The following is a 72,089-nucleotide window of genomic DNA, read 5'->3' on the forward strand; positions in this document are numbered from 1 at the left end:
CCTGGTGTGCAATGCGCCATGGTAGAGTGGTTTGTCTTATCCTTGATGACTTCAGTCTTACTAGTTCCTTCACCCCCAACTCCTTGACTCGTCTTGATCAGCTCAAGGTGTTTAGCATAACTCCTTTCACTGAAATCCTGAATAGATATATAGATCAAGAAAAGTCGCATCAGGCCTCCTAACACGTCACCTAAATGGGGAAACCAATTTAATGAACCTGAAAGAGAGTTTTTCTCTTTTGATATCTATTTTCCATTCGAGTCTGGATCCTCATCCCGTCAGTCGCACTCCTGGCTGTGGTGGGTGAGTTTCCAAGCACAAATTCGTGGGGCCCACAGGTGAAAATTTGAAGTTTTCTTTTTCAAAAAGTGTTTTTTACCTGTTGGCCCCATATGTTTGTGTGGTTGGTAATGGGGAAACCAATTTAATGCCCAACGGAGTGAGGATTTCTCTTTTCATTCCATTCTCCACTCGGCCATCCAATATTTTTTGCCACTAAACCAATCAACTCACTTAACTCTCTTTCCCTGTGTGTGGATTTGTTGTTGGAGAAAAGGTTTACAAAATCTGAGTCTTTTAGTCAAATATTGGTGTTGCCTGAAAATCAAAAGCCTTGGTTTTTATTAGGTATTAAGATTGGTGGCATGAGAATGAAAATAGTATTTTAGTTATTAAACAATTTGAGGGGTATTTTAATCATTTCATAATGTTTGAAATTTGAAGAAAACTTAAAAAATTCTATGACTTTCATTTGATACCCTTGGAGTCACAAGATTTATATATTTTATTACCAATAAATGAATCGGTCTATCTCCAGATTGTCCATGGAGAGATCTGTCTCTTCCTAACTATTAAATAAAAACCGTACTCACACCGAAATTAAGAAAAATTAATTAGACACATTTATTCTCTAATAATATAATTTATGTTAGAGTGTTATTGGTGAAATAAACGTTAACACAATTAATTTTAGAAGTAACTAAACACGTTATCCTAAAATTCACGAATGAAACTAACTTAATTGAAACCCAAAATTGAACACATCGTTTTATGAATTGAGTGATTCTTTAATGGAAAAAAAAAAAAAAGGAGAAGATGAAATGTAGACCAAGTAGAATTGATTATATGAATGGTATAATGAAAAGAATTTTAGGATCTAATAGAACCATAGGAGAATCTTCTAGAACAGAAAACTCATCTCAATAAAATACTATCAAAGATGTAATAGACATAAATAAAAACATTGAAATATTTATAAATAATACATTAAATCTTATAAATCCTAGAAACTTCTACAATTTTGCAAAAATTTTCAGAAATACATGCTTTATTAGACATAAAAAGAAAGAACTATAAGTTACTTAGAAGGACAAATAGTAAAAATAAATATAGTAGACAATGAACTTAAAATAATATTAAAAAATTAAAATTAGTTCACATTGGTATATTTGCAGTGAGAGTAAAAGCTCTTATATGATAAGGACTAAGAACAACGGTTTTATTAACATTAAATGATGATAAATGAAATAATATAAAAAGAATAATTTAGTTAATGGAAAAAGACATGAATGATAATGTAAGTTTAGTGATGTTTATAACAAATATACTGTTAGATAAAAATGAATTCATAAAATATATAAAATTAGTCATCCTGGTAAAAGGATTTGAAGGATTCACAAGAAATAATTTACAATTGTGCACTGATTTTTTAAGAGCTGCAATAGAAAATTCAACCACTAATTATAAAATTGACATAAAATATATAGTAAAAAATTTAGCTAATAAAGGAACAAAAACAATAGCCCATTTTAAAATAGAATATGAAGAATTAGCAAAATTATCATATAATTTATCTCAAATAATAGAACCTAAAAAATGCACTACAATTACTCAACCAATTCCTAACATACTGAATTAAAAAAGAAGATTATTTATTAAGATTTACAAATTATAAAAATAATCCAATAAAATGAACCGATATTGATGACAAATCCGAAATCGAATTCAAAACATAGAATAGAAAACTCAATAGTATATCATAAATATGTAATAAACCGAGACATAATAAGCTTACAGATTTTAAATTGGAACTTACTTAATACAAGAAAATTTGATGGAATATGATTAGAAATTATATAAAGACAATGAAGGGAATATACAAAAAAGACAAATACGTGATGAACTAAATATAATAAAGAATAAAATGAATATATAAAATCCAACCCTTATAACATAGAATACGACACATAACAAAATACTAAAGGAATACAATATTTAAATGAAGTATTAGAAAATATAAATGAATATGAAACATAATTTACAAATGGATCATAGTAGCTAGTAGTTCAAATTAATATAGTCCCAACACTGAAACTTCATCACAAACAATACTTATGCAAATATACTATATTTCTTAGTACTCTATAGAACTAGGTACATCAACAAACAAGACCAGACCTAGAAGGCTAAAATTACTCTAGAAGAAATATACCCAAATCGTGTTAATGAAAATGAATCAAATTACCAATACAAATTTAGAGGAATGAGATATCCCATTGATGCTCCAATATATTTCCAAGAATCATCAACAAGAAAAATATTAAATTTAACATACTATGATCCTCAAAAGTGGAACTCAGTAATATATGTATAGAAAAATATAGTAGTTATGGATGTAATGGAAGATATAGTTCACATGAACTTACTTCTGAAGAATTATTTGCTAGATTAAAAACATATTTAGGGGACTTAACTAGAGTAATATGAAAAAAATTCAAAGAAGAATTTTCAGAACAATATCAAAATATATTAACTCAAGATAATAATTCATTCAATTTCTTAAATTTCATAAGGACAACTACTTATAGGACAATACCCTAATTTTGGAAAGAAAGAAGAAAAAAGAGAAGCATTAAAAGTTTTGGAACAAACGAACTTATCAGATTATAGATACATCAAACAATTTTGTAAAGATCACATATATTATGCTTTAAAATCAACTCAATATTTTGATTCTCATATTACAATCATGAGAAGACAAATGGGCTAGATGATCAAATGTTCTTGGAGTCCCATCCCAAGATGTATTTTCTTTATTATATGTTACGGTTGCTAGATTCGTTTTTATTTGAAACCAAATAGCAAAGCTTGTTAGTCAAGCTTTCCCGATGACTTTTTCCCCCCTTCCAGAATGTCCATTAATTCTGTAAGTTGATCTGTTCTAGAGCTTCAGAAACTTACAAAAAATGGACGATGACTTCACTTTACAAACTAGAGTTGGAACCATACATCTGGGGATGGGACTAAGCTCTGTTTAGAAGGCACTGCTACACATTAATATTGCATATGTTTAGGTTGCTAAACTTGTTTTTATTCAAAAACAAGTAGCAGATTGTTGGGCAAGCTTGCTTGTTGTTGGAAAACTTAGTGGTTTATGCAACACTGAGCGAGAGCATCCATGAGGAGAGAAGAGGGTCGAAGAGAGCGAGAGAATATGCATGATAAGAAGACTTTATGAAGCTTCTGTGAGTGGAAATCTCTTAGATTTGAATGAACTCATTGAGGAAGACGAGCTCATTCTCAATAGAGATATGATCACTTCCTTTAATGAAACTCCACTTCACATAGCAGCAATGTTAGGTCATGTTGATTTTACAAGAGAGATTTTGAAACGCAAACCAAAACTTGTAACTGAGTTAGATTCGAAAAGTTACACGCCACTTCATTTGGCTTCAGCAGAAGGGAATCTTGAAATGGTGAAAGAACTGTTGAAGAGCAACCCAGATTGTTGTTGTGCTACAGACAGTGATTGAAGAACACCTCTTCATCTTGCAGTGATCAAAGGACGGATAGATGTCATGGAAGAGTTGATTCAGGCATGTTCTGATCAGGTCATTTATCTTAAAGTTGAGAGGGGAGAAAGCATTCTACACTTGTGTGTGAAATACAATCGTTTGGAGGCACTTAAACTATTATTGGAATCACCAGGTGCTCAAGGACTCCTCAATTGCAAAGATGATGATGGCAACACACCTTTGCATCTTGCAGCCGCTAAGAAACTTGCAAAGGTATCTGCATGGATAGATTCGCATGCATGCCCATACAAATTATAGTTAAGAATTGCAATGTTTCTTATAGCTAATATACCAATCACTTCTATTTTAAGAATCCTAACAGTAGTTTCACTCTGCACTCATTTGAAGTTGGTTTTCTCTCTTTGACCTTTGATATTTCCTATATACTTATTTTCATGAGCTGCATGTAATCGGGCATTGAATTCTTGCTGGAAAAGAATATAGAGGTCAATGCATTGAATGTGAATGGTCTTACAGCTCTGGATATCTTGGCTCAATCCCCACAAGACATGAAAGACATGGATATTGGAGAGTCTCTAAGAGCTGTCGGAGCATCAAGAGCAAGAGATATTAGATCATCATCGGTATTACTAAATATTAATGACAATACAAATGCTGCCATAGTTGGAAGTGGGAACACATTTGTCTCCTCGCGCACATAGACCAATAGCAATCAGACGCAATATCCTGATGTTAATTGTGTAATCAAGGAAAAAGATGTAAGATCTAGAAAGAACAAGAGGAGATAACATGGTTCGGCCAAATGCCTATGTCCATGGGAGAAAATAGGCTACTTTAGTTTTCATTAGTTCTAGTTTTACAATGATCCACAATTTATAGGTTTATTTCCACCACCTTACCCTCTCAACTTGGGTACGGGTTATGACCCGACCCAATACAATTTATAAACACTCCCCTCAAGTTGGAGCATGGACATCAAGAATGCCCAACTTGCTAAGAAGAAAATGATATTGTTCTTGACTCAAAGTTTTAGTAAAAATATCTGCCACTTGATGCTTAGAAGAAACATAAATTATTTGAATTTGCCGAACTTGAAGTTTTTCACGAATCACATGACAATTGATCTTAATATGCTTTGTTCGCTCATGAAAGACTAGATGAAAAATCACTATTTTGACTAGTTTTATAAACCCAAACTCAGTTTTAGCTAATTTTATTAAGTGAAACTTTAAGTGATTACTTTTGTAAATAAAAACTTAAAACTAGCTAGTCATGTAATTTTCCCAAATTTTTTAGCGGACATATGGCAGTGAAAGAGGGGTTTAGGCAATGCACGGTGATCTACTATGTTAGGAAAGAACAACCGGTGTGTTTACTTTCTTGTCAGTTTGGTGTGACTTTCTTGTCCGTTTGGTGTCAATGTTGCATGAGGTTTATTTTTTTGGATAACAGTGTTGCATGAGTTACATCTTGATGCTTCTTGTTAGCTTATAAATTTTATAAATTCATTACTGAGGAAGCATAAGGAACTAGAAGAAACCTCAAGAATTTAAATTACTGTTTGAATGTCACCCGAAACCATTCGAGGCACATGTATTTTAAGAACCACTAAAAAAACAAATGAAAGTAATTTTTATATTTTTACCAAAAAAAAAAAAAAAAAGTAATTTTTATAGAACAAATCAAAAAAAGGTTAAAAGGAGAGGGAAAGGAATTTCAAGGTTGATTAAAAGAAATTTCAAGGTTGGAAGCATGAGAATCATTAAAAGCATTGGGCACACCACTTGAAAGAAAAAGAGAGGGGATGTGAAGGGTGTTTAAATAAAATAACAATATCTAAAGTTCTTGCAGGAAAACACACATTAAGAATTAACGAATGATTCTAAGATTATCCACAAAATAAGGAGGGAATTGTAAACATACAGTTATAACTATTGAGTTCTAATCTTAAATTTACTAGGCAGAAGTTGAGTACTCAAATAGGTGGCATGGATGTGTATCTCACTAATAACAAATCCAATAAATATTTTTAATGGTAAAAAATATCACTGATGCAAATAAATGCTAGACTTCCAGTGTGCTCTTTGGATGAGTTTTTGTTTATTATCATGAGAGTATCTCCTATGCAACTCTCAAATGATAAAATATGATATCTTTAGAATTCAAAGAGTGTAATTATAAGAGCGGATTGCAAACATTTCTATTTTTATTCCTCTTAACAATGACAAAAATTTATTTTACCAAAAAAAAATTACAAAATTTTATAGTTATTTTATATTGGAACAAGACGAGAATATATATATATATATATATATATATTAATATAGAATATAGGTTATATTTTACTTTACAAAGAATGAGGAGCCTTTCTGAGCCTTTTTCATCTATGCAACGAAGGTTTAAAGTATCTTATCAGTCAATTAAACACAGGATGAGACACAAAACGCGAGGAGTCGACGTCACGCGTTGTAAATTCGTGATTGCTATTCGTGGCGTTCTATGATGTTTCACCTCCCGTGACACGTACGGTTAAGATCATCTGGATATCCCCACTGCAGAAAATATCCATTTTTTCAGGCGGTTGTGGTCATGTCGACACTCGAGTCTGAATTCTGAACTCGAAGGGCCCTACCTACCAAAGTTTCTGGAGTAAAATCCATTTCTTCCCCCACCGCTTCGGGGTTTTCTCTCGCCGTAGTCACCTTCCTCTGCTCTCCAACACTCTCTTGTTTCACGAATTCCATCCTCCATATCTGTTCAAAACCCTAGTTCTGCAACTCTTGCCGATAATCTATCTGGGTCGTCAGTTCTAGAAGGAGGGAACAAACAATGCCTCCTAGAGTTGCGAATAGGAAGGGTGATGCATCAGGCGAAGAAGGGTTCAAGAGGAAAGAAACGCACTCCAACATCAAAACCTGAGGTAGTTTCGTCTATTGTATCCAAGGAGAGCAATGCTTTTGAGTATCAGTCGAGCCTGACCAATGAGACAAATGTTGATCAGGAGATATTGGTGCCGAAGCTTGAACATATAGAATTGGTGTACGACAAGGTTGTTGCCGCAGAAGAGGCATCGTTGAATGCGGTGGTGGCAGACGAGGATTCGAAAGTAGCAGTAGAAGTTGTCGAGAAGTTGGGAGATGACATGCATGATAAGGAAGACATGGGAGAAAGTAAAGACGAGGACAAGGAGAATGAAGCTGCTCGGATGGATCGAGACCACGATACTCAAGATGGAAGCAATGCAGGTATCAGTAAAGGAGGCATTTATTAGCCTAAAAATTTGGTTTTGTTTAATGTCCGAATTGTAAATTGATTATTGATGATTGTCCACATTTCACTTTCCTTGTTACTCTTGAGACGTTAGTATTTATCTTACTTCTATCGCTAGGGCTCGCATTCATCCTTAAGAAAATTTTAATTTATCTATTGAACGGGATATGGCAAAGTTATGTGATTTAGCAAAAAGGTATATCTATAGGATACATTTGTAGTAATGATTTTAGCTTTTATCGTTAAATTGATGATGACGGCTGTCTGCATTTCACCTTTCTTGTTTGTCTTAGAGATTACTCTGTATCTTACTTTTATTGCTAGGGCTCGCAACTTCAACCTTGACAAAAGTTTAATTCATCTCTTGAATGGGAGATGGCAAAGCTATGTCATGTAGCAAAATGGTGCATCTATAGGATACATTTGAACTAATGACTTTTCGCTTGTATCTTTAGCATTTCGACTCCCAATTATGAATGTGTCAAAATCTTGAATATTTTCATTTCACACTAAATTATTATGCGATTGATTTAGCTTTTCCCTGTTAACTTTTAGTCGTCCAGTCATATTATTTTGTAGCATGCTTATTGGCAAGGTTCTCCCATATCAGTATGGAAAATCTTAGATTCTTTCTTTGCCTTTTGGATGGGTTCTGTGTATGGTCTGGTGGTGTAGAAATGCTGAGGGGCTTGCTCTCCATGGTAATGGTGAAATGAAAGCGGGGGGGTTAGAATAGAAATAAATTTGGTGGATTTGGTAATGCTGAGCCTGAGAAGGCCTGCTGAGAGGGGCTGCACTGAATGAGAATTAGGAGAATAGGAAGGAGAAGGGGGGACACAGTCACTCATGCTAGATTTCTTTACTAAACTTCAGTATTCAAGTTTCATAATCAGAACGCTGAGAATCCTCATGCGGTTATATAATAAATAGAGAATTAGATTTGTCTAAAAATAGAAACTTTACTAGAATAGCAACAACTGAAATAAGAAACTAGCTAATAAAACCCACACTCAAAATAAGAAACTATACGTATGTAATCTTCCCTATATAAAGTAAATAAATACTAATAATTAACACGATCCGAGTCCGAGTTGTTGGAATTGGAATAAGTTTGGCAGTGGATCACGAATCTTGGCGATCTTCTCCATCTAATGAATGGAAAGAGTGGTTTGAAATCATCCGCCTTCCACCCTCCCGCTGAGTATATGTTTCAACAGGAATCAAACAAGGGTAGGTTGATACAATAGAGAACTATGTTAAAATTCCTGCCCATAACCCATCAGATAAGTATGCTAAATTCAGCCTTTCCCATATCAGGAACCTGGTCAAGGTCTGGGTTTCCAAAGTAGATCATGTCAGTCCAGCCAGGCCAAGGCTACCATATCAGTGCTCCTCTTCTGAAAAGAACTCGACTCCGTTGAGTTTGGAAAGGGACCAAGGAGGCCATCTGAAACAACTTGCTGAGAGGAATGGTCTTGCTGCTTTCTTCAGTTTAATGCCAGGTAGGTCCATATAGCAGGAATAAATTTCATGGTATTTGTTGCCATGCTTGAAAGTGTAGGCAATTACATGTTCACCACGTGGACCTTCTATCAAATAGCCAAGGTCGCCCAAGAAGAATAGACCTTCAAACAGAGAATGTCTCACTGCACTGTGTACTGGGATTCCCCAATAGGGTAAGTGACCAAACATCTATCAGTAACCTTATGGTGTATCATTTTCTCAAACAATTTTGTAGGGGTTTGAATGTGGCTCTGCTATCAACCGCGACTTATAGACAGCTTCTTTAGAGAAAACATTTGTGCAATTACCTTTGTCAACTGCCATAGTGCATAATTGATCATTGCACCCCACACAAGTCTGGAAAATACTGCTACAATGCTGATCTTCATGTTCAATACCTTTGTAAGTGACCAAAACACGGCGAAGGACATAAAAAACATAGGGGTTTTATCATTATCGTTGTTGAAACCTTGATTTGTTGGCTGTTCTGTTGGTAGATCAACTTTCTCCAAATGGAGATGCTCTTTAGGAGTAAAAGGAATAGAATTATCCTTATCAACATTAGCTACCGAACGAGAGGGACATTGAGCACTAATACGTCTGTAGCTTTTACATGTAGAACACCTAATGGTAGCTGTGGATGCCGTAGAGAGTGAAGGCCAATAGAAACCATGCTGAGGTGGGGAATATGGTCTGTTAGGCCTTGCAGAAGATATAGCAAGATCATGCCAAAATGGGAAGATGGACAGTTAGGTCTTGATGATTCCTTAAGAGGAACCACTAGGTTGTGGTTTTCCAACAGAAATTGGCTTCTCTTGTGCAGAATGCTGTTGTGGGCAAAAGTTATCACCCCTAGAATATGCTTGTGAATAATTCCTTTGGTTATATGGCTTTCTCAAATTTTCCTCAAGTTGATATACCACCTGTACTGCTTCCTCCAAAGTAGACAGTCTACTTGCTGCAAAGTGTGGCACTAATCTGTGGATGTAGGCCATCGTGAAATTGTGTCACTAGGATTTCCTTGTCCCACTCAAATTCAGAACGGGTGGCTAAGTAATAGAACTTGCGACATGCTCCTCAATTGACAATGCTTCCTGCCTCAATTGCGCAAATTTGAGGTGTGCACGATGCTTATAATTAATAGATTGGAACCTTTGGTCCATAGCAATTCACATCTCAGCCCATGTAGTAATTTGGCCAATACTGCAAGTATAGTTTTGTTGTTGGTATTTGATCCACCAAACGCAAGCGGTTCCTTTTAGATTGCCTTCTGTAAGTATCAACTTCCTAGGCTCTGGAAGATTATAGCATCTGAAGAAAATCTCGAAGCTATGAACCAATCAAGATATTCTTCTGGGTTGTGGTCTTGTTGAAATTCAATGACTTCCAACCTTGCTGCTTTGTCTATTCCTGCATCATATTGGCCATATGGTAGTGGTGGTGGTGGGGTGGACTTAGAGGAATTCTAGAGTACATAGGGCTTTCCTCTATTTGAAGCCTCTAAATAGTCAATTGAGGCTTGCATAGGTTCCATTGTAGCCTGAAGAGTAGTGATTACTATAGTGACAGTGTCAAATTTGCCATCTGTTTCCGCGCTGATGGTAGTTTAATTGCTGAAGGACTTCACCATTCGTAAAGTAAACACAAGAAAAGGAAACAATGGCAAAATAGTAAATAAACCAAACTTTATAAGAATAATTGCAGACTTGTAAATATGTAAACTTTAAAGTGGAAGGTAGAAGGATAAATAGGCCAAATTATATCATGGGATGGCAGCAATGTAATATATGAAAGTTAAGAACTAGAAAAGAAGCAATGGATTGGCAGGAGCATACTTGCTTAAATAAAAGTTAGATGCAAAGGAATAAGCTATAATGGGAGGAGTAGTGGAGGAAGGAAAATGAGTAAAAACAGGGTAAAGGGATATATTGGGTTTAGAATAGGAAAATAGAAACCTAAGGTAAGAAAAAGAATAAAAGATCATAGAGGGGTTTACCATTTCGCTTCTTCAAACCAGCGAGAATGGTAGAAGGTTGAAAGGGAGATGCTTCTTTGAGGCTTAAGTAGATAGACTCGATGCACAGTGGAAGTGTAGAACAACTGAACAACAAGGTATGATGTTTTTCTTGTTTTCCTTCTGATTTTCTTCTTCTCTGCTTGGCTGCTGCTCTTCTTCTCTCTTTCTTAGTCTTCTGGAATGTGTGTTCTTTCTTCTGCTATCTTCCTTTTTCTTTTCTTCTTCTTTCTGGGCTCTGATTCTGTCTCACGATTTCCTCTTCTTCTTCTTCCCCCCCACCCCCATTTTCTGCTTCTGCTTCTCTCTCGAAGCTCTTGACTGCTCTTCTCTTTTTGGTTTCTTTTCCTGGACTGTATTCTCTCACTGCTTCTTCTTCTCTTTTCTTTCTTTTTTCCCCTCCTGGTTTTATCTTTTTCTTCCTCTAGTCTAGGTTTTCGATGCGCTTATTTTTATTTTATTTTTCGCGGCTGCAAGCTTAAACAGAAAAGATGATGAAGAATGAGCTAAGCAAGATTCACAGGGAGGGGTGTCAGAGTTTTACCAAAATAATGGAGATCTTTAGACGGCCTGCTGAGATGGGCTACACTGAAAGAGAATTAGGTGAATAGGAAGGAGAAGGAGAACAGGAAGATATTCAACATGCTGGATTTCTTTACTGAACTTCAATATTCAAATTTCATAATCAGAACCTTGGGGATCCTCATGCATTTACATTTAGTAAAGACTGAAATAAGAAACTCACTAATAGAACCCACGTTCAAAATGGGAAACTATATATGTAATCTACCCCATATAAAGTAAAAATTACTAAACCTGGTCTTTTCCAGACCAGAGATCTGGTCTAGGCCTAGCCCTGGGTCTGGGTTTCCAAAGTGGATCATGTCGGTCCAGCCAGGCCAAGGCTACTGAACCATTTGGGGTGTCTATAAATGTTTGACTGAGCATGGGACCATTCTCCTTGTATCTACGAAACAACAGCAAACTCAGGCTTGTCCCAACTTAATGGGGTTGCCTGCATGGATCCAGACAGGTAAAAGCAGGAAGACAAAAGTTCTACCCAGAAGAAGGAAAATAAAGGTAAATGAAAGAGGATAGTTGATGGGGCCAGAAAGATATGGGAAAAGAGGGACAGGGAAAAAGAAAAGGAATTGAAGGAAAATAATAATATAATATAAAGAGGAAAGAGAAAGACAAATGAATGATGAGAAAATGGAAGAAACAGACTGAGGAGAATTAAGAAGAAACAAAATGGTGAAAGATAGAAAGAGGAAAAAGGTACAGCTCAATAAATCAAGATAAACTGAGCTAGATTAGGTCAACAACCTTTATCTTTGAACTCCAAAAGGCTCTTTTCGAGGTCATACTTGGTACAGAACCTAGACTATGCATGTCTATATAGAAGGGAAACAAGGTTATATGTTTTTGGTTGTTTTGCCTTGTAGGTTTCTCTTATTACCTCACGCTAAAATATTGTTTTTTATGGTTTCATAATGCAAAACTGATTTTATATGGTTTGGTTATTTTAGGTGTCAAACAGGAAGTGGTTGAGGAAGATACTGTAGCTGATGAAGATGGAGATGCCAAAGGAGGTGAGGAATCTGAAAATAGCATGGGAGATGCCAAAGTTAATGATAGCAAAGAAGTTGAAGAAAACACAAGAGCTGGAGATGGAACTACCACTGCTGATACTGATGGAACTACAACTGCTGATGCTAATGGAAGTGTATATCAGGACGAGGAAGCTGATGAGTGTGGAAGTGATGGAGAAGATAATGAAGAAGAAGACCCTTCTGAAGGTAGCGAAGGAGAAGATGAAGTTGATGAAGCTGTAGAAGATACAAAAGTTGGGGATGGAACTATCACTGCTGATGCTGATGGAACTACAACTGCTGATGTTAATGAAACTGTATATCAGGACGAGGAGGCTCATAGCAGTGGAAGTGATGGGGAAGATAATGAAGAAGAAGATGATCCTTCTTTATATATGGAAGCTCCTCTCACAGACACAAGAAAAGAAAAGTCGTTTGAAATATTTGTTGGGGGACTGGACAAGGAAGCAGTTGAAGAGGATTTGATTAAAGTCTTTGGCAAGTTTGGAGAAATTCAGTCTGCAAGGATAGCAAAGCATCCAACCACTCAAAAAAGCAAAGGTTTTGCATTTATTCGTTATGCTACAGTTCAACAAGCCAAGAAGGTCCTTCTTGAACTGAAGGATGGGATCAAGGTTGAATATTTTGTTCTGTGTGTTGTATACATTCATTTGAGGGTGTCTGTTCCTCCTCCCCATCCACACTTATATTTGTGTCCATCATACTCTGAGCAGCTCAGTCATTACATTGTTTTATTGTTATTGTAAGGTGAGAAGCAAGCATGTCAGTATATCTCCAAGTCAGGACAATGATACACTCCATATGGGAAACATTTGCAAAACATGGACAAAAGACCAAGTATGACTCAATCTATCATGTCTTCCCCCCCCCCCCAACCGCTCGCGCGTGCGCGGAGTCTGGTGTTTTAAGTTTGTTACTATTCGAAATGCATCCCGGTATGGATTACTACATATTATCGGTCACCATATGTAACAGAATGTTTTGGTTTCATTTGTCACTGTAGGTAATGTCCCCGTCGCTGTATTGTGTTCATCTAATAATGTCATTCTTTTTCCTGGGTGCAAGGTTCTCGAGAGACTTAAAAGCTTTGGAATTGAGCAAATTGAGGAGATCCATTTACCTGATGATCCCAAGATTGAAGGAAATAGCAGAGGTTTTGCTCTTCTGGAACTTAGTACTCACTCTGATGCCATGGCAGCGTTTCATCGGCTAAGGAAGCCAGATGCTGTCTTTGGCTGTGATAAAAGTGCTATGGTTGCTTTTGCAGAGTCTTCAATTCATCCCATTGAGGAAGCTCTTTCACAGGTTTGTCATATACTTGTAGCCTTAATGTTATTCCTTGAAACTTACACAAACAATGTAATGATGATTACTTCATCTATTATGGGCTGCAATGGTTGAAAAAAATAAAATGAGATTAAATTCAAGCTGACATTCTTGCATACAATTGGTTATGTGGGATTATTTTGTAAAATAACTTGATTTGAGACCATGGAACAAAATTCGGTAGAAACAGACTGAAATTTTGCATTTTTGGAATGTTGAAACGAAAAACCTGTGGACCCAAAAAAAGTCCCAGGTTTTGGTTGAAACTATCGAAATTTCGACCTTGGATCGAAATTTCGACCTTTGGTCGAAACTTGGTTGAACCAGTCGGACCAATTGGGGATATTTCGATCGAAACTTGAAACCTGGGTTAAATAGTAAACTGAACCGGCTGGTTCAACTGGTTCAGTTTTATAAAGATTCATCTCTTTCGATCGAAACTCTAGGAAACCAGAGTTTCAATCGCGAAAAGAGGGCGGCAGTAGGGGGTTTCGACTCCACTTTTCCACCATTTTTTGACCTGTTTTTCATAGTTTTGGATCATTTTGACCACTTTTGAGCAGTCCTTTGTTGATTTCAGCCCTTCTTGGTGGATTATTTCACTGTTTACAAGCTTTGTTGCAAGGTAACCTAAGTTTCCTCTATTTTTTTATTTTTTCCTTTCTTTTTATGGTCAAATGGTGTTGGAATGTTTTGAATTTTTTTTCCATGGTCTCTAGTAGGTAGATTAACAAGTGTTCGTTGTTGGATTTGATCTTTGAAGTGTTCTACCATTTTTCTTATTTTAAAAAATACCTAAAAAATTACATTTTTTTATTTGCTTCATGCTCAAAGCATATTGATTGAGTTGAAATTGTTATGTGCTGTCTCTAATAAGTAGATTACATATGTAATTCATTGAATCTGATTCTTGAAGTGTTTTACTATGTTTTCTGATTTTTCTTGTATTAAATAATTATTATAAAAAATATTTTAATTATAAAAAATTATTTTTAATTAGGAACAAAAATTTCAAAATGTTTATGAATACCTTAGTTTACATATGTAATTGATTGAATCTGTTTTTGAAGTGTTTTACTATGTTTTCTGATTTTACTTGTATTTAATAATTATTATGAAAAATATTTTAATTATAAAAAATTATTTTTAATTAGAAACAAAAATTTCAAAATGTTTATGAATACCTTAGTTTACATATGTAATTGATTGAATCTGATTTTTGAAGTGTTTTACTATGTTTTCTGATTTTACTTGTATTTAAAATTATTATAAAAAATAATTTCTAATTAGGAACAAAAACTTCAAAATGTTTTTGAATACCTTGGTTTACACTTTACAAGTAATGTATGATTGTGTGTTTAGCGTCTTTAGGCTAAAATTAAAGTGTTGGGTTTCTATTTTAATGGTGATTATTATGTATTTTTGTATCAGGCACAAACTTTTGAGTTAGAGACTCAGAAACATGATGTCAAACATAGCTTGGCAGCATGGTAGGCCTCTGACGGATGACAAGAAGAAGTCATACTGTAAATATTGTTTGAAAAAGATTGGATCAGGTGGGGCCACTTGACTGAAGATCCATTTAGTGGGAGGGGACTGCAATGTGGTTGGATGCCCCAGTGTCCCTTACGAAGTTAAAGTGACAATGGCAAAATATGTGATATGAGGGCAAGATAAGAGGGCACAGAAGAAAGCAGAGAGGGATCAGTTCTAGACAACATGCTTAGAGGAGGTGGGAGAGCAAAATGTGGATCTAGATCCAGATGATGCATCATCCCTAGAGGCAGAGATGGAGAGAGTACTCAGGATGAGTAGGGAGTCTCATAGACTCGATAAGATCAGGACACAGAGGGTCATGGGTGTAGGGTCATCTAGAGATCTGGATGTTGAGAGGGCAAATGAAGGCAGCTCCAGTATGAGGAGGAGCCAGAGTGTCAGAGAGTCGGCACCATTACCATAGGCCATATTTGCTGCACCTAGACCCAGTGCCACATCTGCTGCTTCTAAACCCATTGCGATAGATCCTGATGTGTAGATACTATGCACTGATTCTGACTTGTTTGCGAGGCCACATACAAAAAAAAAAAAAAAAAAAAAAATTAAAGCATATGTGGGGTAATGTGAAGGAGAAGGTGGGGATGACTATTTCTAAGTGGGCATTATATCACAGTGTTCCTACAAATGTTGCACAGGGGCCTTATTATTATGCGATGGTTGATGAGATCAGTGGTGCTGGACATGGGGAGGTTGGGCCAATCCTATATGAGATATATAATGTATATCTCCCACCGCATAAGAAAGACTTGAAGACCTACATTGATGGTCTTAAGCTGATGTGGAGGCACTATGGGGTGACAGTGATGTGTGATGGTTGTATTGGTCCCACTAGACAATTTATCATCAATTTTATGCTGAATTGTGATGGGAGGACGATGTTCTTCAAGTCTGTTAATGCATTTGGTTACAAGAAGGATGCAAAATACATATATGGGTTGCTAAAGAGTGTGGTGAAAAAGGTTGGAGTCTAGCATATGGTGCAGATTGTGACTGATAATGGCTCCAATTTCAAGAAGGCTGGGATGAAGTTGCTGGAGAATCCTAGGTATAAGCTCTTTTAGACTCCTTGTGCAGCACATTGTATTGATTTGATGTTGAAAAACATGGGGCAAATCAAATTTGTGAAGAACATAGTTTAGTGGGCTCGATATGTTGAGGAGGATATGTGGTGGTGACTTGGTGAGGCTTGGTGTCAGAAGATTTTCTACAAATTGGATTGCCTTGAAGAGTTTTGAGAAGAAGAAAACCCAACTATGTGTGATGTTTGCATCTGAAGAGTGGTTTGGTTGGCCCAGGTCAAATTCACCGGCATGGAGAGTAACACGGGCTACCATATCCAGTGATACCTTCCGGGGAAATCTAAAATTTGTTGTGAAGCTTTTAGACCCTGTGGTGACAGTCTTGAAGTTGGTAGATCAACAAAGGAAACTAACTTTACCACATCTATGGGCTGCAGTGGAGATGAAGGAGATGGTTAGGAAAGTATATCCTAAGGGCAACCAGAAATTCCTTGATATCATCCAAGAGAGGTGGAAAAGGCAATTGAAACATCCATTGCATTTGGCTGGTGAGTTGAAAGTTATTAAAATTTTCAAGTTATTACTTAATTTTTAATACTTATTATGTTGTTCTGTAGTTTCTTACCATCTCATTTTGTTGGCTTGTTTGATAGCCTATTATTTGAATCCCATATACCACTACAGTAGAGAATTTGGGATGAGGGTAGATTTGATCCAGACAGTCCATCAAGTAGTGAAAAGGTTGGTACTGGATCCGGCAAAACAAACATTAATTAATAACGATGTAAGATTGTGAGTTGTGAGATGACTAGTAGTCTAATACATAACTACTTGTTTTTTATACTAACATTGTAATTATTTATTGTAGTTGAAGGCTTTTAGAGATGCTACTGGTAGCTTTGGTCGCTCAGTGGCTATTCAGGCTTGGGAGAACACCACTCCTAGTTAGTCACTTAGTCCAAGTCTTAGATACTCAATTTGAGTTTTTGAGACAATTTATTTTTACCGTTATTAATTTGGTTGGTTATGTTTCTTGTAGCTGAGTGGTGGTTACAATACGGGTTAGACTCGGAGTATTTGATTAATATTGCAATTAAAGTGCTCTCCTAAGCATCTTCTGCCATAGGCTGCGAGCGTAATTGGAGCACATTCAATCAATACATTCTAAGAGGCTGAACCGTTTGGGGGTGAAGCGGCTAGAGGATCTTGTATATGTTCACTATAATATAAGGTTGAGAGAGGAGCCTATTAAGTTAGGTCAAGGGCGAGGTGATGGGGACAAGATTGAATTGGCTGACATTTTTGCCATTGATGATGATGAGGAGGAGGACCCCCTATTTGAGTGGGTCAGAGAGCAATTGTTGGATGAGGCGGGAGGTCGACCCAGCAGTTAAATTGCACGAGAGATGGGAGCTAATGTGGATGAGTTCTTGGACACAGATGGGAGAGTGCACACCGAGCCTAACCGTCCCTTTGTACCACATCCCGTTGCATCTAGTGTCAGTGAGGATAATATTGTGTGGTCAGATGATGATGATATGTTACTTAGCCACTCGCTAGTCAGGCACAGGTTGATGAAGATGATGATGATGATGATATTGGACTTGGTAGTGGGGATGACAGTGGGAGTGATGGTGATGATGATGATGATGATGATGGGCCTACTAATCAGGATTCAACTGATCCACAGGAAAGACCACCACCACCACCACCACCACCACCACCATCACCACCACCACGAGAGCTAGTAGTGACCTCAGTTGAGAGTCAAGGACAAAGAGGGCCATTAAGGTTCACAGGGGAGACTCAATTCACCTATATGCTACCCAAGATGTCGACCACGGTCTAGGTTGTACTTCCACTTACAGCCGGAAGGGGAAAGGGAAAGGGAAGCAGCATAGACATGGGTATGAGGATGGCACTTCATCGTACGGGTCTTACCATCCCACTGATGTGAATAGCTTGGTAGGCTCCATGGGATCTATGAGTCTTGATGAGTCAAGAGGCTCCACGGCTGGATATTGGATATCGGCAACAGCAGATCCCCACTTATACAAGAGTGGTATGGAGAGTGCTGCATCTTCTTCTGGGGCTTACGGTCATGCATCTTATTGTCAGGGGTTTCCTTAAGATTATGGGAGACATAGACTAGTGGAATAGACTATGATGTATTATCCAGCGTCTGACGGGAGGATGGTATATGTGCTCAGGGGTGCAACTTATATGGATGCTAACTTGGGGGCGCAGACTTTTGTGGAGCAAGTCTTTGGCGTGCAACCCCAACCCTTACCCCCGAGGCTGAATCAGGACTTCTTTATAGAGCTGTAGTTTTCAATTACCTCAACAACTATAGGCATCACATGTCATGGGATGCCTATGTCCGTTGGTCAGAGGAGAGGATGTCACGGGCACAATATTACTCAAGTCAAGGGATGGATTCACCGAGGCACTCCTATTGGCACTGACTTAGTGAGTTGTACTTCCCATTTTATTTTTATTGTTAGTTACATTGTATTTGAATTTTGATGTTTCAAGTTTATTTGATGTTTTGAATTAAACTTAGAAGTTAGAAGTCATATATTGAATGTTATGTACTTAAGTATAGTTAAGTTTATTGTGTACTTCTCGGTCAACTCTACATTAATGTTATGTACTTTGAATGACATATCTACATTGATTTTTTTTAGCAAAATGCATGTGCCAATGTGTTCTTTATACTTGAATTAGCTTAATGCAGAATCCCCCCCCCCAAAAAATACTCTCTAAAACTTGTCAAAACTTGCACGAAAAAGTCCTCGGTTTTCTCGAAATTTCCCAGGTTTCCACTTATGTTTCCCATTTTCACCCGGTTGAAACTTGAGTTTCCCTCGAATTTTTTACTATGTTTGAGACCGCAGGTTAATTTCTTCATGAGCTACCTGTCTGGATTTGCAGTCATCAGTTCAATCTTCTTTTAATCTTCATCCCCTTCCTCTTCCTCCCACTTCTCTCTTTCTATATTTTCTTCAGCATTCTGGTGTGCCCCTTGATTTTTTGTTGCCTAATTGCTTAGTTGAATGAAGGCTTTTTTTATTGATAGAATAAGGGGTTCAATTCTCATTTATCTTTACTACATTCTCATACAACTGGAATGTGATGTGGTGGCTTTACAAATTAAACCAATTTAAATAAAATAATATGAGATGCATATCTCATACTCATCTGACAAAACTACATTGCCGACCATTTGAGAATTTTTGGTAGGCAGCCATTGTTTCTTTTCGTATATGTAGGATTAGTAAGGGTACTATGTACTTCCTATGGCACAACTTTCAACAACAACAACAAGCCTTATCCCAACTAAATGAGATTGGCTGCATGGAGCCTTGCCTTCCAATCAGCTCCATTTGAGGCCATATTAGATACAAGGCCTAGGCCATGCATATCCTTTCTCACTACTTCTCCTAAGGTATTCGGTCCTGTAGGTCTGTCCTTAGCTCTTCTAGTTCCTTTAATTTAGATTATATTATTTCTTCATACAAGGGCATTTGAAGGCCTCTGTTGAACGTGATTGTGCCACTTCATAGACTTTCTCGTAGCTTATCATTATTGGAGCTACTCCGAGAGCAACACTAATTGATTATTATTTATCTTATCTTTCCTAATTTTGCCACTCTTCCATCTTAGCATCTTCAATTTTTCTACATTGAGTTTATCTATATGATGCTTCTTAACAGCCTAACACTTTGCATCATCCTCTACATCACCTTCTTTATTTGTGGTTAAGTTATGATACCTAAAATTATCTCTTTATTGGAGTCTTCTTATCATCAAGTTTCACCCCATCATCATGTGTTTGATCCTAACTTGATTTATATACCAACTATTCCACCTTCATTCTACCTAGTTTAGAACTTTTGATTCCAAAGTTGCTCTCCATGATTCTAACTTGATATTAGTCCCTACTTCTATCTCATCTACCAAAGTAAAATCATCAACAAAAAGCAACACCAAGGAACCTCATCTTGAATGTCTTTGGTTAAATTATCCATTATAAGTGCAAATAAATATGGGCTTATAACTAATCGCTGATGTAGCTTAATTGTAATCGAGAATTCACCACCTTGTCCCCCCCCCCCTGTTCTTATACTTGTCATTGAACCATCATGTATACCTTTAACCATGGTAAGAGATCTCGCTACCATGAAAAACCGAGATCTCGCCGCTCGACCATCTCGGCGAGATCTCGGTCGAGATATGCCATTTTTTGGGCATCAACTTGGTAGCCATCTCGGTGGGTTTTAGGGTCCCAGTTGGGCTAAAACTTGGTATTTAGCCTATTTAAGGCCTTTTGAACACACTAGTGGCCTTGGATTTGTGAGAAAACAGCCCTAAGTATGATTTCTAAGTTTACCCATAGTGTGAAACCGAAATGCTGTAGGATTAAAGAATGCAAAGTTATATAACATGTAATATAAAACCATTAAGGCATATAAATGAAAATCAAGTGTATCAAATACATCAAATAACTTAATTGTCATCAAGATAACATTCATATGAGTATTACAATCTTGACTTTCGAGAATAGAATGATAAAAGTATACAACCTTTAGAAGTTCTATATAAGTCATTAACGCATAAGTTCATAAGACAAGTAGAGGATGATTGAGCTTCCTTTGATGTTGTAGATGTGCTAAGAGTAGTTGCAAGTGAAACTTTGGCTGAAATCCACAAAAAATTGGGCAAAAATTGAGAGTTCCAATGAGATATGGCGAGATATGGTGAGATCTCGAGCGAGATATCCCATTTCGCAGATCTCGCCCTTGATCTCGTCTCGGTTTATGAAAAACCGAGATATCTCGCGAGATCTCGCCGAGATCTCCCACCCTGCCTTTAACTATGTCCACATTTTTAGTTGCAACATTTCTCCTTTGGTTCTTGGCAAATTATCTCTTTAAGGACTCTATAATAAGCTTTTCTAGGTGAATAAAGATCATATGAAGATCTTTCTTACACTCTATACCTTTCAATAAATCCCTGATACGGTAAATAGCTTTTGGTGTAGATTTTCATGGTATAAAACCAAATTAGTTCTCTGTTGTAGTGGTTTCTTGTTTCAAACGGGTTTCAATTACTTCCTTCCATAATCTTATAGTATGACTCATAAGTCTATGCCTCTATAGTTATTATAACTTTGGATAACCCCTTTGTTTTTGTGAGTTGGGATCACGATGCTTCTTCTCCATTGATCTCTCATTTTCTTTGTGTTCATAGTTTTAAACAAAGTTAGCCAAGTTAGATCATAGATTCCTAAGCTCTTTCATACTTCTATTGGGATTTCCATTGAGACCTTGTGCCTTGCCTACTTTCATTCTCCTTAGAGCTTCTTTTACTTCAGACATCGGTAATTCTCCGTATATATGTTTGAAAATTTGTGTCATGGTGAATGGTTTAATCTTCCAGGTCACAAATACCTTAAGTATGTTCATTTAATAGGCTAGAGAAATAAACTTCCCATCTCTTCTTGATGTCCTCATCATGTAATGATGGACAATACATTACTATCTTCACTTTCAGTAAATGATGTACATATAACTTGGTCGAGATCTCTACTCTTCCGGTCCTTTATTTTATCATATCTAATTCATGAGTTGTTTGTATCAACCTCATCATGAATGACAGGTGGGGTGCCTTTACTGGTATCTACTCTCTTGTATGAAGTGCACAAGATTTACTTTTCTGCTGAAGTGCCCCAGATGCTTTATTTTGATGTTTGATTCCTCTTAGAGAACTCAACCAATAGCTTTTGTCTTTTGTCTTGTACTCCTGTTGCAGGTTAAGACTGTTTTCATTGAAGGTCTAACTGATTCTTGGGATGAATTGAAAGTGAAGGAGCTCTGTAAACAGTATGGTGAAATTGAGAGAGTTCAATTATCTCGGAATCTTGCCAAAAAACGGAAGGACTTCGGTTTTGTTGAATTCACTTCTCGAGAAAGTGCAGTAGCTTGCGTGGAGGGTATCAATAATGCCCAGATTGGTGAGGGTGATGTCAAGGTACTATATCCTGGATCGAGAATACATTTGGCAGGCATGTGAAATAGCATAATCTTAATAGTTACTCCTTGTTGTAGGTCAAAGCAAACCTAGCAAAGCCCCATAAGGGCCGGCTTGCAAAGCAGGGGGCTCGAGGTGGTTTCAAGGTTAAGGAGGGTGAAATGACTGAAAATACTGGCCCAACAAAGAAAAAGGGTTATGCAAAGTCCAAGAAAGGTAAAGGTAAGGGGAAGAAGATCCTTCCAAATTTAAAAAGTGTCAAAGTGGGTAAACCTCACAAACCCCAAGGCAATCAGGCTAGCTGGGCACCATCCAGCTCAGAAAGAACAGATTTGCCTAGGAACAGACATCCTCATAAGGGTGACAATCAGGGTAATCAGGAACCATCCAGCTCGAAAAGAACAAAGCGGCCAAGGAACAGACAACCTCATCAGGGTGAGAAACGTGTTAGTAGAGATATGGATACTAGTCACAGTGGTCGGTCATTAAAGAAAACACGTGGTATTTGCTTAACTTAATCCTGTATACATAATTTTTTTTTTCAATCCTTGAGGTTCAATAATGAAGGCTTGTGCCTTCAAATCTGTAGGCATTGTGCATGTTAGACCACCATCCAATAGTTTTGGGAGTCAAAGGAACAAGTCTCGTTCTGGGAAGCCAAGGCCAAACTACAATGCTGCTTTTTCCACCTATGGGGATTCTTATGTGCAGGGGAATGCTGCATCTTCATTGAGGCATCACGGCCATTCATTTGGTGCAACTACTGGGTCTAAGCGTCAATTTTCAGATATGGTATATTCAATTTCCTGTGCTTTTCGGTATCTAGTTCTCAGTTGATTTTGGTTTAATTATGTGTAATGATAAATTTCAGGAACCTCACGCTGGATACCTTGAACCTGCTGCCCACAAACAAAGACAGGATCAGTATGCTTTTGAGACAAGAAGGTTTGCCGGCTTCACTACTCAACTCTGTATTTCATGTTCTCTTCTTTTACTGGTGCTTAATGATTTGCTTTTTGAACAGGCCTGTGGGATATGATTTTCAAGGGAGCAGAGGTACTGCTTTTACTGGAGATGATGTCTTGAATCCAATATTTTGGTGGTTCTATTCATTTTTGCTGACTCATTATTATTATTGAAATTTTAACCCAGTGAGCCGAGAAGTCCTTCTATGGAAGGGGGAGATACTAGAAAGAGGGTGCTATAATGTACCCTTATTTACCTTGAATTCACCTGGAGGAAAAGTATCAGGGTTTACAAGGGGTAATTTTGGGTAATTGAATCTGTTTCTCTTATGTCCTATATGTTGGTGGTGACAGCGGTTATTAGGGATTTATGTGGTATGGGAATGTCTTTTTTGTAAAGATGGATGAAAACACAAGTAGGTCGGCCAAGGAGATATGCTGTCGTTTTAGATTGGAAGGAATCTATCCTGAAGCTATTGATCAGGATCTGGGATGAACTGGTAAATTTGGCTATTTCAACAATAAGTGGTAGGTCAAATTAGGGTTAAGGTATAATGGTAGGGAGATTTGTTGATGTAGAAGAGTCCATTAATGAAGGTTATGAGGTTTTAATAATGGAAAGCATATGCTGGATTTGAATTGCAGTAGATTAGTTTAGGCACCTGGGTTTCAGGAGTGAGGAGGATGAAGGAATCTAGGGTTTATAGCCACTAGAAAAGCTGCAACTTGGATCAAGTCTCCCTTATAGTGAGAGAACTTGATCCAGAAGGGTGGATTTTGATAAATTGTTTGGTCTGTGGAGGTCTTAGATTTGTGGATAATGTCCAAAAGATGAGGAAAGGCTAGGGTTTGTTCATTTAGAGTATTAGAAAAAGATCAATTTGGTTGGGAAGATTCAACCTACTATTGTTGAAGGTCTTCCGAGCAACAGTTTGACCCGTTGAAGCTGTCCTTTCCACGTGATTTAGCAGAAACAAGGGGGAAATTAAAAAGTTCAGAAAACCCGAAAGTTGAGTTTCCTATCAAAGAGATAATCACAGCTTTTACTTTTTCTTGTGGTCTCTATTAGTTAACTCTTCATTTCTGACAACCAATGTTTTTGAATTGAGAACGTTAGTCGTAGGCTAAGTTTGGTGCTAACCACTCTTGTTTTACTTCTTTTGTGCAGTTGCCATGAGACCTGCAATCCCACCTTCTTATGGTCCCGATTACTCAAGCTATTCTAGATATGAGGTCTCTCTCTCTCTCTCTCTCTCTCTCTACACTTAGATGCGCGCACACACACACGCAAACTTGATGGTCCATGTGATGCTGAGTATGTGTTGACGTAACTAACCAAGTTTTACTCCTAACAAGCATGACGTGTGTCTCAAGAGTGAGTCTATTGGATTTAAAATTAGCAATTCTTTTTTTGTAATTTTGGTGAGCCACAGGGCATGTGTTATTGATGACTACTGAGCTAGGTGAACCTGAACTTTCGATAGTATTAGAATTTCAGCACCTGTAATTGGCCTAGGGACTAAAAGGAAATTCAAAAAGAATAAGAAGAATCGAAGAAGAATCAAAGAAGACTGAAGAAGAAGAAGGAGAAGAAGAGAAGGGAGAGAGTGAGAGAGAGATGGAGAAAGAGAGAGAGAGAGAGAGAGAGAGCTTGTGCTTGTATATGTTTGCTGTCTTTTGGTACTTTATTTATAATGTAAAATCAAATCTCATTTAGGAAAACTTCCCTAAACTAAGGCTCTTTTTGGTATCAATTATCATTGTCAATTATGAGAAATTTTCATTATTTTAAATTGTTTGGCATCTATTCTGAATTTAGTTTTATTTAAAATAATAGGAAAGCCTCCAAAATCCATAAGCTTTTTGTCCATATGGATTGGGGATCTCTTCCATTGTGTGTTTTTAAAGTTCTACTAAGTAAGATGGGGTAAAATAGTCAATACACATCTTTTAGGGCCCAGACTTTTTCTTTCTTTCTCCTTGTTTACTATCTTTTTAACATCTTTATCTGCCCAACTTATTTCCTTTCTAATTTTTTCGAATTCCCAAACCATTCATTATTGCCAATGAACTTGAAAAAAGGCTCGACACCCACAAGGGAGATGCTCACCCAAGCAATAAGAAAATTAGATAGCAACCAAAATAGAAAGCAACTAAAATAAAAAGTAACAAAAAATATAAACCTAATCTAAAATAGAAAGTGATATTTAAAACTCCCCCTTAAGCTGGAGTATGTATATCAAGGGCTCCAGCTTGGAATAACATATCGAGAAACTTCATTACACTTGAGTGTACGTAGAAATAACAGATTCCTATAGATACCAAAAGTAATTTGCCCAGGATAATGAACAACAACTTATATAAACATATTACTATATACGTCTATAGACACCAAAAGTAATTTTCCTAGGAGATAATTAACAACAACTTAAGTGAACAATCTTCATGTTGAATGAACCATCCAGCAACGAGAATAGCAGACAGTTGTGAAGCTGAACCATATCCATAAGTATAGCAGCAAGTTAGCAATAAGATCGAGGGCACGTCCAAATAATGCTAGTATTATGGAGGAATCTCCACACAAGAAGATAAACATATAAGCTCTTTGCACCCCAAAAAAAGAAAAAGAAAAAAGGAGGCAAGTGTTAGGGAAAAGTATGGGTTGGTAAAAGACGGACTGAGTAGGTAAGTAAAAGATAGTATAAATTATTGGGACAAAGTAGGTAGGTAAAAGGCAATATATGTTACTGCAGACCAAGTAGGTAGACAAAGGCAATATGGGTTATTGCAGACCAAACATGTAGATAAACGGCAGTATAGGTTACTGCGTATCAAGTAGGTAGACAAGAGATAATCAAGTGGTGTTGCTATAGAATACCATTTTAAGAGGATAAAGATCTTCACTAATGATATTCTTCCCTGGGTGGATATAGAAAGAGTCTAATAGGTAGACAAGAGACAATCAAGTAGTTAGGTGTTGCTGATACCATCTTAGGAGGATAGAGATCTTCACTTTTGATATTCTTCAACAAATCCTGAGTAGATATAGAAAGAGGTTCCAATCTCCCCCTCACGTATAGCATTGCATATGGACAAATAATGATGACCAATTACCAGCATCTCAAAGTATGAGCACAAAAGAAATTTAAGAAGGAAAAGTAGTAGCCACAAAGCAGTGTATTATTCACCAATAAGGCTGATTGAGCAGTAGTAAATTGTTTCACAGGACAAAGTCTTGTTTACCAGAAAAAGAAATTCTGAACCACCGGTAACACTCAAACAGGGCAGCAGCAATTAAATCAGAAGAAATTACTGAACCAGCTTTTGAACCTCAAACAATAGTAGCTCAGCAGAAGTGCGGTAACAATTGCTGCAGTAGCAGATAATATCAGATGTTTACTAGGAAAAAAGAAGCAGCAGCCACTGTGTTGCAGATTGGATTAAATTTATAGTTTATAAAAAAAAGTCCAGAGGTCCTTGCTAGTGCAGTCTGATCCTCAGAAGAATAGAGACATCTTGTGTCGTATCTGGGACCATAGAAGCAAACTTTCGCTGGATTTGAAACTCAGATATCAATTTGAATAAAAAATAATCCTAGTCTGCCGGGTCTTTTTTTTTGAAGTATTAGATAAAGAAAATGCTGAACTTGATTCCGAAAAGTAGTGAAGCAATATGGTACCATCAGAAGTTTTCAAAACAGAAAAATTCAATAAAACAAGGGTAGTATTATATAACTTTCTATAAAACTATGCTCTGACACCATATTAAAATTTCAACACATGTAATTAGCCTAGGGATTGAAAGGAAATTTAGAAAGAAAAAGAAGAATAGAAGAAGAATAGAAGAAGACTGAAGAAGGAGAAGAAAAGAAGAGGGAGAGAGCTTGTGCTTGTATATGCTGGCTCTCCCTTGGTACTTTATTTATAATGTAAAATCAATCTTAGTTACGAAAACTTTCCTAAACTGAATTACAGAAAAAAGAAAAATCACATATTGCATGTAATCTCCCAAAATCTACTAAAAGAGAAACTATCCTACGGAGATTACTTGTCACCCAAACAATAAGAAAATTAGAAAGTAACCAAAAATAGAAACCTAATCTAAAATAGAAAGTGATATTTTAACATATAGAACCTGTGACGTATTGCTCATGTATTTATTTTGATGAGAAAAAAGAACACTTTTTTTCCTTCCTGCATTTTGAGTAAGCCTTGTCCCAACAAGCCCATGTTTGTTCTAGGGAGCATTAAGGTGGGTGGATTAAGGAGGGGAGGGATTGTTGGTAATGAATTGGATTAGTTTCATGTGTTATTATTTGCATGCCATTCTGCTTTCTGAACCACTGAAAGACGCACCTTATCCTTGACCACCCTTCGCAGAACTTTTTTCTTTTTTACTGTCAACAACTATAGATGCAGCTCATGTGTTTTCTTTTGTTGTTCGGCTACAACAACATCACTTGATTGAAGAAGCCATTAGCGCCAGATCTGCGGGCTTCTCTTTTATCAAGAATGAAAGAAATAAGAAGAGAGACTTCTTCTGCTGTTCTTACAATCGCAATTCTGTTGCATTCTCATCTTCCAAACTTCTACATTTAGAGGTTCAATCTTGCGATGCTTGACAACCCTTCCAACTTTTCATGCAGGGCGGTGTTGGTCGTAGCTATGTGTATCCTAGCAGTGCAGCGTATCCACCTCGGCAGGCTTACTACTACTGAGAACAGGATCTGCCAATGATGCAGCATTACTGTAATTTTGCGTTGTCATCTAGACGTTCTGTTGAAGGGGTTGGATGTCATCATACCTTTGTACCAGAGGAGAGTTGACGCTGATACTAATTTTCTTAATTTATACCTGGAAGATCAACTTTCTTCTTTCTTGGTTCTATTACAGCAAGTTGGTTGGGGATTTTTATGATTGTGGTATCATAAGTTATTCCTGGGTATGAAGTTTAGAGGAGGTATTTGAGTACTTGTTTCGCTCCATTTTCTGTGCTTTGGAAGCGTGAAAGTGCACTGGGATCTTTACGGTATACCAGCAGGTGTTTCTTTGGAACCAAAATTGCCAGAGTATACTGATGCGGAACTTGTAATAGGTTGGTCTTGAAGGTCAAAAATGTCTACTCTTTGGAAGGCATAATTGGTATACATTCTGTTGGGCAGAACCTTCTTTAAAAAGAATATCTTTGAAGAATAGTGCAGCTATGGCAACAGGAGATGAAAAAATAAGGACAAACTACATGATAGGAAGGCTAGAATTTAATGAAGAAAAATTGTGGAAAAACTACATGATAGGAAGGCTGGAATTTAATGAAGAAAAATTGTGGAAAAATATGGGGTTGGCTATTAATCAAGTGTTTTCGCTGTTTGGGTTCGATTTTGGATACAGAACGGTTCTGTGGTAGATAATGGTGAGTCAATCTGATCTGTTACATGGAAAATGGGTGTGGTGATTGTGCTCCGACAAAAATGGAGATGATGCATGTAATCCTGAGGTTTCAGGATAAGAAGTCCCTCAATTCTCCAGTGTTAGGATTAGGTAGGACTGGTTTCTTATGGTGGACCAGTGAACTTCAACTGTTTTTCAGAATCAGCTACTTTGATACTATTGTCTATTATTGCTGTGAACCATCAGAATTTAGATTCATAAACTGACTTGTAACTTCTCCTGGAATCAACGAGAAATCAACCCAAGGAATCATAACAACATAGAAAATATATATATATCATGGCATAAAAAACAAGTCATCTGGAGCCAATCTAATACTGGATTACGATCTCAGCTCTCATCTAACGAGTTGAGAGACAGAAATCACATTCAGGAATTGGGGAGATGAGTATTTATTGACACAACAAATGCGTAGATATGGTATGTTTGGGCTACCTAAATGCTATATAGCTTGAATAAAGTCTATGTTTTCAGGCAGCTTCAAATTCCTACTTAACGGTACTCTTAATTCATTCATACGTTTCAGATCAAAATGGGTGATTGAGCATGGGAAGGATGAATCCATGGCGAAGGCTGGCAAGCCAGACTTTCTCAACCTCGAGCATTGTGTCTCCACACTCGTGCTCACCCCAGCCTTCCAGTGCGTGCACGATTCCGGCTACACGCCATGCACTCATCACTCTCCTTGGCAGCCAATTCTGTTCAAATCCATGCAGATTCATCTAAACAATGTCAGAACCTCTAATCTTCTACCTACTGCTTGTATCCTTGAATCAATAAAAAACCCTTCATGAAGGTGAGATATTTTGAAAAATTACCTCACAAGAGTACACATTTTGAAGAGCCTTTGGTATGAGCATGGCTGGGGTAGTGTAGTAAATACAGTCTTTGCGGACCTTCTTTGGAGGAAACTGAGAGCATGGAATGAAATGAGTTCCCTCCAGAGCCCGTCTTTGTTCTTTGTCACTCGTCTCTCCATCTCCATCTCCAACCAACCACACCTAGATTAACCCAGTAGTCATTAATAGCTTTTCCTCAGTTCAGAAGAGAGACAAAATAGAGATTGTTTTACCTTCTCGGAGTAGGTGGCAGAGAGCTGCAAGTTATTCCACAACTCTGAAGGGATTTTTAACTTGAGCTTCTCAAAGGTATCACTGCGGACCACAGCTACCTGTTTCCACCACAAGCATTGTTAGAAAAGAGGGCCTTGTACTTTAAATTGCATTGACAAGGGGTTCTTACTTGGTAAAAGACCAACGACTCATAGTTTGAGGCCAAGAGTTTCGATTCCTTCAAGGCCAAGGGCAAAGTCCTGCCTTATATTTAAATTAATTACATGTAAAAAGGTACCTCCCTCTCTGTAGGGATGTAATCAGGTGCACGTAAGCTGACCTGATCGAATCTCAGTTCCCAAAAAGAAAAATGTTTAAACTTTAGTTAAACACCATCCATGTAAGTTTGGATTCTCTACCCACAAGGGATATGTCACCCCACATCAATCTCACCATCAATGTGGTAGAATTTGAAAATCAAGTACGGTGAGAACCATACGATGAGGCACCCCATGCTGGGAGATGATCCTAGCTTCACCAATAAGTTCACCCATGAAATAAGATTAATGGCATTTAATGGGGTGAACTCAGTGTCAGAGGTTTTTGCACAAGCAGAGTCTGTAGGGGCATTTTTCCTAAGCAACCTTAAGCCAATATCTATATCAATGTTTTACCTGAGTTCCTCTTTGACATAAAGCCTTGACAATACCGCAAACAATCTTGGAGATGTTTCCGGTCAAAAGCACTTTTTCTGTTCCTTTAGGGATGCTATGAATCACCACTGCAGTTGCTAAGCTGCTTCCATCTATGATTCTGATCTTAAGATGTGGATGCTTTCGAAGATAAAGTTCGCCATTTCCATTAAATTGCTCTCCCTGTTGAATTAACATAATTGTTTTATGTATTTATTTGATGCTATAGTTAAATAGAAGCATGATCTGCACAATATATATATGCAGAACAAACTTGCCTGATTTAGAAGGCCTAAGCTCAAAACTTTAACACCTTCTTTCTCAGCCTCCAGAATTGCTCTTTCAATAGCACTGTTGATTGCATTCTTTTGTCTCGATGAGGAATACTGAAAGACAAAGAACAACCAGTGAATGGAAAACGAAGGCTGCATAAAGGAACAAAATCAGAAAGGAGAAAACTACAATTTCTTACATGGAAGCCAAATCTTGGAATTGCCCAGGTTTGCATCTTGAGTTTATCAAACACATTCCTCTCCACAGTAAAGGTGGATCCAAATTTCCATGTGAGCAACGTGAACTCATAAGGAATTGGCCAAAACATCGTTAGGTACCATTTGGAACTGTAAGGCTCAGATGCAAGAGAGGCTATGGCTGGTGTTAGATGATAGAAGGACTGCAGTGTTATTGGGTGCGTTAGGTGTACCACGTCTGGTGTCACTTTTCTTCCCTTGAGTGAATCTTCATACAGTTTATCTGAGGACTTGTCCACTGTTCCATATATATAATCATAAAAAGGCATGAAGAGGGAGTGGTTTGTCCGAAATTGTGTATGGTGAAGAGAATGAAACCTGCATATTAGTAAATCTTATGAAGCGTTAGAAATCATTCATGTCTATATTGGGAGAGGATACAGCTATTCTGAAGGCATTGATAAGATCGACCCCCAAAAAGTATGGTGGATTGAGTTTGGATCCTCTACCTGTCAAAGTAGAGTCTTGTCTTCTCCACCACGCATTAAGAGGAGGGGGTTTAATGTGGTCTCATCTCTGATTCATTTTGTTAGAACTCAGAGGTGGACCTCCCTCCTAATATGTGGTAGAGAGATGTGAGGGGAGAATAGACTTCTACCCTAACGAGTAGAGGATCCACTCTGGTGGCTTGGGAGGGGGTGAAGAACCTGGTATTCTCCTCCGTCCTTGAGGGTAGAAGAACCTGAACCTGACTCCTACAAAGTGACTTTTATAGCTCCTACAAATTTAGCAAAAGGAGGTGTTGATTGGGTCTCATGCAAACATATGAGCCATGTTGATCTGCCTTGCTTATATGAAAAAAAAACATGTCCCCATATTTTGAAAGAGGAGTGAGAATGACATATGGGAGTGGACTCCAGTTCATGCAGTTGGTCTAAAGTTTTCATAACAATGATATATAGAGTTCCAATTCAGCACAGAGCTTCAAATGCATCAAAGGGTTTCAAAAAATGATATTTGGTTAATTATTGTGCACAACCCTGAAGATGTTTCAAGAACCTTAGGAAGGTGAGGTGATGGGTCATGTACAAGTGTGATTGTGATGCAAAGCTGCCACCTAATAGTACTGAATCCTCATAAATGAACTGTCACAATCTTAAATTTGTTCATGAACACAATGAAGGCAAATTAATGCTTGTTTTGGTACACTGATTCCCCCATCTCTTTCCAAATTAATGGAATTGTACATCATAAATCATAATATTTTTAAGCTTTTCTGGGAATATATATATTAAAGCAGAATGTTGAGATTTTTTAATCAAACTAGGAAAAAAATGTTCAGATTATGATTCAGCAGTTGCAACTTTGCAAGTGAGATTAAGTTACTAGTTAAGCCAATGCTATATCGAAACAGATTGACAGCATCAGATTAAATAATCTTGCGAACCTTCTCTTTAAGAAAAGGTTTGCTGATCATTTACCTGTTGTGGGTTTCATATCATCGCATTTAATGTGCTGGACACCTTCAGCGAGATTGTCGGTAGTCAAATTGAGATTTCGGTCAAAATCTCGAGCTTGACTATGGAAAATCAATGGTTGAGATCGAGATCTCAGTCAAAATCTCAACCAGATCCTGATCCAACGGTCTGCTGAGCAGACCTGCTAATTTAATGCGCTCGTCTGAAACAAAATGCATCCTGTGCTTCCTGTGCTTGAAAAGTCGGCTTTTCACTTTTCACTTAACATTGTAGGCTAGCTTGAGAAAAACTTAATCTCTTTTTTTTTTTTTTTTTTTTTTTTTTGTCAAGAAATAAAAGTCATATTATTAAGTAAAAGAGTATAAGCCAAGAAACTTGAACGCCAACAAAGAGACATCTACCATAAATAAAAGTGGGATATTCCACCAAGATCGAGAGAGGGAAAGACAACGTGCCCCCTAGCAAGAAAATCAGCAATAACATTGCTAGTCCTAGGAACAAAATTAAACAGAACCACATTAAAGTCTATAACAATCTTAAAAATTTCAGAAACTAAACTAAGACTAGACCAATCTAAAGAAGAGCGAAAGCCTTAATCAAACGTGCTCAGAAAGAAGATTAAAAATATATATAACATAGGAGCTTTGAAAACTTACGATGGAGTGTACATAAGGTACTTGAGAAAAGGCAATTTGTCGAACACCCATTTTGGTACTAGCTCAAAGTTGCAATGACCCATGTAGTTCATGAAATCCATGTAAGTTGTATACCCCACGAACACTCCCATAGAGATAGTTCTACTGAATGCCATGGTCAGAATCGGGATTGAGAACAGTAGAAAATAACCCAGATGTTCTGCAAATGGATGAACAATAGCTGCCAACAAAATGAACAGAAAATATCAAATAGATTCCAAGTATCGTATTAATCCAGAAAGTTTTCTTTCAGAGAGAACTGTGGTTACCTGAAATGGGCTCTGTAACAATAGAAGAGTGATGGTGAGAATGGTAACGAGAATAAAGAAAATGATGGTGCAAAGCTCTGTGAAACCAATAATAGATGAATTCCACTGGGCCTGCATGGAGGAGAACGGTAAGAACCAGACCATCCCACCTCCATATTGGCATCCTTGTTGTCCCAGGAACAGCCATAAAGCCAATGTAGTATAGAAGGCCATTAAAAATTATCAGATCATCCCTGCAATTCATTTTCCATCGGATCAAGTTAATGAAAATGAAAGGGGACAAGAAGAAAATTAAGACTTAATAATCCACCAAGAAATACCATATGGTGTTTCTTACTTCAATAAACAAAATAACTGGTCCAAATCTTTTGATAGAACTATTTTGTTTTTGGTGATTTGTGAAACATAAATTGAAACCTAATTATTTGTTGTTGCGTCAGTTTTTTGAAGCAAAAGTTGGGCGTTGACTAAATTTAAGCGAAAGAGTTCATAGAGGGGTATTCATAGAATTTGACATTCTAAACATGAAAACTATGTTAAAACCTTGGTAATATCGTTTTCACTTTCGTAACAAGTTTTATCAAATGCCTAGAAATTAACATGTTTTTGCTTGTAAAATAGTTGAAATATTTTCTAAGCAAAACACTTGATGGATTATCAAACAGATCTTTAGTTATTATAGGAAGAAACTTGTAAATGATAATTAGTAGTAAGGTTGGGAAAGTATAGAATGAACATATTAGTTTCTTTCGCTACAAGAAGAAAGGGGACAAGAAAAAAATAGTAAATGAGAATGAAAGAAGAAAATAGCAATGATAACTCTTTAAATTTTCTTTTTTTTTCTTTTTTTTTTTAACTGAAACAATGAAAATCATGTATCTATGCTGTGGTCTGGTTCTTGTGTTTTTTTATTTCATTTTTGAAATGAAGACACATTTTGGCATAGTTTTGAGTCTATTTTGAGAAACACCAAGAAAAATACTTCTCTTGAAAAGGTGGAGGGGTATTCTGGTCCTTTTGACAACAAAATATAACTTCATACTTGAAATCCTAAAAACTTTTCTTGCTTCATTGGTTCTTTCTTTGTTACAGAAACAATTTTTTATCTATTTATTTTTTCATTGCATGATTTCAGCTCCAAAAATGGGTAAGAAACAATGAAAATGCATAGAAGCAAGAAAAACTGTTTCTTCTACAGAAAAAATAACAAAACGGAAAAGAAACGTTGCCATACAACCCTTTAGTAGCTAACATTCGGAAATTATTGAATAAAATTACCAGTTTCTTTCTCTATCCACTTGTTCGAATTCGATGCCTTTATCCACTATAGCGTGCTTGGCTTTGGCAGTGTGATAACGAGCTAAACTTATCCATAGTTGGGCATGAAGCAATCTCAACAGCAGGTATGGAAAGATGAGCAAGTTGGTTATGTCCCTTTCTCTCTCATCTTTGGTCACAAATGAATGTACGCTATGCATCACCCAGGGAGCCAAAACCACATACTTCATTTCAAACACAAGAAGCCTCGTTAGAGAACAGTAGTAGAAGAAGATGATGATGCCATTTAAGTGTTAGCTGGGTTTAGTAATGTAATGTACATTGAGATGAAAAAGGTCCGGGGGTATTGTTACCTTGAAGTTTCCAAGCTTCTGCCATGGCCAGTTAGTCAGGAGACCTGGGGTTGATGCCATCTTTCTTTCAGACCTACTTTAAACTCTCAGAGAAGCTATCTGCTGTTATCTCTGCAGCATAGGCTATTTAAAACATACAAACACTTTATAAGCTGAGAACCTGGCAAGGTTTAAAGTATGGGTATCGAATATCGTATTGATCAAGTGATTTTAAGAGACATATCATCTTGTATCGAGTATTGTATTGCTCTGGCTAGTGTATTTTAGTGTAATTCAATGGAGAGACGTATCGAAATGTATTGTATCAGTTGGGTTAAATATGGATACGTATTGGCTAGTATCATATGATATCGTGGAATACTTTAAACCTCGGAACCTGGGTCTTACTTACCTTAAGTAAAATTTAGGAAAGCAAGCATGCCCAGCTCCGGAGAAAATTTTGTTGGTGCACGTTACCTGATAGCTACTCCTGCTACCTGGAATAAATTCATTTTCAGTCACCTTTCCTTTTTTGGGGTTTCCTACTACCTATATTTCTTTTTTTGGTAAAACCTACTACCAATATTTCAGTAACCAGTGTGATGTAAGCATCAACGACCTATAAACATGAAACATCAATCTATCAACACTTAATAGTAAAACGGTGAATACATTATTATTATTGTTGAGTTTGTTAGTAGTTGAGATCCACTAAGTTCTGAAAATGCAATTTCAGAGACATTACTTGATGAACAGACATGACTTTCCAAGTGAAGTAGTTAGTAGCTTTCCAATAGAGAGAGAGAGAGAGAAAGACAAGGATTGTGGTGAAGAAATCTATTAAGATGGGCATGAAGGTAAGGGCCGTGGTGAGGAAATCTGATGGTTGCATTTAAAACATGTCTTGTGTCATAATGCTTCAAGTGGTTTGTGGTTGGGCAGTTGGGCCGCCTAATGAGTATAACATTTTAAAAGAATTTCACAAATTTTGAAGCAAATATTAGTTCGACCATCCAGGGGTGAGTTGGGTTTCTCTACTTGTGTTGGTAGATGATTGTAGAGCTCTATTTAGGTGATACGCAATGCAGTTTACGGTCTAGGTTGAAACTTATGGTCGAGACGAAATTTTGACCATTCGTTTCATAGTTAAATTTTACCCAAAAAAATCACTCATGCAAAATGAGTGGTCGAAATATCGTCTTGACCACAAGTTTTGATTTGCACCATAAATTGCATGGTGCTGTGCATTTGCTTTCAAGGATTGTACTTTCCTCACATTCTTTCACTATATATGTAGGAGTAGGACACACCTCTGATTCACCTCATTAGTACTTAGAGGTGGGCCCCTCTCCTATATGAGTGGTGAAGGGGTGTGAAGAGAGTCTAATCCTTTAGCTGCAAGGGAAGATTATGATCTGACTCCCATTGATTTTACTTTAGTGGTGCATCTGACGCGGTGGTGCCTGTTGTGTCCATCATTGGATGCACATTACATGAATTCTATTCAATCCTTCTTGCTCAAAAACATGGTTAGGTCATTTTTAAGAAAAATCGGTTTTGTTTCCTTTAAGTTGGTTAAATGTACAAATGGTGTTTTGAGCAGTTGTGATTTAATGAAATCCATGTGGCATGTATCTAACAGTAGGCACCACATGCACCACCGCGTTAGACGCACCACTGAAGCTCGATCTGACTCCCATGGGGTATGCCTACCACTATTGGATTGAGCTTTAGTGTTGCGCATTAAATTGTGAAGCCGACGTTGAATGTCTAAGACGCACGTGCTGCTGCCGACGATCATAAAATTTAATTCACTAAAAAAGAAACTTATAACTTCTCTGTTCCATGCGGTAAAATTTTCTGTAATATGAGTTGATATTTTTTTAGTTATCTCTATTCTTCTAACAACGTTAATTATTTAGAAGGGAAGGAAAAGCATTTCACAATCGGTGACATCATGTATCATTTATTAAAGTCACCTTTCAAGATAGATTTTGTGACTCTAATTTGGAAGAGAAGGAAAAGGATTTCACAATAGGTGACATCATGTATCATTTATTAAGGACACCTTTCAAGATAGATTTTGAACTCTAAACAGAGCAGAGAAACCAAAGATAGATTTTGCAACTCTACAAGCAAATAGCTAGCTTTCTTTCTAACAAAACTCTTAATGTGTGCAGGGGTTTTTAACCAGTAGCTAGGAGTTGCGGGGTGGAGCATTGGAGTGATAGTAATTGTCATGGATCTGTGATAGTGACTGTCCTAGAAGATGCTTAGCCCTTCGCTAGTGAACCAACACCCCTCCTTATTTTCTTCAAGAACTCCCCCTTTTTTGTTGTTGTGATTCTCCTTTTTTTTGGAGATCCCTTTTTGAACTTTTAGCAGTGCTTTTTTAGTAATGAATGGAAGTTTGTTTTTGTCAACCTTTAGACTTGCTATTGCTACTTTTTCCATTTGCAAAATTCATCAGGCTCATTCTGAATCGCACGTGACCCTAGCGTATCTTCCTTAGGGAGCAAGTCGACTCCCTTTTTTATAATGTTACTTAGCTTTTATTCTTATGACAAGTTTTGCAAGAGATCGTACTCCATTGATACTCGAAGCTTTGAGTAAAAAAGACGCTAAAGGATATATTAAAGCCCTTCAATAAAGTTGTAAAACTTACAAACGCTTCTCGGAGAAGCTGTAGGCATTTCATTTGTGAAGTCGCCGGAAAGTCATCTGCGAAGCTTAGGGAAGTCATCTGTGAAGGTTGCAGGGAAGTCATCTATGAAACTTGTAGGGAAGTCATCTACGAAGCGCAGGAAAGTCGTCTGCGAAGCTTGCAGGAAAGTCATCTGCGAAACTTATAGGGAAGTCGTCTGCGTGAAGCTTGCAGGGAAGTCGTTTGCGAAGCTTGCAGGGAAGTCGTTGCGAAGCTTGCAGGGAAGTCGTCTGCGAAGCTTGCAGGGAAGTCATCTGCGAAGCGTAGGAAAGTTGTCTGCGAAGCTTGCAGGGAAGTCGTCTGTGAAGCTTGCAGGGAAGTCATATGCGAAGCGCAGGAAAGTCGTCTACGAAGTTTGCAAGGAAGTCATCTGCGAAGCGCAGGAAAGTCGTCTGCGAAGCTTGCAGGGAAGTCATTTGCAAAGCTTGTAGGGAAGTCATATGCGAAGCTTGCAGGGAAGTTATCTGCGAAGCTTGCAGGGAAGTCATCTGCAAAGCTTGCAGGGAAGTCGTCTATGAAGCTTACAGGGAAGTCATTTGCGAAGCACAGGAAAGTCGTCTGTGAAGCTTGCAGGGAAGTCGTACATCAAGACTACGATTAGTGGTGATTTAAGGGTGACTCCTTCACAAGTGTCGCAAATATTTGTTTAACAGCCATCACCCCATAAACGGGGTCTGAGACTCGTGAGTTAGCAAAATGCAGTTTTGCGAAAGCTCATCAAGGGATATCTTGAGTTTTTCTTCCCCTCCGGACCCATTCCTGACAGTCCATCGACTCTTCTCCAGGTTTTGTAATAGAGATATGAGCGAAGGCATCATCGGAGATTTATTGAAATCTAACCCGTGGGGTCAGAGAGAGGTATCCGTTGCCAAGGACATTCCTTACAGATATGTGCGTTGGCATATAGCACATAAGCAGGAGCGCCTTCCACAATCAGCCCCCTAATCCTAGTGGCTGATAAAGCTTTATCTTTGAAGAAATGGCGGACTACACCAGCTCCTGAGTGAAAGAGATCAAATGCATAGGGAATAGATGGTTCGGCCTCCAAAAGAAGATTGCAAACCAGCGTCCCTCCACAATCTCCTCTTTTCAATTCCTAAGAGACTCGTTGTAGGAAGATAACCTTGGAAGGTTATCATACATCACATGCGTCTTGACGACGAGGCACGCTCGAGGATAACGCCATGAAGATGAAAGCCATAAAAGGAGTACATTGAACCTTAGATCTGGGAATCCCATCTGGTTCGTCAACCATCGGGTTAGCCTCAGATATGGGAATCAACAACCCTTAAGCTTTCCTCGCCCTCCTGGCTCATGCTCAAGAAAAGAACAACAACTAAACTTTTTGTTGATTCTTCCCACAGACGGCGCCAAATGTTGGTGCGAGAAATATGATCTTGACCACATGGTTTGCTCTTGATTTAGCCCCTACTCCTGAGACCAAAAGAAAGTGAAAGTGGGCAGCCTCTGAGGATGGGAAGCCACCTCCGATGATTGAGTTAGTCCAGGTCAATAAATCAGAGACTTCATTGAGGAGCTGAAAGCCCCAAGAGATGATGAAGATCATGCTCTTAAGGGTTAGACGGTAAAAGAATAAAGGCTAGAGTGTGTAGAGCTTACCCCTGTTTGTCCTCACTGATGGGATATATGATGGATTCATATCTTCGGAGGTAGCCTGCCTGTCGTCGTGGAAGGTGGAGGTGGTCTTTGATATCTAGGGGCCTTAGGCGCCGCCGAGATGGCTGCCTCAGACCAAAAGAAGGTCCAATCGATGTGCCTTGTCCCCGTCTACGGTGTGTCGGAGCCTCCTGAAAGGAATAGAGATCCTATCGTCCCAAGGCTCGAGGAGATCTTTGGTCACACAGTGTCTTTGATATAATCGAATCCTCACACGGGAATTGGATCTAAGCATGTCGGCCTTGTGCCACTTGGATAGTCCCTGCCTTGTTGGAGATAATGAGCTGGCCTGGGCCTTTAGACCTACCTCCCGGCAGGTGAAATTTTGGTATGAGGATAGATTGAGGGAAAACCCAGGCCCAACAGCCATTTCGGGTCCAAACCAAGAATTATATTTCTGGGCTGATACGGACACGACAATAACAGCGGCCAAAAAAAAAAAAAAAAACCAAACAAACAAACAGCAAATGAGCTTTCTCTGACAGCATGTATGAGATGCATCAAATCACAAAGATTCATAAAAATTGTTACCAGTGCTTGGTTCAGTAACAACAGAAGAATGATGGTGTGAATGGTATCGAGAAAACAGGATACGACGGCGCAAAGCTCTGTGAAACCAATAATAGAGGAACTCCATTGGATCCATATGGAGGAGAATGGTTATAACCAGACCCTTCCACCTCCATATTGGCATTCTTGAAGCCCAAGGAAGAAGCGTCAACCCAATGTAGAAGAAAAGGCTATTCAGAATGATCTGGTCGTCCCTGAAAATTCAATGTCTCTTTAAATCAAGCAAACAAGAACAACAGATAAAAGCTGGAAAAAACAAATAGGGAAAGAAGGAAGGAAGAAGCTTTTGACGAGACCAGATTCTCTATCAGGAAAATTTTCAACTCATATAGTTAGATTTTTGACATATGTTCAATTTCAAAGTAATATATTTTTTGCAGTAAATTAGCTAAAGCTAAACTGTGATTAATGGTGTTAAGTTTTGTTTTAGTAGAAGACGTTGCTTTGAGATTTGAGATATATCAAGAATCCAATAGTGTGGGTTGGAGAATTTCCTTTTCTCACGGGTAGAGGATGAGACTCGCTTTAGACTCACCAGTTTCTTTCCCTGTCCACTTGGTCAAATTCGATGCCCTTGTCCACTATCCGGTGTTTGGTTTTTGCAGTATAGTAACGAGATAAGCTTATCCATAGTTGGCCATGAAGCATCCTCCACAGCAAGGTTGGGAAAATGAGCAAGTACATTATGTCCTTGTTTGTTCTTTCCCTCTTCTTTGGACGTAAATGAATACACACTGTGCACAACCCAAGGCGCCAAAACCACATACTTCATTTCAAAAACATAAACCATCATTAGAAGAACGCAAGAAAGAAACAGAAGATCAAAACAGGCTACTTTGATGTGTTCTAGGTTAAGTTTCGAATTTTACATGGAAATAAATTAGTTCAAGTGGTACTACCTTGAAGTTTCCAAGCTTTTGCCATGGCCAGTCAGCAAAGAGACCTGGGTTTGATCGATGCCATTATTCTTCAGTCCTCTTTTACCTCCCAAAATAGGTTTTCTACCGATATCTATGCTCGAAGGAACCTATTTATAGGTTAGAAATATCGATTATTACCGTTTATATCCCTTCATATATATTATCCTCTGAAATAAAAGTTTTAGCTTAAGCCCATGATATTTGCATGGACAATCCAACGGTGGGAAGTGTTTCACACTGCTAAGAGAATAAAGCTCCACCATTGAAAGGTTTCGAAACATTTAAATTATCATCAAGTTCGTTGAGTGGAGTTGGGATCATTATGAGCTTTAAGCTAAGTCAAGGACTTAGAATGAGAAAACTAGTGTTGTCTACCGAGGTAGCTTTCCAGTACACAGAGAGGAAGATAGATGTCTCTTTCTTTCTAGTTGTTAATGTGTAGTTGTTTCCAAGAATTCCTGCTTAATGCACTTGTTAACTTCTTCTCTATAATGGATTGAATAGAAAAAATTATAATATATACGCAAAAGAAGACTAACTTGTTGTGATGAAGACAAATTTCAGCAATGTAAAATATTTTAGGATTTGTCTTGGGCCACCATTAGATAGACAACGGTCGTATTTAAAAGTAGAATGAAATAAGATAGAATTTTTAGGTTTTAGAACTTTTTAAAGGTTTATTACATGCTTACTCAATGTTTGGACAAAGGACAAAGTAGTAGGTGAGATGTTGCAGCTGCTCGAAGAATGAGTGACAGTGAGTTCATCGTCTAGACGATGAAAAAGTTTTTCTCCATAGAGTTGGAAAAACTCCATATGATTCAGGATTCCTTTTATTAGGGTTCTGGTTTAGTATGACTTCCTTTTTTTTTTTTTTTTTTTGGTTACATATGACTTCCTTTAATTACTAGTATTTTGACTTATATCGTTTCTTTATTTTTTTTTCTTTTCTTTTTTATGATTCAGTTTATCATGAATTTGATAACAGTGAATTGAAACAAAGAAAATAATCTGAACAGTAAACTTGTTTATTCAAATGTTTGAACACAAGTCAAAGCAGAAGATGAGATGTAGCAATAGCTCCAATAGTGATAGTGCGTTCATAAAGTAGATAGATCAACTTTGTTGCAAAAATATACAATTTTTTTGGTTTCACAATTGATTGATTCTGGAACCTTTGGGAGGCTTTATTATATGTTTAATTATAGAAGAAATTGCTCCCACACTCCAGACACCCTAAAACAGGATTTTCATTCGATACATATATTAGTCTAATTTGTCGCTAAATGGCATTAAACCACTGTTTTATGTTCTTATTTTAGTTCCCAGACTACCTATTTTAATTGTATGAGATTACCTAGTTATCCTTATCATAATCTGAGGGTAAAGAAAAAACGACAGCAACATCATTTTCATCGAATACCATTCACCAGCGTGACAGAAACTGTACTGAGATCTACAAACTCATCTTGGCCTTACTCTCTTCTTCATCGCTTCATCGTCTTCATCTGCATCTTGGCCTTTTTCTCCCCTGCTTATGTTGTCTTCACTTGCATCTTGCCATCTTGGCCTTTCTTCCCCTGTTCATCATCTTTATCAGCAAGAGTGGGGCAATGAAGACTGATGCATCTAGAGTTCTGTAAATTCTGTGAAGGTACACAACCTTAAATATTTTGTTATTCCATATTCTGATCTATAAATAAATCAATAATGGAATACAAGATATTGTATTTAAGAAATGTACACAACTAAACAGATGTATTACTCTCTGACCTTTGTACATCTTTCTAAAATAATGAATTTTCTTTTCTCATTAAAAAATTAGTGAAGCCTAAAATCAGGTTGGGTCCATTTAGTGGTTTAAATTATGTCAAGGTCTAGAGCTTACTAACACTGTTTGAGAGGTGTTAATTTCATTCTTGAAATGGCCAAAATACCTCCACCCCCACTCCCCAACCCACGCATAGCCTCACAGCCACATTTGCATTTTCCTAATTGAGTTTGCTATAGTTTCTCTCTAAACCCTCTTTGCTGTCACTGAAGAACACTCCTAATTTGACCACAGAGTCGACAATTACGACGGCTATAGAGCATTATTCTCAATCCACTTCCAGATGAGTTTGTTTCTCCTTCACTACATGTGCTAAGAAAGTCATTACCAACCTCAAGAAATGCTTCGGTTCCCATTGGTATTGGTATTTCGTGATCTATGTTGTTTTGGGCAGGTCTGTGGAGGGGGAAACAACGGTGGGGTGGGTTCTTAGAGAAGGGGTGTCAAAAGCTCTGAAGTTAATGGAACAAACTGAGTCAAGCCCTTTAACATATTCCATACTAAGCCGGCCCAATTTGGTGTAATGGTACATAACATACCATCATGCTTCCGTGGTCATTGTCCTCGATGGTTCTCCCTCTTGGCAGCTCACAGTTCGGTGGTAGGTAACCCTCTTTGAGTGGTTGCACTCTGCTCTCTCAATTTTATTTTTTATTTATTTATTTTTTGGGTGTCAGACAACCCTTTCTTGGCAGCTTTCACTCTATTTGAGGTAATCTTTTTTTTATGTAAGCTCTTACTAGATTTGAACCCTTGCCTTGGTGCGATTGTGCGAACTCCGGTACCAAATGTTAGGTACTTGACCTGTGCACCAAAAGCTCTGAAGCTAATAGAATGAGCTAAGTCAAGCCCTTTAACCTATCTCATACTGGGCTAAATCAATCTAGCACCTATACACCAAATTGGACCCCATTAGACATATAACATGGCAATGGGCAAGGGTCGGTGTAGGAGTAAAAGGAGAACATTAATTGATTCCATCTTATGAATCGACAGTTTTAGAGGGAGATATGGATTCATCACCTTTATCAATGAGTACTTTATTGGGGTATATGGAGCTTGACCATAATGTCTCTTATATTTGTCTTATTCCTAAGATCCCCTCCCTAGATTTTGCAGATAAATTCAGGCCAATCAGTCCAGGTGGTGTTGCGGCCAAGGTGGTTTCCAAGATAATGGCTCATAGACTACAAGATGCACTCTCTCACTTGGTAGATCCGGTACAATCTACTTTCATCCCTTCAAGGCTGATCTCAGATAACATTTTTAAATAGCATGAACTTTTCCATTACATCAAGAAGATGAAGAAAGGCAAAAAAAGATTCTTGGGGCTCAAGCTTGATATGAATAAAGCTTATGACAGGTTAGAATGGCCTTATATTCAAGCTATTTTATTTAAATTTGGCTTTGATCATTGTTGGGTCTCTATGGTCATGAATGACATTTCATCAGTATCTTATAAGCTCCTATTAAATGGGAACATTAGCAGCTCTATTAGTCCTACAAGGGGAATAAGACAAGGAGACCCTCTTTCACCAGCTCTATTCATTCTATGTGCTCAAGGTCTGATTGCTCTTATCAAAAAGGAAGAAGACATGGGAAATATCAAAGGTATCCGAATAAAAAATAGAACCCCAGCCATCTCCCATTTACTTTTTGTAGATGATACTTTGCTTTTCTCTGAGTTAAACTTTAGAGCTATTCATAATCTAAAGGATGCACTCACTTAATATTACAAGAGTAGTGGTCAAGCCATAAACTTGGAAAAATCCAATGTTATTTTTAGCCCAAATACCCAGTCTAAGTTCAAGAGGTGGTTCTCTAGAATTCTAAAGGTATCTTACAAGAAAGAATCCTCCAAATATCTTGGATTACCACCTAAGATTGGGGGCTCCAAGATCAAAACCTTGTCATTTCTAAAAGAAAGAGTGCAAGCTAAGATGGAAAGTTGGAAGTTGAGACTCCTGTCCCCTGTTGGGAATGATGCAATGCTCAAATCTGTGGCTTTTGCATTGCCACAATTTGTGGGTGCACACTTTAAAATCCCTAGAGCTATCCATGATGAAATAAAGAAAAATTCAGTCAATTTCTATTGGAGGGAAGATGGCGTAGAGAAAAAAATCCATTGGGTATCATGGGATAGATTATGCCGTATCTAAAGAAGAAAGTGGCCTGGGATTTCGGGATCCAAGTAAACAAAACTTGGCACTTCTAACCAAAGTGGCTTATAGGTTATGGTCAAATTCGGATTCTCTATGGGCAAGCTTCATGAAAGGTATCTACTTTCCACATGTGCCCTTTCTTGAAGCTTCAATGGGACAACAACCTTCATGGGCATGGCGGAGTATAATGGAATGTAAAAAAAAAGTTCTAGCAAACAACCTCATGTGGAGAGTGGAAAAAGGTGATCAAATAAGGATTTGGGATGATAAATGGGTACCCTCCTTACCTGAAGGCCTTATACAGCACCAAAAGCCACCAAATTGCCACATTTCATGGGTTGCGGACCTAATTGATCCAATCAACCGAACTTGGAAACAAGAATGCCTTACAAATTATTTTCACCCCATCGATATGGAAGCAATATTGAAGATCAAGTTGAGCATCTTTCCTAGATAAGATAAGAAAGTATGGGGAGCATCAAAGAATGGAGTTTTCTCAGTCAAATCCTCATATCATACTCTATCTAATGAGCATAGAGATAGATACCAACAACAACTTTCTAACACTTCTATCCCAAGATGGCAAACAATTTCAAAATTGGTTTGGAAAGGTCTTTGGAGTCTTCACATCCTCCCCAAAATCCAACATTTTTTATGGAAAGTATGTGAAGATGGCCTTCCTATTGCTGCTGGACTTCATCACAGAAAAAATCCAGATTGACCCTTCATGTTGCCGTGGATGTGAGGAACATGAGGATGCAACACACTGCCTTTTGGGTTGTGAGTTTGCTCAAGCTACTTGGTTCGCATAAGAGGTTCACCACCCCCTCCCCAAATGACCCGAACCTATGCTTTGCAAAGTGGTACACCAATCTGCATAAGCTTAGTTTGGGAGACAAAAATGAAGATCGGAAAATTTTCAGCCTTTGCTCATTTATTTTCTGGTACTTGTGGCTAGCAAGAAATGATTTGGTGTTTAAAAGAAGACTTTGGACCCCTGTTGATGTAGCCCAGCGAGCCTTTGAAGCCCACATGGAATATTGGTCATCAAAGAAACCCACGACCCAACAGTCAAGCCTTTGCCCACCAAGGTCACATATCAAATACTTTGGAGCCTAGCTGGACACCACCGAGCCCAGGTCCCTTCAAAATTAGTTGTGACACGACCTATTCAAGAGAAAAGAAAATGTTGGGCTTGGGCTTAATCATTAGAGACCATATGGGAAACATTATATTTGCGGTCTCGAAGCCCACAATTGGATCATCGGCACTTCAAGGGGAAGCTCTAGCACTTAGATCTTCTCTTCTATATGGCCTAATGCTTCGTTTGTTTGCAAAGGTGGGGTGGGAAAAAGGGGTGGGAAAAATAAACATGTGGGTCCCATGTGTAGTGGAGTGAGGGAGAAGGAAAGGAAAGGAAAGGGTTTTGTGGAAAAGTGATAGGGTGGGTCCCACTTTTTACTTTTCCCAACTTTTCCACAAAGTCCCACCAAATATGTGGGGTTTTAAAATAGCATGGGGGTGGGAAAGTTGGGCTGCCACATCAGCAGACAAGTTTCCTTGAATCAAGGAAACTTATCTCTCACTTTCCCACCCCACTTTTATTCCAACAAACAAACGCAGCCTAAGTGAAGACCTTCACATTATGGTGGAATCAGACTATCGAGAGCTCATAAATTTACTTCAACACCCTCAAAGACCAAGACCTTTGTCTTAATTTATGATATTCAATACTTGCAGTCCTTATTTTCCCAATGCACTTTCTCTTTTATTTCTGGGAAGATCAACCATGTAGCTGACTTCCTAGTCTGGAAGGCCCAATCATTGTCAGGTGTGACTGTTTGGCCCCTTTCCACTCCTTGGTTGATTGATCTTTGTTCTTCAACCTCGGTTTCCCCTGTTCCTTAATAAAGAAGACTTTCGTACAAAAAAAAAAAAAAAAAAAAAATCGGATTTTGGCTTACTCAGGCTTAAACCAAAACTTATTGAACCCAGAGACGAACCAACCGTTTGACACCGGCAGTTACCTATGACCTCAGATTTGAACAAATAGATCATGCAAAATAAATCTCATGAGTAAAGCACCTTCAAAATTACATACTTTATTTCTCATTTAAAAAGGATTACAATTCATAAGTGCTAGGAATATCAAATATATTGCTCTGTGACACATGGTCCTAGAAGTGTTTTGAACGTCTTTGTACGAGCTGGCTAGGATGATGATGTTAATTCATTATTGACCATAGCAAGTACAAGTGAATCATTTATTAAGGCCAACCTCAAAGATTTTATTCTTATACCACTCCTTGTTCATTCATTCATCAGTTCATGGGAAGGAACCCATGGCGAATGCTGGCAAGCCAGACTTTCTCAATGTCGAGCATTGTATCTCCACACTCGTGTGCATCCCAGCCTTCCAGTGCATGCACAATTCCAGCTACACGCCATGCACTCATCACTCTCCTTGGTAGCCAATTCTGTTAAAGTTCCATATGAATATGTGCAAATTAACAATTATAGAACCAGTTATCTCTTACCGGTAGAATTGGATTATCAAAGTAACCCTAGATATTAAATTTAATGAATTACCTCACAAGAGTAAACATTTTGGAGAGCCTTGGGGATGATCATGGCTGGGATAGTGTAGTTAATACAATCCTTGCGCACCTTCGTTGGAGGAAACTGTGAACAAGGAATGAAATGGGTTCCTTCCGGTGCTCTTCTTTGTTCCTTTTCGCTCAGCTCTCCTTCCCCAACCAACCACACCTACAATGTTATTATTGTTACTATTAAGTCATTCATCATTATAAGTAGCTTCTTCACAATTTAAAGAGACACGATATTGATCACTGATTGCTTTACCTTCTGGGTATAACTGGTGGAGAGAAGCAGGTTACTCCACAACTCTGTAGGAATTCGTAACTTAAGCTTATCCAAGTCATCCTTGCACACCACAGCTACCTGTTTCCACCATGGCACTATTAGAGAATATAAGGTTGTACATGAAATTGCATTCACAAAGTAAGAAATGACTAGCTAAACATCCCTACCCAAATAAGAATGGTAAAAATTAGTCATTGGAAGTATTTTACGTGATTAATGTTGGAGGCGGATGCACAACCAGGAAGAAGAATATGAACAAACACATTTACAACCACAAAGAATTTAACATGGTTCGACAAAATCTACGTCCACTAGACAGAAAAATAGATTCCAATCATCCTAAATACCCAAGGTGCCATATCTTGCTGAGATATCGCAATTCGCTGGTTACCGAAACCAGTGAATCGGCAAAATCTCGGTGAGATTTCGCTAATTCGTGTGAAAAATTTCTTTAAAAAATGAAAACTCTACGTAAAGGCAATAACGCTAGAGTTTGCTTTAAATTTGAACTTCATCTCTCTTCATTTAATGCTCTTCATTTAATGCTTTACCATCCATTTAATGCTCTTCATTTAATGCTCTTCTTCTTCTTCTTCAGTCTTGCCTTCATTTAATGCTTTTCATTTAATCTCTACCGGTACCACATGGTGGTCCTGTCTGTTTGTTTTCTTTTCTTTTTCATTATATATTTTAAAAGCAAAGCATTTGGCTTCGAGTCTTCAGTCTTGCCATTCTTCTGCAACTACACAGTAGAAGTAGAAGAGTCGGTTGCTGCGGCCACTTTGGCAGAGGTCGACATGCGAGCAGGGGCATAACCAACATTCAATAGTGGGGGGTTGAATAATAAAAGTTCAGATTGGAAAGCACCAATGCTTTTTCAGCCACACATATTTTGTGAGTCCTTATAAGACTCATTAGGGTCCTACCTATAAATTATTTTATTATATTAAGAAATACGCCTACATATATTTTATGGGGTCCACATATATTTGACAAAAATAAGTAAATTATTAATAATGGTATTTGTTTCAACAAGATATAGGTAAATTAAAGCATCAGCTAAAAAAAATACACGTGACTTTAACCCTAAAAAATTTGCAAAAAATAAAATAAAAAAATAAAAAAATTTAGGTAAGAGATGCAAACCAATTGTAGTTAGTTACCTTACAATTATAGATATTTTATTTACAATATAAAATCAAATAATAAAAATTGTAAAAGAAATACAAAAATAAAGAATATAAAATCAAATAAAGAATAACATAAAAAATAAGTAAAAGAGAAAAAATAAATAAATTGAAAAAAGAGAAAGAGAACCTAATTGTGGAGAAGATTTTTCCCCAAATTTTCCTTAATCCGCACTTATAGAACAAATAAAAAGAAAGAAACCGAAGAGAATAAATAGGAAGAAAAGAGGAGAGAAAAGAGGAGGTATGAGAGAATAAATAAGGGATTGAGGAGTTAATTTCCATTAGAATTGACATTTTGAATATTTAATAATATATATTTTTTCAAAAATTTCCCTTAACCCACGTTTATAGAAGGAGAATATATAGAAAGAAAAGATATCAGAGAGAAGAGAGGAGAATTAATAAGAATTTAGGAGTTAGTTTCCATTAGAAATGGTTTTTTCAAAAATTTCCCTTAACCCACGTTTATAGAAGGAGAATAAATAGGAAGAAAAAATGTGAGAGAGAAGAGAGAGGAGAATAAATAGGGATTGATGATTTATTTTTTAAATAGAGATGACATTTATACTCATTATTTACCATTTGTTTCATGGGGGGGGGGGATAGTGATATTTCACATGTGAGAAGAGAAAAAAGCTGAAAAAATGAAGAAAATTAATATAAAAAATGAAAAAGATAAGGAAATAGTAAAAAAAAATTAAAATCCGGGCCCCTTAGTGGGTCTGCCCCTGCATGCGAGCAGCAAAGCCTTCCTTGGAGATATCGCTGTACTTCTTCTGTTCTTCCAGTGATCTTGTAAATGTGAAGTCTACAGCGAAATCGGTAGACTTCAGAGGATTTCTTGAAGTTCTCGACAAGTTTTTTGAAGCTCCACTCTTTGGTGATGCTTTGAAGGAGCATCCTGAGAGAAGTCGAAGAAGATGGGCTAGTGGTGGTAGCTGAAGTATAGAGGCTCTAGTAGAGAGTGCGAGCTAAAGAATATTTGTATATACAGTAAATATTTCGCTAGTTTGCGGGATATCGCTGGAAAAATCGTTGATTTCTGGGATATATCGCTTTCCGTGGCCTTTCGGTTCCTTGTCAACCAAGATGACCGAAATTCGGCGAGAAGTTGTTCTGTGGTTATAACTTAAAAATGACTACTCTTTTCTTGCCTTTTTATTCTAGATTATCCCAAAATATTATTTATAAAGAAATTCAAAAACCCCAATCTTCGTATATTTTCAATTTTACCTAGTATAAATACTTGATCCAAATTAAAAATACAGTTAAACTCTAATTATATGGCCGTGTAGAATATAAGAGACACTACCCAAACCCAACAATTAATGAATAAGCTCAATGGTCAATATCTTACCTGAATTCCTCTTCGACATAAATTCTTGACAATAGCATGAACAACCTTTGAGAGGAAAATGTTTCCTCTCAGAAGCACTTCTTTTGTTCCTTCGGGGATGCTATGAAGCACCACAGCAACAGCTAAGCTGCTTCCATCTACGATTTTGATCCTAAGATGTGGGTGCTTTTGAAGATACAGTTCACCATTTCCATTAAATTGCTCTCCCTGTTGATCACAATGTATTCTTTGATGTTACAATCAAATAAAAATATGATCTTTCCTGAAGTCATTTGTTTCTAATTCTATTCTTCTGTTGTTCTTTTCCCAATATTCTTTTCAAAGGTTGCATTATTTATACGTTGTATTTGAATTAGCATAAAATGTGAAGTAGAAAACTTGCCTGATTAAGAAGGCCTAAGCTCAATACTTTAATACCTTCCTTATCAGCTTCCAGAATAGCTTTTTCAATCGAGCTGTTGATGGCATCTTTTTGCTTCGATGAAGAGTACTGCAAGGGAAATACCAGCAAGTCATTTGAAAAGAAAAGCTGAAACACTGGGATAAGAATAAAGTAGATAACTAAAGTTTCTTACATGGAAACTAAATCTTGGGATTGCCCAGGTTTGCATCTTGAGTTTATCAAATATATTCCTCTCCACTGTAATGGTTGAGCCAAAAATCCATGTGAACAACATGATCCCATATGCAATTGGCCACAACATCAAGAGGTACCATTTGGAGCTGTAAGGCTTAGAAGCTAGTGAAGCAATTGCAGGTGGCAGATGATAGAAAGACTGAAGTGTTGTAGGGTGCACCAGGTGTACTACATCTGGTGTCTCTTTCCTTCCTTTGAGGGTATCGTCATACAGTATATCTGTGGATTTATCCATAGTTCCATATATGTAATCATAGAGTGGCATGAAGAGGGAGTAGTTTGTCCGGAATTGTGTATGATGGAGAGAATGAAACCTATACAGGTAGACACAAATTTTCTTATTAAAAGGTGATTTGTATTAACGAAATAAGAAATGTAAATATTTGAGATGAAAATATATGAACACATTGGTCCACATCGTAGAGAAGCCAAATCCATGGACACCTGAATCTAGAGCCTTTGTCCGGTAGAGATCTATGCCTTCCTCACACCTCTCTACTATATATTAGAAATGAGGTCCACCTCTGGGTTTTGAAAAGATGAATAAGAGATAGGATTCCATTTGGATCTTGCTAGACTAGTGTGTCTGCATTGGTGGTGCTTTTGGTGCCCAATGTTAGATGGACACCATGTGAACTCCATTGGAGTACCTCAGCCAACATAAAAAAAATGGTTTGATTGGATAAAAGAAATACTAGTTTATTTCATTTAGGTATAATCTGCACATGCTTTTTTGTGCGGCTGAGATTTAATGGAGTCCACGTGGCATCCATTCAATTTTGAGCACCACAAATACCACCACATCAGACACATGAGCCTAGCAAGATCGACTCCCATTAATGAGCCTCCTCCTAATACGTGATAAAAAAGTGTGAGAAAAACACAGATTTCTACCCTGATGAATAAAGGATCCAAACTTTGAGCTCCTCAATACTTCTAGAACCTCATTAATGGATTTGTCATAATTTAGGTGGGATGAGGGACTCTATGAGAGGTAAAGTAACCAGAGATCTTGCTCTACCTGTTGGTCTTTGGTATGCACACCCTGTCTTGCTTTGGGGTTTGGCATGGCTTGTTAGGTGTGGCTATTTAAAAGCTTATCTGAGGCTATCTGCATCAGGTATGCTTTAAATAGCCAACCTTCTAACAATCCGGACTTAAGACAGTTCAGGGAAGGGGTTTTCTGCAAGCATCACCTTCTTCAGTGGCAGCAAGGAGTTGGCCAGCTGAGATGCTGACGCTGAGGAAGGTGAGGTGGTTGGGATTTCTTAGATCAATTCAGAAAGAGGAAGAGATGGCATCGTTACAAACAAACCCCAAATGTAAGTGAAAAATCAAATGTGCCCTAAGCCTTGACTCCCTGAATTAAAGAGTCCAGATATTATCCTTCTTCAAAGCCTAGGTCTCTTGTTGCCACGACATAAACTATTTTCCTACGCCCTTAGCTAGGCATGGGGATGGAACTCTATTATAATAATAATTTTTTTTTTTTCACCATATAAAAGAAAAATAAAACAAGTTCTTATAACTAATTGGCAAGAATGACATTACAAGAACTCTTCTCCAAAACCCTAATCGAAAATTTCAAATCTCTCAATAATGTGGTAGGCAAACATAATATACATGTATATACACTCTAATCGGATAAATGGACTGATTTAGCGGGTTAGGTTGTATTGCATTGCGGGGGGTACACACTCCTCCATAGATCGAGACCAGTGGTGGGCTCGGGGCTTGGGACCAATTCCCCTTCCTCTACAAATCTCCAAAAATAGGTTATTTGGGTCGCCCACTAAAATATGCCGATGTGGTCCATCTTCGAAATCAAGTACAAGAATTTGGGTCACAACATAATAGATAAGAAATATATAATGAAAATTGAGAACTGGCCGTCATGATTTGGAAGTAAAAAAGGAGAAACAATAAGGTTTTTATAGAAATAATATATGTTTACTATTCTACCTTTAATTTGAATTTGGACTTTAAGCGGTTTGCACAAAAATGAAAAGATTGCAAAAGCTATGATAAAAGAACAAGTCTTATGGATTTTTCATTTATTTTTTTAAACAAAAATAGAATTTAAAATAAATATTAAACTTACAAAAAATGAAAAATAAAAGAGAATAAGAATGAAAATTAATTCTTAAAAGACTCTACACTAATATAACTCAGATAACATAGGGAAAAAGTATTGAGCACTTACGATGGAGTGTACATGAAGTACTTGAGGAACGGAAAGATGTTGAAGACCCACTTGGGAACAACCTCAATGTTGCAGTGACCCATATAGTTCATGAAATCAACGTAAGTTATATACCCAACAAACACTGCCACAGAAGCAGTTCTTGTGAATAACATGGTCAAAATTGGGATTGAGAACAGCAGAAAATAGACCACATGCTCTGCAAATGGATGAATAACAGCTGCCCACAAAAAATAAAAAGCAAAGATTAAAGATTTTCCAAGTAAATCAGCCTCAAAGTATGAATGCATGAAGCACTGAGATCCATTAAAATTACAAGATAGAAATGAGCCCTTTATCTATATGGAGAAGAAACTTTCTAACTCATTCATGAAAAAATTCATGACAGATGTTCAATTAAAAAAAAAAAAAAAAAAAAATCTATAACGAGAATCCAAATCTTCCCTCTCCCTTATTGCAGCAGTTACCTGTGATGGGTTCAGTAACGATGGATAAATGATGGTGTGAATGGTAACGAGAATAAAGGAAATGATGATGCAAAGCTCTGTGAAACCAGTAGTAGAGGAATTCCACTGGACCCATATGGAGAAGAATGGTAATAACCAGACCCTTCAACGTCCATAATGGCATTCTTGTAGTCCCAGGCAGATAAAGAAATCCAATGTAGTATAGAAGGCCATTCAGAATTATCTGGTCATCCCTGCAAATTGAATATTTCTCATCAGATCAAACAAAGGAGAACAACCGGAGAAATCTACATATAAAAAGAATAAAATGGCTTGAGTACGTGATCACCAGTTTCTTTCTCTATCCACTTGTTCGAATTCAATGCCCTTGTCCACTATCCTGTGCTTGGTTTTGGAAGTTTGGTAACGAGCTAAGCTTATCCATAGTTGGCTGTGAAGCAATCTCCACAGCAAGAATGGCAAGATCAGCACGTTTGTCATGTCCCTCTCTCTCTCATCTTTGGCCACAAACGAACATACACTTTGTACCATCCACGGCATCAAAACCACATACTACAATTTAAAACACAAGAAGGCTTATTAGATGATAAAAAGAAAGAACAAGAACAAGAAGAAGAAGAAAATAAAAATTAAGTAGTTCAGCAAGTAGTAGCAGTAGTACCTTCAAGTTCCCTAGCTTTTGCCATGGCCAGTCAGTCAAGAGACCTGGTTTGGATGCCATTTGTTCAGTGCAAGCTCAAGTTCCTTTCCAAAAATATGTATATACATGGTGAAGTCTCAGCTCCTAGGACTATTTATAATGTAAGAATGCCTTAGCTGAGTGCCAGATGCATTCCCTTAGATACATTTTTATGTTCTTCTGGGGGGGGAAAAACAAAGCAATGCTGATTAGTACCTAAAGATTTCAACAACCACTCCATAAATGAAAACTAATCAATCGATGTTATATATTAAGGACCAGCACTCGCAATATAAAATAAAGTCGATTGCCGCCCAGGTAACAACAATGTATCTGCTGTCCCAAGTTAATTAAAGAGTTACATTCCGTGCATGAGAGATATTTTGATCCTCATGTCTTCAATTCTTTTTTGTTTTTTTCGTATTTACACGTACTTATTAATAGTATGATCAATCCAGGTGGCAAGTTTTAGCTTAAACCTTAAACTGATGTCAGGAGTGTGGGTCAGGTTCTTGTATGGGTACATGTGAAGGACCATTAATTATGAATAGTGGGTTCTACTTCTATCTGTGCAGCTTACCCAATAAAAGATGACATAAATATGAGAAGTCAGAGACAAGAATCAAGGATCTTGTATTAGTAATTGCATTTGGTATCCATCACTTACGTGGCGCCGCGCCACTGTGACAAATGGGAGCTTTTCATTATTGAGTTGGTTGGAAGTTGGGATCATTCAACTGTTTTTGGTAATGCAGTCGAAGTTATAATCCAAGTGAGGTGGCTTTCTAGTTTAGATCCCGAGGGACAAAATGGGACCAACCGTGTTGTAATGCCCCCACTTTCAATTCATGGAAGAAGATAGGAATTTGTCAAAAGATGATGATATTTAGGTAGCCAATCTAACCCTTTAAATAAGAGAAAGCTGTAGAATAGCGTGGAACATTAAGCACCTCAGAAGAAACTTCCATAAGTGCTACCTAGCTGGGCAGACCATTATTACAAAGGTTTTTGGTACAGTTGCAGCATTGTTGCCTTCGATCTTTACTCAAATGGCATCAAAGTGTACTGAGTCTCTTTCAGAATTTAAGGCAATCAGAATCTCTATGTTAGTTTCATGATTAGTAAACTTCCTTCGTCTTCTGTGAGGTATGATCTAAATTCTTTTTTTTTGGACGAAGAGATTGATGTTTATTCAAATAGCTCAGGGGAAAATCTCCTCACTGAAGACAAACCAAAGTTTACAATCAACAGAGGTGGAATGAACCACCAAGTTTTGAACAGCATCAATATATTGTAGAAGCACCAATGCAAGAAAATCTGGTTAACTTATTTTTTTTGTTCTATTAATAATATCGAAATTAAAATAAAGAGAAGCTTCCAATGAAGGATGAAACATCAGATAAGATGGCCTCAGTAGGCAATCCAATAGATAGAGGAGGACTCATTTAATCTAGCGACAAGTTGCATGGTGTCATCTAATGGGATTAGCCTTCAAGATCTGAAGGGATATTGCCAAAAAGATTTCATCTCGGAATGCCTCGACTTTCATATAAGTGGGAAATCAGCCTAAGTACCCTGAGATTCAACAAATGTATAGCATTTAGATAATTACATGTTAAATTGTTTTTTAATTTATTATTTGAATTGTACATCTTGTTATGTCGAATACAAGTTTTCCCAAGCTATTCTAATTCTTTAAGAAAACTAAGGGAGAGAGTTTCTTTTGTAAAAGTAAGGTATTAATATAACCATGGGTGAAAATGAAGGAGCATTTTTTTTGATAATAAAGCAGATATTTATAATGTCGTCAAAAACTACTATTACATAGAGCAGATGGGTTCATAGTGCAAATCTAGTTCTATCCAGCTTCTCAGCTTAGCTATATTTGTGAAATCCCTTGTTTGTGCATAAAGAAGAGGGGGGTATTTAAAAAGAAAGAAGGAGAGAAAGAAGAGGAAAAAAGAGAAAAAAAAAAAAACAGATTGACCACCACCAAGGGGCCACCTGTCTAACGCTAGTTAATATAAAGACCACATGATTTTAGACTAAAGGGAGGGTTCCTGACGCAATCAAAATACAGGAGTGTAGGAAACAACCCGGAGGATTACCGGACGGGCAGGCCAACACAACTCGGCAGGCGGCGTGCAACCCCCGTAATTCTAACCCGGGATCCGTATTGCAAGTTTGGGATAAAGAAGCTTCACTGGACCCCCCTCTGTCAATCGGAATAACTTAGGGGGGTCTTTTGTGTAAGGTATTATTCCTGGCCCCACCCCCACGCCCCGGCCCCCCGCGCCCCGCCCCCCCCCCCCCCCCCCCCACCCCCCCCATCATTCCAACCGGGGGGCCGTGCAGGGGGGGGGGGCCCTCAAGTGTCGGGGGGAAAAGTGGTGAAGTTTCGGATTGAGATCCATGATCCATACCTGAGCCCATGGATCTGGATTCCACTTATATGAAGAACTTGTCATACTTGGAATCTGAAGAAGAGCCTGTGGAAACCCTGATGGACTGGGAAAGTGGATCATCAATCGCAGTCAGGATGTATTTGAAGATGTCCAGAATCAAGGTAAGAACTCCCCCACATGTTGTTTAGGGTTAGGTTTGAGTTGGAGATCAACCCCTTTAGCAAAGCACCCAACTACTGAAAAGTACTAAGGGGCGGTTGCTTAAGGCGGTTGATTGACCAATCAACCACCCCAAGCGACGGCTAGGTTTGCTTGCGGGATTTCAAACCCTATTTTGCCCCAGTCTTCTGTATATAGCCAATCTCGATCTTTTTACTCATTATTATATTTGGGATTATGGATGAGGACAGTTAGGAAGCAAAGAACACGTGTTGGAAGGTGAGAGAAGCATGATTTGCGAAGATTCAATCCTTCGTCAGTTTGGTGAATCAATTGGAGGTAAGTCGATCTTAGAACTTCTATTTTCTTTCCTCATCTCTTTGAATGGTGTGGATCCATCCTCCTTGGATTGGTAGTGAGTTAATTGTGTTGGTTCTATTCCCCTTCAGTGATCTTGGTTAGATCATGTTCGAAAACGGATCATTGCATCTGAATAAAGGATAAATCTGACCGAAGGAGATGATGTGAATATTGTTTTGTGTTTGTGTTGTAGGCTCAAGGACCAAATTTAGACCATCCCAACATTGGATTAAAATTAGGAGATCAAAAGTCGAAATTTCTGACTTAGAAGTAGTCTAGAACAGAGGTGGTCGCTTATGGCAGTCACTTGGCCAATCAACCGCCTCAAGCGACCGGCTAGGTCACAGTAGCCTTGTGAAGTTGGTTGTTGCTCTGATTTGACTTATGTTCTTAATGTAATTTTGTAGCCTATCTTTAAGTGATCTCTGAGGTATATTGGGACCGTTGTGGGTGAGGTTTAATTGCAATTACATTAGTTTTTACATATCTATAGGTAAGAACACCCTCTTACATATATATAGACTTGAACTGTGGTGATTTTACTATAACTTCTAATGCATATGTAATCTTGTAACTTGTTGTAATCAGTATATTCATATGAGTTATGATTGATTATGAATTGTGAATTATGATTAATGTATTCCAATTGCTATGAAATGTTGAGTGCTTAACTACATGATGATTATTGATGAAGTGATGTAATCATGATTGAGGGTATCCATTGCTTGGGATATCAGGGGCTGTGGTATGGGATATTGCCTATTGATGCCCTTAGCACTATTATGATTGTTGGATGACATACATAGGGAGTCTAGATTGCATGGCTAGGTACCCATACATGCTACTACCCTTTCGGTAAGGGAATTAAAGCCGAATAACCCGTGATAATAGTGACGTGACTTTATTTTATCCTACAGCGGTAACCAGTCAGTGTGGAGATTCAGTGGTCCACTGTTGATCATGCATTGGTAGGGTTGCATACAAGGACTCTATTACTATATAAAGTCATGGCACAACTCTTTGTATTATGTGAATACAATATGTAAATTCAAGTTCTCTCTCTCTCTCTCTCTCTCTCTCTCTCTCTTCAACCATCATTCTCTAGCATGGCATCAGAGCACCAGGTTCTTTCTTCCCCCTGCTTCACATCCCTCCCTCAACAATCTGGTGACCATCCAGCTCACAGACAATAATTACTTACTATAGAGGTCACAAATTGTTCCTCTCTTGAAGACTTATGAATTATTTTCTTTTGTTGATGGCTCCTCAATATGTCCTCCTACAACTATAGTCATTGAAGAAGACTCCATTCCTATATGCAAACCCAATCCTACCTATAATTCATGGATTTGTAAGGACCAACTTCTCATGTGTTGGCTTATTGCCTCGCTCACAGAATCCGTTCATGCTCAAATTGTTGGATGTTCTTCCGCCAGAGTAGTCTGGCTTCATTTTGAATCAACCTATGCCACACCCACTATAGCAAAAATTATGCAACTACGTCTTCCAATTACAAAACATGAAAAGAGGTAATAGTATGATTCATGACTACCTTCTTCGTATTAAGTATACTACCGATCAACTTGCGGCTGCTAGTAAGTTTGTCTTAGATGATGATATTTGTCTTCATGTTCTCAATGGATTGGGCCATGATCATTCGGCCTTTGTTTATTTCTATCACAACTCATGGCTTTCCTATCACTTTTCCTGAGTTAAAAGGAATGTTACTCACTCAAGAATTTGTCTTAAGGATGACTGAGCCTACAACTCGTCTTTACCTTTGGCTAATTTGGCTCAAACTAGCAATGCTCGCCATTATCGTCCTCCCAGGGTTGATCGCACAACAGAGGCTGATTTTTTCGTGGACATTCTTCTAGTTGTAGTCCTCCACTTCTTGCCACTCCACCCTCTACTAGTGGTTACAAACAATAGTAGTCCACTCTCATTACTTGCCAAATTTATGATCGTCACGGCCATAAAGCTCGTGATTGTTATCAATGCTACAATCATGCTATTCAAGGTACAACCAATGCTACCCCCCCCTCTGTGCATGTTTTAGAACTCTCTGGAGGACCTTATATAGACAACACTTGGTATTCTTATTCTAGGGCTACACATCATATATATCACCAATGCCCTTGACAATCTTCAACTTTTTTTGGATGAATAAATAAATATATTAAAGAAACGAAAGCAAAGCAACAAGGTCTCTAAGAAGAAGACCGAAAAGCAGAATTAAGACCCCAAGAAACAACAATGAGCTTGTTCCTTGGGGTATCATCAATAGGGGGATGGGGAATAGCTGATAGCCTAGAAGAGACATCAAAATGGATGCCATTCCAAATCCTATCTATGGATCGGGATTTGGAAGTCCATCTCCTAAGATTGTGCTCCCACCAAAGGTGATGGATCAAGGCACAATATACTAGCTTACCAATCCGATCGCAAATGGAGGTTGTCACATCCTCCCAGCCGTTACCTCAACTGGCATACCCGAGAGTGTGATCCACAGCCCCGAAGATCAAGTATCGAGGAAATCATCCTCCCACATATACAATAACATAATCATAAACAAAAAATAATCAAGGTTTAATATTATAAATAAGGTTCAAAACAAGAAGTGAATAAACAAAATAATCAGAGTACGGAAAATGATACCAGATATCCAAAGATATCAAAAGAAGTAGAGAGAGGCGGAAACTCACTCCACAAAATACAACGGAATGCAATATGTAAGTCTAAAAAAAATCACAACTAAATCAAAGGAACTAAGAAAGATAACTAAACATAAGAGTTTTCTATCCTATAGATGACATCTTCAAAATAGTGGACTTCATCAATCCATTTGAGACGTTCCAATTCCACGTTGCCTTTAATCGTGGTACGGAACTTGATCAACTGAGGGATCATCAGAGTAATCTTGATTGTTGCCAACACCTTGCTTGTAGTACGCTTCATTTGCTTGTGCTTCAGTGTATGGTTCTTCATAGTAGTCAAGTACCTGTAGAATAGTCTAACAAAACAATGTACAAAAAGGAATGAGTTTCGAAGAAACTCAGTAAGGTAGTTGATCCATAACAACATAAATAACATGTGGCAAAACATAGCAAGATGCAATGCAGTATGAAAAAGATAATGTATGTATGCATCTAAACTCTATGTATGCTGGTCTCTATTGGCAGACATGCTTTAAGTCATAGCACCATACTTCTTTGGGTAGGTCACGCATACGGCTCCATTTGGTAGTGGGTTCGGCATCCCTCGGGACAATCCATGGCTGGGGGTTAAGTCAACTCTCTCTCACATCACCATTTGGTCTAAGTACTGGCGCATGTCAGGGTAAAAGCCTAGCCCAATGCAAGTCATCTACTCAGTTACATCAACTCAGGTCTAGATACTTCCATTCCTCCCCTCTCGGGATCCTTTCCGATATCTTCTCCACTAGAGTCAGCGTATTCGACTCTTTCAAATACGGACTCATCAACCCTATTGGTTATCCACATATGGTAAACGGGAAGCTCTCATGTCCCCTCACGGATATAACTCACCGGTCTCGAGCGCCCATGAGCCCAAGTCTAACCATATGCAACCCTCCAATACATGGCCCCCACAATGTGATTCCCGTCCTCTCACGGGTTGGTTACCGGTCTTGAGCCCCCGTGAATCCCCATTGCTGCCACGGGTCATTCGGTCTCAATACCCTTCCGATTCGGGTCTGATATAACGGGGACATCCTAGCCAAACACTGCTAGACAACCCTAGGTATGACAATCAATAATTCGGGAAAACGTCGATGGACAACCCCGGAAACATCCCATACTATTTCCGATAATGTCCAAGGACAGAAGTGTCAAAAGGACACCTCACAATCCCAAATCATACCTAATCAGATACAATCCCAGATCAGTCATGACATACACAGTCAACACATCATCATATAAACGAGAGTATACAATCATGATCTAATCATCAGACAATATAGTAATAAGTAATTCTTATAAGCTTGAATAATGAAAAAGAAAACATAAGTAAAGTGCTACTGTACTTACAGTAGTATAACAGAAGTACAAAGTACAAGAACAGTAGTTAAACTCAGAGTTCCATAAAGTATAAACTCAAGAGTATGCAATCTATGTAATTACAGAATAACAGTCCTTACCTTCTAACTTGTAAAGGAACTTAGGGAAATCAAGCAAGACCTTGACTAAACCTGAGAAGAAAGTCCTAAACAAGTGTATACAACATGTTAGGAAAGATACATAGAAGGAAAGATCACAAATCAATCAAAACAGACCAAGAATGAGGTTGCTGTACTCATTGGTTGACTGATTGGTCTATTGCCCCAGTCGACCAATGAGTCGACCAACAAAGACAGTAGCCTTCAAGAATCAGAAATTTTAGAATATGAATCCAAATTTGGTGGTTCAAAAGGGTACAAAATAAGGGAGAAACTTCAATGGAAGCATCCAAGTCTATAGAGGACATCAAACCATTAATCAAGACAAGTTTCTAGGTTACAACTTAGGAACCAGAAGGTTAACCTAATTAGGTTAAATCATGGATCATGAAGAAAACACAGTGTGATCAAGGGTAAATAATTAGAGGATGATAGGATACAATTCTTGTAAGGAAAATAAAGTGATTGGCTTCTAACATGATCAAAATAGGGGTTCTTGATTTTACCCAAGAAACTAGGGTTTCACCCTTTTTGGCTCCCATGAAAAAGGTTGAGATCACAGGAGGGAGGGAATTAATGATTGGCCAATTAAAACAAGAAAATCATAGAAGATCAAATTGAGATTAACATAAATATGACCCATGAGGTTTCCCTCACATGGGAGGTTACCGAAAGGTTCTCTGGATGACCACACAAGGTTAGGGTTTCAAGAATTCTAACTGGTTAAGGTTGAGATCATGACGATGATCATAGATCTCAAGGAATCGAATGAGATCATGGAATAGATGGTTGCAAGAATGCAGCATCATCTTCCTGATCTCAATCAAAGAAAAGAATCGGAGATAGAAAAGGAAAATAAAATCAAAGATAGAAAAGAAAAGAGATCATAAACATACCTTTGATGCAGGAGGATGAAGATTACTTAAGTTCTTGCGAGATATCAACCAAGGATGCAAGGGAATTGCTTAGAATAGGGTTCTAACTTGTTCCAGAGGCTTAGGAGGCAGATGAGGTGGAGTATTCCCAAGACTAAACTTAAATAGAGTAGCCACGACCTAATTTTCAAAAACAGAATCAATTGGTCGATTGATTGGTCGACTGGTCCAGTCGACCAATGAGTCGACCAATCAAGACAACAACTTCAAAATAGGGAATTGAAGGCTCAGATCAAGTCCAAACATCAAGGGGTTTTGCACACACCTAAAGTGACATACCTAGTAGGTAGAAATGCCTTCGAACCAATACAGAGAGCACTCCAAGTCCATCAACTAATCCGATCTACATCAGGGTGCAGTTTCCATGGATGGAACATTGACATCAACACTCATGGATCCCAGTCCAGCCATCAAGTCTTCTACTGAAATGGCCCAAAGCTGACTTCTTGCCTTACTTCGGGTTGTTGGACCTACAAACAACAGGGTTTTCGGGTCAAGGTTAAGGCTAGGTTTCACAGAGGTGCCTAGAAAGGTTCTCAAAATCCAAGACCAATCTTCAAAAAAATCCATAGGATCGCCTCGAATGGGGCCAAATGGAAGAAATGGCTTTTCCCCAGATAGATCTGGAGAAGGGGCAAGAAAAGAAAAGTTGCTCAAGGTTTCCTAAAATTGTTCCAAAATAGGATGCAATTGGGATTGGCAAGGATATGGCGGTCAATGAGGAAAGATTGGGTGGGGAGGGCTAGATTGAGAGCTCTCTAAAGGGTTAGGGAATGGCGGGGGATGTGGCCTTTGAACCAAACCAGAGGGGGCCAGGGAAGCTTCGGGTTGTGGGGTCAAATGAGGTTCCAAGCAGAGGAGATGGAGAAGGTTTTGGAAGGGGAAGGGATCCAAACAATGAGGTCTCTCGGAGAGATAGAGGGGGGGGGGGGGGGGGGGGGGGAGTCCCAAACCTGTGTGAGAATGGGGTGGGGGGAGGGGGGGGTCCATGCCCCATTAGAGATGAAGCTAGACAAGGTAGCGGATTTGGGATACAGCTGTTGTAAATAGTGCGGGGACAATCTTCAACTTGCTCAAAGGTTCGGATCGGATCAGGTTTGCCAATTAGTCACACTTGGTAATTTCCATCCCTACATAGCATTCTCCTGATTTTCTCAATAAAGTTCTTCATGTCCCCTCCATTCAAAAGAATCTTGATATGTTTCCCAGTTTACTCATGACAATAATGCTATCTTTGAGTTTCACCCTGACATGTTCTATCTAAAGGATCGAGCACAAGGACTTGTCTTCTCCAGGAAACCATTAGGAATGGGCTTTACTAGATGCACTTGGACGAATTTTCTCCACAAGCTTTCATTGGTGAATGGGTTTCTGTCTCCTAGTGGCACTCTAGACTTGACCATCCTGCTTTTAAATTAGTCCATCGTCTTGTTTCCTAATTTAAATTACCTATTACTTTTGAGAAAATTCAGTTTTTGTGTGATGCTTGTCAAAAAGGAAAGAATCATAAGCTCCCCTTCTCCTCTTCTACTTCAGTTTTTAAAGCCCCTTTGGATTTGATTTATTTAGATGTGTGGGGACCCTCCCTTATTGCTTCTATTGATGGTTTTCAGTACTATGTTATTCTTGTAGATGTCTTTAGTAAGTACACTTGGTTGTATCATATGCATTTGAAATCTGAGGTTGTTGGGATTCTTCGGTTTAAATTCCTTAATGAAAATTTATTTTCAAGACGGATTAAAAGATTTTAGAGTGATTGGGGTCGCGAATATCGCCCTGTTTCTACCTTTCTCACTTTTTGTGGGATTGATCATCGCCTCCTGTCGTCCCCCATAAGCAATGGGGCGCCCCGCTCGCTTTGTTGACGCTCTTTGTTGCTTATTCTTCTTGCCCTGAATTTTGCTTTTGAACTGGGACTCTCACCCCGTTTTGGGCTGTTTCACCACACTACAAACTCTTCAAATCCATCCGCTTGCCTCCTTAGGTTTTTGGTTGTGCATATTGCTCCCTTCCTTCGCCCTTACAACAAACACAAGCTGAGTTTTGCTTTTGCATGCATATCTTTCTTGGTCCGCCGGGTTTCGTTGCTTCATCCTCGAACAAGTAAACTCTTAATTTCCCGCCATGTTGTTTTTGATGAAAAATAGTTTCCCTTTCACCATCCATCTCCCACTGAGGTTACCCATCAATCTCAACCACCTTCACCTTCTTTTCTGGCCCTCCTCTTGTGTTTCCTTACCCTACTCCATCTCCTCCCCCGGTCCCCGCCCCACCCACACCCTTGGCTGAATCTCCTCCCCTTGATGACCACGACTCCCCTGCCCAACTAACCCCTATTTCTTCCCCTGGGCCCTACACCTCCACCTCTTCCTTATCCTCTTCTTCCTCTTTGGATATCTTCATTGAACTTCCTTATGACTCTCAAGCTCCTTCTCCTTCCCCACCTCATCCAAACTCTTTTCTTAACATTCATCTCATGCTAACTTGCTCCAAAGCCCACCATCCACCTAGAGCCCTACTTACATCCATCTCCTACGATACCCAATTGAGCCTACCTCTTTCCTCGCCCATCCCTCACCGGTGCGGCTTGGTGATTAATTTATGCCCTACTAAAGAATGGCAAATTGGTCTCTTGTCCCTCCTCCTCCTCAAACAAATGTTATTGGTTGCAAGTGGATGTTTCGATTGAAGGAGGCCGATGGTTCTATTCAAAGTACAAGCCCGCCGGTGGCTAATGGGTTTAATCAACAAGAGGGTCTTGACTCCAATGAAACTTTTAGCCCTGTTGTCAAACCCACTACTATCCGCTTGGTTCTATCTCTTGTTGTCTCCCACTCTTGGCCTATTCACCAACTAGACATCCAAAATGCCCCATGGCTTTCTAAATGAAATAGTCTACATGAAACAACCACCAGGGTTTGCTAATTCTCTTCATCATGATTATGTTTGTTGCCTTCAAAGATCTCTTTATGGTGTCAAATAGGCCCCTCGTGCTGGGTTTGATCGTCTTAGTTCCTTCTCACAAGATTTTGGTTTTGTTGGATCTAAAACTGACACTTCCCATTTCATTTATCACAAATATTTCTGGTACACTTTTTATCATAATTTATGTGGATGACATCATTGTTACTTGCAGTTCTGAAGTGTTGCTTTCAAAATTCATGACTGCTATTACCTTTGTCTTTGTTGTCAAAGATCAAGGTCCCCAACACTATTTTCTTGGAATGTCTGTATCTCTATTCTCTAATGGTCTTCACCTTTGTCAACAAAAATATATTACTAACCTTCTTCACAGGGCCAACATGAATGATTGCAAGACTACCAATCCTCTTTCTTCTTCTACCCAATTGAGCAAATTTTTGGTGGAGCTAATGGCTGATCCTACATTGTATAGTAAGTATTGTGGGGGCTCTACAGTATGCTACTATGACTCGTCCCGACACACATTTTGCAGTCAATAAAGTTTGTTAGTTTATGCAAAGTCCAACTCTTGATCATTGGTTTGTTGTCAAAATGATTTTGCGGTACTTAAAGGGTACACTATCTCATGGAATAGTCATCAACAAATCCTCTGATATGACATTAACAGCCTTTTCCAATGCTGATTGGGTTGGATGCCTTGATGATTTTAAGTCTACCGGTGGTTATGTTGTCTTCCTGGGGCCCAACACCATATCTTGGAGTTTTCAAAAACAATCCACTGTTGCTCGATCCAGGGCAGAGTCTGAATATCGAGCTCTTACTAATGCTATTGCTGAGCTCACTTGGCTACAATCTCTCCTTCATGAACTTCATATAATATTCCTAAGTACTGCTCTTGTACTCTGGTGTGATAGTATTGGTGCAACCTATCTCACTACAAATCCTGTCTTTCACGCTCGGACCAAACATGTGGAGATTGACTTGCACTTTGTTCATGATAAAGTTGCCAAAGGAGATCTGTCACGTTCGTTTCTTATCTACTAAGGATCAATTGGATGGCATCTTCAACAAGCCGCTATTTACTCCATGTTTCAGCACCTTGTTGGCTAACCTCAAGGTCACTTCACCTCCCTTGAGTTTGCGGGTGCATATTAGTGATATTTCTGAAAAATCAACCAAAACCGTAGCCGCCACTCCATCTCAATTAACTTATGCAGCTAGAGTTGCTTCCAAGAGTTCCACAGCTGTTAGGAGTCCCACAGCTAATCAAACACTAGCTACTACATCCAAGAATAACTCTACATTTGGTACTCACAAAGACTTTAGTCAACCCAAAGAAGAGTTTGATACAGATTGGTACAAAACCTTGGTCAATATTTTATGTAATCTAAAACACCTATTTTCATGTAAATCCAAACACTGTAACTCAAAATCCTAGAACCACAACTACAAGAGTCCTAGAACACTGATGAACAAGACTCTATTACTATATAAAGCCATGTACAAAACTCTTTGTATTAAGTGAATACATTCTTTCTCTCACACGCTCTCTCTCTCTCTCTCTCTCTCTCTCTCTCTCTCTCTCTCTCTCTCTCTCTCTCTCTCTCTCTCCAACCATCAATATATTGTAGAAGCACCAAAATCCAGGAAATCTGCTAACTTATTTTCTGTTCTTATTAATATATTGAAATTAAACGAAAGAGAAGCTTCCGATGAAGAACTAAACATTAGACATGATAGTCTCAGTTGGCAATCCAATAGATAGAGAGGACTCATTTAATCCGCAACAAGTTGCATGGTGCAATCTAATTGGATTAGCCTTCAAGATCTGGAGGGATATTGCCAACAAGATTTCATCTCGAAATGCCTCAACTTTCATACAAGTGGGAAATCAACCTAACTCCCCCATTACATCAAGATTCAACAAATGTATAGCACTTAGATAAATACAAGTTTAAATGTTTTTTAATTTCTTATTTGAATTGTACATTTTTTTTTTATGCCGAATACAAGTTTTCCAAGCTATTTTTATTCTTATTCTGTCAAAAACGACCATTACATAGAGCAGCTGGGTTCATAGTGCTAATACATAGAGAAGCTATATTAGTAAAGTCATGTAGGAGAGTGGGGGATTTAAAAGTACAAAATGAGGCATGTTGGAATTTTGTTAGTTTGTCTACCAATATTGGAATTAGCTCTAGGGACCATGCACCAGTTTTAGGTTTGGGTAGAAGATGAACGTCTAAAATGTTGCACCAAATCTCCTTGATTGGTATGCTTGCATTTTGAGCGTAATCCATCCCTTCGCGAACTACCACTAGTACTGCCTGCAATTTGTTGGTATTTTGCATTGTTCCTGCCTTTATGTGTTGGATCCATCCTTCTCTAGTTATCTCCACTCTCCACCCTATACTATTCATGATTCATTTAGTACCCTTGCACACAATAGTATGTATAAGTGGAATATATTTGTATCATGCATGCATTGTACCATGAGAGCCATTTTCATTCAAGTTTTCCATGTTTGTCTCCATACTAATTGTGTGAATCTCATGTCTGTTTATACATTTAACCACTATTTAACATTATTCAATAGCTTGTTGGGGTTGGGTTTTGTTTGTTGAAAATAAGAGAGTTTCTTTCTAACCATAGAAAATAGCAAGTTATAATGAAAACCGGAAGGAAAAAAAAAAAAAAAAAAAAACCTGGGCTGTTTTCTAGTCCAGCTGATGATTAAGAAGGAAATCATTGCACATATGTATCATAGATTCATGTGTATGTGCTCCGTTCTTAATCTTAGTTGTCATGCCGCCCATATTCGTTTGATCCATTCACATGATATGAATACATGCCATAGGTTCTATGTCTTATCTCTACGAAATTCACATGCAGGGTGCATCTCCTTCCATTGGGATAGAGCAGACTTAACTGGTACCCTTGCATTTAAGAGACGCCAAAAGAAAGATTTAAATTTAAGATTCAAAGTTAGCTTCAAGAAGAACTTCCACCACTGCTTATATGCAGTAGGCAAACTTGAGAAATTTTCTTTTGCCAATGTTGCCCTGCCAACTTGGCAAAGAACTCATTGTTGGTGGAAATTAAAGAGATCCAAGAGTTTGCAGAGTGGGAGAGAAATAAATTAGAAAGAATGGAGTTAGAGATGCTAAAGTGTGCATGATACTCCTTGTTGACATTTAGAATTTGTGATATTTCAACCACTGTTATATTCGAAGTCGAAGTTTGCGCATTAGGATTTCTTTGTTGATGCTGCTTCCACATGTGTGCCAAGGATCAAACCAAAAGGAGGTGTCTCTTCCATTTCAATGGACCATGCCTTCTAGAGATGAGATGATGCTACATAAGTTATTCCATGGCAAGGATCTTTTTTTTCTTCTTCTTCTTTTCCCTAAACCTTTGGGTTGAAAAGGGTTGTGCTTGGGAAATACCTTGCCTTAAGCATTTAGCCCACAGGGTTTGAGGCTCATTGAGCATTCTCCATCCATACTATAAGAGTAGAGCACTATTGACATCTTACATTTTCTTAAAGCCTAACCCTCCAAAGTTTTTGGGTTGGCAACACCGATCCCAAGAGATAAGGGTTAGCTTCCTATTCTTTGATGCGTTCCCCAACCCGAACTTTTGGCACAGGGAGTCGAGTTTCTTGCAGATGATCTTCAAGAATCGGAAGCATTGCATGTGATACAGAGAGGGGTTGCAACACTGACTTGATGAGGACTTCTCTCCCTGCCAAGGAGAGAGCAGATGCTTTCCAAGTAGCGAATTTGCTAGACATTTTGATGAGAATGAATTCAAAATTTTTTATCTTGCCCTTCCATGAAATGGATTTGTTGCTAAGTAGATAGACTCCTTTTTCATTTCAGAAATTCCAGAATCGACAGGATTTGGGTTTTCTACATTTGGTTGACATTTCTACTAAAAAAGGCCTCATTTGACTCAAGATTAATTTCTTATCCATTTAGATTTGAAAAGAGATCAAGGGTCGCCTTGATTGCAAGCATTTGAAAGCATCAATAAGGATAAAGCTTTCATCCCGTACAAAAGCAAAAAAACCAAGGGGTGATCAAGTTGATAAGGAATGATCACATAAGGCAACATGAAGATTGGAGTCTAACTCTTGATATCCTTAGGGCCATTCATACAATGATGTTTTAATGTTTTCCATTACTTTTAATGAGAGCTGAAGGATTCTCATTTAATCCTAATTCGACCCTGCTCATACATTCGTGGATCAATCTAATTAAACCTACAAGAGTAATCAACCAAAGAAGTAAAATCTTGATTTGTCCATCTCTATCTCTCTCCTTATGTATTTTATCTCTTTTCTGCTCTATATTTATAACTCATGACCTACACTACGTATTGCTGGCTGTGCCACCTCATCGTGAAAGCTCCCCTACTCAAAATTAATGATCCTCTATTGTGACTATAGCTGGGCAAGCATCCTTTCAGCATCACAGGACAGCATGGAAGGGCCAAAACTAGCCAAATACTACAGCCACGTTGTTCTGAAGGGGGTGGGAAAGAGTCATGCTTATCTAGACACTTTTATGCTCATTAGAAAACAAGCACATGTGATACCAATTTCTTTTCTATTATGCATTCTGTTTTGATTTGCTTTTGCTTTTTTTTTTTTGTTGATCTTCTATGATTTCCCAATATTCTTTCACCCCAAGGCCTAACGACCATCTGTATGTATGAATGGCATGACTAATACCCTAAAGAAGCAATGAGAATCAACAATTATCCCCCTCTGGACTCAGTTTTTTCTCTATTTCTCTAATTTCAAAACGTCCTCTCCTATGTTCGATCTTATCCCTTTCTGATTGAAGATCACCACAAATTGGTTTGACCTGCCAGATTTGATGGCGGAGAACTCCTGTATGAGTCAAATTGATGAGGTGGTTAAGGCACTGAATATAACACCGTAGCAACAGAAGGTCAAGAACTCTCAGAGCTTCCAAAATCAATGGAGGATCAGAAGGCTACGTTATCTACTGTTGCCCTAGAGTTATCAACACTTGCAAGAAGGTTGTATCTATTTATGCAATCATCTAGCATGCTGACGGTTCAAGGTTTATCCCAACAGAGTACCCAAACCACCCCAGCAGCCTTTGCATCCACTTCTGACGCCTCTATGTTGCTAGATTTTGGCTCCATTCAAACCAGAAGGGTTAAACTAGAATTTCCTAGGTTTAATGACATCGACCTAAATGGATGGGCACTTCAGGTAGAAGGTATTTTCTAGTACCATTCAACAAGAGATGAGCAGGGATTATTGGTGTCGCGCTTCCACATGGACAGAGTAGAACTCCAGTACTGGTCTCGTTGGATGCAAAACGTAGGGCAGATCACTACTTGTGCAGTGTTTAAAGAGCCTTGATGTCAAGGTTTGGACCATCTCCATATGACGAACCTCACAAGGCAATCTCCAAATTAACTCTAACTTCCACAGTGAGTGGGTACCAAGCACAGTTTGAAGAGTTGGCTAATCGGTTGCTGAGTGCCTCCTGCGTTTCTCATAAATTGCTTCAGATCTGCCCTGAAGTCTGAGATACGGCATGAGGTTTTGGCTTCACGACCAATGAATATGGCTGATGCAGTCAAAATAGCATGGTTGTTGGAAAGTAAATGGCATGAGACCAGATGGCTTCCTATTAGAGCAGCCCCAATTTCCACTCGACCTCCCCTTCTACCCACACTATCGACTAATCCCTTGGCACTACCTCCCCCACTGTCTTCATCATTGCCGATCAAGAGGTTAACCCGTACAAAAATGCAACAAAGGCAAGAATGGGGGTTGTGGTTCAACTGCAATGAATGATGTCCCAAGGACATCGGTGTAAGAATAGGCAACTGCTATTGTTATAGTTAGATGAAGGCGGTGACCCACCGGCAGAAAAAGATCCACCGCTTATTGACGAATTATGGACTAATGGCGAAAGCAACCCTAGTGACCACCAAATTATCTTACCTCTTCTTGATTGAAATCAATTCAACAACTACTTTGCATTTCACTGGACACATAAATGGAAAGGCTGTGTAAATATTAGTGGATGGAGGAAGCACACATAATTTCTTGCAAGGGCAAGTGGCGAGGCATCTTGAATAACTGGTGGAACCAACAACAAAGGAAAATGGAAGAATCTTCATCTGACAGTACAAAGCCACTCTATTCACATTGATGCGTATATTTTGCCTATTTTTGGAGCAGATATTTTTTTTAGGGGTATAGTTAGACTTTTGTGGACTTAAAAGGGTATCTTAGACTCAAACTTGTGTACCATTTTATATATTGGATTTGGATATGGGCTTTCAAGGGCAGCAAGAAATTAGAGCCAGATTTAAGAGGATTGTTGGCCAAATATGAAATTGTATTTAAGGAACCCATGGCTTCCTCTGAAACGAGTACAAGACCATACTATTTTCCTCCAACCAAGTTCACAACCTGTGAACATGTGCCAATACCACTACCCTTGCTTTCAAAAGGGGGAGATTGAGCACCAAGTGGCCACTATGCTGGCAAGTGGTATAATCCACCCTAATGTTAGTCAATTTTCATCTCCAGTCTTGCTTGTGAAGAAACAAGATGGCACATGGAGATTCTATGTTGATTATACGATTCTCAACTCCATCACTGTTAAAGACCAATTTCACATTCCTACGGTTGATGAACTATTTGATAAACGACATGGGGCCCGGTTCTTTTTCAAATTGGAACTCCGGTCCGAATACCATCGAATAAGAGTGAGACAAGAGGATGTATCTGAAACAACAACCTTTTGAACTCATAAAGGGCATTATGAAATTTTGGTGATGGCATTTGGGCTCACCAATGCCCCAAGTACCTTTTAAGCAATGATGAACCATGCATTTAAGGCCCATTTGCGTAAATTTCTATTGGTCTTTTTTTATGATGATCTATTAGTTTACAGCCCAACACTTGAAGCATCTACAAGTTGTTGAACTTACTTAAAGCCCATTGCTAATGAGCAAACGTACTTT

The 72,089-nt window shown here is 38.2% G+C and overlaps 3 protein-coding genes and 1 pseudogene across 3 annotated transcripts; 2 read left to right on the forward strand and 2 right to left on the reverse strand.

The window, feature by feature from the left end:
• Nucleotides 1-3,497: 3,497 nt before the first annotated feature.
• On the forward strand, nt 3,498-4,516 carry LOC149029678 (uncharacterized; annotated as a pseudogene).
• A 1,775-nt stretch (nt 4,517-6,291) lies between these two features.
• Nucleotides 6,292-29,096, forward strand: LOC149029679 (uncharacterized). The gene is given in 12 exon segments (XM_089142007.1): nt 6,292-6,683; nt 6,685-7,060; nt 12,132-12,829; nt 12,963-13,052; nt 13,281-13,520; nt 21,932-22,150; nt 22,228-22,651; nt 22,740-22,942; nt 23,022-23,095; nt 23,175-23,206; nt 24,284-24,348; nt 27,761-29,096. Coding segments are annotated over 12 exon segments (2,532 nt in total). The 5' UTR covers nt 6,292-6,644; the 3' UTR covers nt 27,833-29,096.
• Nucleotides 28,947-34,909, reverse strand: LOC149029680 (very-long-chain aldehyde decarbonylase GL1-5-like). The gene is made up of 10 exons (XM_089142008.1): nt 34,850-34,909; nt 34,497-34,720; nt 33,219-33,451; nt 32,911-33,130; nt 30,779-31,154; nt 30,585-30,692; nt 30,289-30,489; nt 29,635-29,733; nt 29,381-29,563; nt 28,947-29,260 (listed from the first exon to the last, which is right to left on the reverse strand). The coding sequence occupies exons 1-10, from the start codon at nt 34,907-34,909 to the stop codon at nt 29,090-29,092; spliced, it is 1,875 nt and encodes a 624-aa protein (XP_088998134.1). The 3' UTR covers nt 28,947-29,089.
• Nucleotides 34,910-46,777: 11,868 nt separating this feature from the next.
• On the reverse strand, nt 46,778-54,260 carry LOC149029681 (very-long-chain aldehyde decarbonylase GL1-4-like). Its single transcript, XM_089142009.1, has 10 exons — nt 54,091-54,260; nt 53,758-53,981; nt 53,430-53,662; nt 52,963-53,182; nt 50,698-51,073; nt 50,505-50,612; nt 50,123-50,329; nt 47,555-47,653; nt 47,282-47,458; nt 46,778-47,169 (listed from the first exon to the last, which is right to left on the reverse strand). The coding sequence occupies exons 1-10, from the start codon at nt 54,148-54,150 to the stop codon at nt 47,014-47,016; spliced, it is 1,860 nt and encodes a 619-aa protein (XP_088998135.1). The 5' UTR covers nt 54,151-54,260; the 3' UTR covers nt 46,778-47,013.
• Between the last annotated feature and the right edge of the window lie 17,829 nt (nt 54,261-72,089).

Source organism: Hakea prostrata, chromosome 1 (assembly GCF_041222555.1).
Source record: "Hakea prostrata isolate BN-2017 chromosome 1, UWA_Hpros_2, whole genome shotgun sequence".
In the NCBI taxonomy this organism is placed as follows: Eukaryota; Viridiplantae; Streptophyta; class Magnoliopsida; order Proteales; family Proteaceae; genus Hakea; species Hakea prostrata.

What these genes read in the sequence shown, in the direction of transcription:
- LOC149029680 (XM_089142008.1), bottom strand. Translation starts at nt 34,909, where the DNA reads ATGGCATCAACCCCAGGTCTCCTGACTAACTGGCCATGGCAGAAGCTT. An exon ending in GTGGATAGAGAAAGAAACTG is followed by an intron (nt 33,452 to 34,496) that starts GTAATTTTATTC and finishes AATGAATTGCAG; the next exon opens with GGATGATCTGATAATTTTTA. An exon ending in TACCTTATGTACACTCCATC is followed by an intron (nt 31,155 to 32,910) that starts GTAAGTTTTCAA and finishes ACTAATATGCAG; the next exon opens with GTTTCATTCTCTTCACCATA.
- LOC149029681 (XM_089142009.1), bottom strand. Translation starts at nt 54,150, where the DNA reads ATGGCATCCAAACCAGGTCTCTTGACTGACTGGCCATGGCAAAAGCTA. An exon ending in TATGTCGAAGAGGAATTCAG is followed by an intron (nt 47,654 to 50,122) that starts GTAAGATATTGA and finishes TGGTGGAAACAG; the next exon opens with GTAGCTGTGGTGTGCAAGGA. An exon ending in CCACCAGTTATACCCAGAAG is followed by an intron (nt 47,459 to 47,554) that starts GTAAAGCAATCA and finishes ATAACATTGTAG; the next exon opens with GTGTGGTTGGTTGGGGAAGG.